Source organism: Hevea brasiliensis, chromosome 1 (assembly GCF_030052815.1).
Source record: "Hevea brasiliensis isolate MT/VB/25A 57/8 chromosome 1, ASM3005281v1, whole genome shotgun sequence".
Taxonomy (NCBI): Eukaryota; Viridiplantae; Streptophyta; class Magnoliopsida; order Malpighiales; family Euphorbiaceae; genus Hevea; species Hevea brasiliensis.
In genome coordinates, this window is record NC_079493.1 from 102,511,649 (window position 1) to 102,583,737 (window position 72,089).

Below are 72,089 nucleotides of genomic sequence, written 5' to 3' on the forward strand. Positions count from 1 at the left end.
AACGTGGTAGAAGTTAAGCGTACATTAAGGAAAATGATGATTGCTTTAGAGTAAAAAAGTCAACTTTGCCAACTGCCACCTCCTCAATCCACACCTCAAGTAGTAACTTTTAATGATGAATTGGTAGAGGACCAACCAATCAACCAGCCTAAGCCCTCGCATAGAGTAGTACGACATCAATCACGTCCTGTTCGACGTCATCAACATCCAGTGCGTCAAGCCTCTCCACCCGATGATGTTTTGGCCCCACCTATTGCATTCCACCCTTACTGCATGGCATCAGTGCCTAATTCTTCTGATCTTGTTCCTTTAACTCCTGCACCGTCTAATCCTAGTCCATCCACAATATTCCAACCATATTTAAAAACAATCCCTATACATTACATTGGTTGGATGCCTACCCCATCAATGCTTGACCCATCAGCACCATGGATATCATATCAATCTCAAATGCAAAGCAGAAGCACATTCGACTTCACTGAGAGTCAGCAGCCACAAACACCATTCAACAACTTATTTACTCCATTTAACAGACCATCTATCATTGGATTGTCACACTATGCTTCGAGTCAATTTGGAGGATATGGTTCAGATCAATACTTTGCACCATATCAGTCTGATGCCTTAGGCTATATTCCATCTAGTGCGGGTCTATTTGGATACCATAAATAAAGTGCTGTGCATTATGCTATAAGGGGGGATTCATCAGGACGACAACAAAGGCAACCTAATCAACCCCAAGATGATCCAGAAGACCAGCAAGAAGGGGGACAATATCGAGTTCTTTGACCGAGGTGACATATACGAAGACTTGGTTGTGGCACATGATTGATTTAAATATTTGTTTTCATTTGTATATTAATTATAAATACTTGTCTTAATTTATATCTTATTTTTAGCAAATTGCTCGTACGATACGCTAGTGAAAATTTTATATATTGTTTGCATAATTATTTTGAAAATAAAAAAGTAATTGAAACTAATAACTATACATGGTGCAGCCCACACTTTATTAAAACTATAAATTTTGTAAAAAGAGATTGCAATTTTATTTCTTACAAATTTTTGATAACTTTAATTTGGTACTAAGTGAAAATCAATTATAATATCTAAATTATATATTGTTATAAATGACCACACGTAATAAATAATAATTTAATTTCTTTTAATATTTAAATTTATTAATTGCTATCAAGAAAATAAATTTTCCATAATTATAATGAGAAAAAAATTAAAATTTTTTATACTTTAATATCTTTTAACGTTTAAAACTAACATATTTTTAAATCTACAAATCTAATATGTTTTAAAATAAATCAAAAAAAGCCCCCATTAAGATGAATAAAATATACTAATTAGAATATTATACATTAATATTTTTAATCTATAAATTAAAAAATATTTTAATGACTACACAAAAATTTTACAAAATAAATAAAAATATTTTACAAAATAAATAAATAACAAATATCAAAACAATGTTACTACTACTAAAAAATAAAGCAGAATTTAAAAAATAAATCAATGTATAAAACTAACATATGTAAGTTTATTATAATTTAAAAAATAAATAAAAAATGTTCCCCATTATGATAAATAAATAAAATATACTAATCCAAATATTATACATTGATGTTCTTAATTTTTTAATGTCAGATTTTTTTAATTATAATGTAAGATTTTTTTAATTTATAAAAATAACATAATTTACAAAATAAATAAAAGAATTTCCAATACAAAATATTAAAATCGTTGGAACGCTATTTTGATTGAGATCTAGACTTGAGATACTATTTTAAATAGCATTTTTGTACATCACCTTTTTCACGTCAGCACTGTTTGCACCTATTTAATAATTTTTCAACAACCCATTCTGTTTCAGTATTTTTGATGCTACAGTACCCTTGCACATTCATTTTCTCTGTGAATTCATGATTTTTCTATAAAAGTATATAAATTTTGCCATGATTGCAACCAAAATCTATATATTTTCATGGCAAATTGCAGTATTCATTCAAATAATTTTTACAATTTATTTTATATGTTTTTAACTAAACAATTCATTAAAGTTTCTTGGTTTCTCCAGGTTGTTGCAAATTGTTCGTCTGCCCTACTAGAAATTTGGAGCTCAAAAACAAGCACCCTGAGGAAGCTTCAATGGAGATATGTCCCGTTCCGTTTTCTCAAGGGTAATTTTGCCATTATAAAATTTTTTATCTTGATTGGCGGAAACTTGACTTTAATTTTAACAGAGGGATCAGTTTGTTAACACAAATAAAAGTTAAGGATTAAATTGTTATCTAAATTTATATCAGGGATTAAATTATAGATTTTCCATACTTACTTGTAAATTACCCAACTATCTACTTTCAGAAATCAAATATTTTCTGCAATATTTTGGGTGCTCGCTGGAGCGGAAAAGCAAGCTCAGCAAGCGCAACGAGGCCTGCTCTTTATTAGCTCAGCAAACCGAGTCAGTGTAAGGCTTCCTCTCTTTCCCTCTTATCTCCCTCTATTCGCTTTTTCAACTCTTGCAAGCTTTTGCAGTTTCCTTCCTATTTAACAAAACAAGGAATGGAGAAGAAGAATCAGGGTACTAGTCAAGGAAACGAAGCAAAAGCATCCACTTCTGCCCAAATGATTTTTGGAGCCAACATGCTGCAAATCAATGGAGACGATGCTTCCGGCTTAATTGGTAGCATTATCGAAAAGGGTATTTCAGAAAACCTACAAAGCAAGCTTCTTGCGCCCACTCCGCCCCCCAAAGTCACCGTTTTACCTTTCCCCGTCGCGCGCCACCGGTCCCATGGACCGGTAAGCTACTCTATGCTCTCTATTTACTGTCATGATTAGTTGGTCCATTTCAATCGAAAGCCAGTATCAGTTTATTGGTACTAGCCTTAAGTTTTATCTGTTTTAGAAACCATAACTTAGTTGTTTGATTGCTTGGAAAATGTAGAGCTTTTGTTGTCTTTGATGTTGTATTGGTTTTTGGAACCTTGGGTTTCATGAAGGAGAAAATTTTCCTTTTCTTAATTGATACAATTTAGGATAAAAAGAAATATTAAGTAGTACAAACTTCTAGGTTTTCAGAGAGAAAATCAAATAATTTCTTTATTTCATATAATTTACGAATAACTGATATCTCTTTTCTCTTTTTCTTTTTTTTTTTTTTTTTTTATGAACTCAATCTTGTTTAGCAGCATAAGTTTATGAACTGATGCTTTGGTTATGTTACACAGCATTGGGGTCCAATGAGAAGTGAAATTGCTGTTAATGATGATAATGAGGATGATGAGGATAATGATTCAACTGAGATTAACTCAATGTCAGCTTTTGCAAATCCAGTGCAGATGAGGCAGAAAAAGGGTTTGGATCTTAGTCAATGGAGAGGGCTAATCCCAAGTGATAGTCCATTGGAGAGCAGTAAGATGGAAGGAAATAGGCTAAAGTTGAAGAGCACAGGAAAACAAAATAAAGATGGAGTAGTTGATAACAAGGACAAGAAAAACATATCATGGCATCCTCCTCTAGTTGATAAGACTCCAATGGAAGTGGATGCAGATCAGGATTTAAGTTCTTTTGTGCCTCCAACTAAAAAAGGGGCTATGTCAAGTGATATTGATACCGGGTCTCTCACTCCAGCGGCTGATATGGAAATATATAACTCACATCAAGTACATGTTGAGGAGAATATTAGAAATGCCAGCTCTATTCTCTCCAAAAGCAAATCAAGATCTATTGAAAACATGCCTAATAATGGTATAGCTAAATTAACACAGCTTGAGAAAAAGGAGAAGGTGGATCCTGCTTTTGGAGAGATGCTAATTAAGCGAGGGCAGAAAGCATCAACAATGGTTTCTAGCTCTAGTTTAAGCAATTTTGGAAAGGAACGAGGTTCTTTGTCTCTTGAGAGTGAGATTGATACTGAGAATCGTGCACGTTTAAAGAGCATGTCCCCTGAAGAGATTGCAGAAGCACAAGCTGAAATAATGGAGAAGATGGACCCTGCATTGGTAAACTTACTGAAAAAGCGGGGCCAAGAAAAATCAAAGCAGCAATATCTCTCAAGGTCAGATAAACCTATCAGTAATGAACTCAATAATACTCTCAGTGAAATTCAAACAGCCAAAAGCTCAGAAATTTCTTCTCATGTGAGGAGTGATAGTTCTGATATGATGACAATAACTACCTCAACAGATACAAAGATTGGACCGGATAATGGTTTGGTACAGGATTCAGGCCCACATGATGGCTATTTGTGGAATAGTTGGAGTGAGAGAGTTGAGGCTGTACGGAGATTAAGATTTTCCCTGGAGGGGAGTGTTATTACGGATGAATCAGAGGCTGGTAAGATTAGAGGATTTGTTGCATTTGTTATTACTGGTTTGTTCTTTCTTAGATAATAGCTTCTGGCCTTTTTTTTTTTTTGTACTTTGGCTCTTAACTCCCTCTTATGGACACATTCTATTTGAACATTTGGATATTTGGGGCTCAAATGTCAGATTTGGTCATTCATTTTTATTGATTTGTTTATAGATTGTGTTCTAAGTGAGCATTGAGCTAGCTGACCAATTTCACTAAGATATTTCTTCATAAAAATGGGAATTATAAATCATTATGGAATTTTATGTACTTTGTCAACCAGTTAAGTGGTGATGGTTACAAAGGTTAACCCTTATAACACCATGTTACGTGTAGAAGGAGAAAATACAGATGGGAATGCGTAATTGGGCTAGTAGAGTAGATTAGAATTGTGGAGGGAATGTTTGGTAGGTCTGTTGAGTAGTAGTTAATTGTTTTGGAGGGAAACCATAAGTAGCTACAATTGTTAGTTGTTAAGAGCAGCTACTAGGAAGTTGGGGGGAAATATGTTATAAAAGGGAGCTGAAATACCTGATCAATAATATTCTCTATCTTCTCTCTAAAATTCTCTCTCTCTCTCTCTCTCTCTCTCTCTCTCTGTCTCTCTTCCTTTCTCTCTCTCTTCTATTCTATTATTTCTTCTATTATCTACTCTGAACTATCTACTGTTAGGGCTACTACCTAACATTTGGTATGATAGCTAGAATCTGGGTGGGCTTTACTCGCAATTTGGTTCTTTGGAGTTGCAACTCATGGCCAGATCTGTGGTTGTGAGCCAGGAGGCTGTGAGGTTGGTAGAACTAGAGGAAAGGTTGGGTGTATTATAGGGGGAATCTTAGGAAACAAGGAAAGAGGTGGAAGTTGTGAGGGAAGGTTTCAGGGAATTGGAAGAAGGGGTTAGGAGAGATATTGCTGAGTCAGCTGTTGTGAGTCGAAGAGTGTTGTCGAAAAGACAATTGAAACTGCAGTAGGGAAATTGGAAAATTTTAGGGTTTTTTGGGGAAAAAGGGAAAGAAATTCTCAATTCTGAAGGGAAAGATTCCAATGGAGAAACAGGTTGTAACAACTAAACTAGAGGCCGTTACCGGCAGTAGGAATTGGGTCAGTTTAAGGCTGTTGGAACTTGTAGCAAGCCTAAAAGCCTGTTTAACATAAAAACTGTTTTCATATTAATTAAAATTTAAGCAACTTATATCAATCTCACTTTAACTTATACATTGAAACATAGTACATATCTCTTTAAAATGGTTCAGAATTTGGACCTTTTCATATCATCTAAAATAGTTAAAATGCGCCTCGTACCTTCATACATAGAATACAAAGTGTATGCTTAAAATAAAGGTAACATCCATACATACTTAACTTAGACAAAACTTATTACAATTCCTTACAACCATGTATAGTGTCTATCCATTAAAAATTTTACATGTCCAATCTTATAACATTAATCATACATAAGAAATTCTATAGTTGCTTTTGTTGCTAGCCCTCCCAGAAGACACTTCTATCCCTACAACTCTGCATTTGGGGTTAAGAGAGTGGGGCAAGTTTCAAAAAGCTCAGTGAGTAAACTAGCCAAACATATATTAATCGTATTATTCATTTCACACATATGCATTGCATCAGTCATATGAGTTTTTTACATTATAAACATTTCAAATAAGATAGACTTGTCACCAGTGATTTCCCACATCCAATATGCCTGGCTCATACAGAGGCTTCTTAAGATTTTCGCTTAAATACATAACATATCTAATATGCTGGGCTCATAAAGAAACTCTTCGGGTATTTTTCTTTCATATTAGTGAGCTAGGGGCTTTTTAGACTTCTCCTGATCTTACTACCTTGTATTATGTGTGATCATAACATGTAATTTATCATATGCATATCATAGGGGAAATCATTGGGTCTTCTAACATCCATCGGGCATCAACAGTAATTATGCACAAATGCAAAATATTCGTGTCCCAGGTACATACATCCTAATAAGTGATGAGATGATGCATGGGAATGATTATGATTTCAATTAAATAAGTTTTTATTCATTAAGATTAGTGTTACTCAACTCTTATAGCTTATCAACCTCCTGATACGAATGGTAGCTATATTTAGATCCTTAACTTCATGAGTCACTCAATTCTGATCCTATGAACATCGGATCCTAAAGTGTTATTCGGAGCTCTAAAACTCTCTATATGTAACAAATAACTTAATCTAGGTCTTTTTGGGTCATAAAAATAAGTTTTGGAGCATTAGAGCAAAAAGGAAAATAAGACTGGTAGAACCAACTTCAGCTGCTGAAGTTCAGAGCCTTAAATGCCCTTTTTGGGCAGTGGCGATTGCGGCTATTGAAGTAGGAAGCTTCGGTTGCCGAAGTCCTAACTTCCTCCATTCTAGCTGTCGAAGTTAGGAACTTTGGCTGCCGAAGTCATGCACTAAAAACCCTTGGGAAGCTTTAGCTGCTTTGGCTGCCGAAACTATAGTTTTCGGCAACTGAACTTGAGAATTTTCAAAATTTTCAATTCAAATTCTGTAGAATCTCCTTTGCCCAAAGCTCACACCAAAAGCATAACCAAGCTCCAAAGCTTCCTATAAACGACTCAACTTATATCCAAAACATGCCATAACCTTAAGATCATTCATGGATGCTACATGCATCCAACCAACCATCAACAACCTAAGATTTACTCAACATTCAAAAATACCATAAAGGAGAAACTACCAACATCTAACTCAAACAACATTAACATATTTCAAATCCAAAATCCATCATCATAAAACACAGTCTAAACTTAACTAGAACCCTAAAAACCCACATATATTCAGAGATCTCATAAAAAAATCAACAAGCAACAATCCTCAAACAAAATAAAAATTAATTCAAAAAGCTAAAATAATCTTTTCTTACATGCAATCCATGCTATTCAAACTCACTCATGACAACATTCTTGTGAATCATTTAAATTGAAAAAGTGAGAAATACTTTTCTTTCTTGAAAACTAGATTGGAGGAGTTGGTGGATAAAACTTCCAATTAGCACTTGAACCTTGGGTTTCCCAATGAAAATCCAAGCATCCAAGCTCTCAACGCATCAAATAGCAAAGAAACTTCAATTCAACTTCTTTTGCATGTAATAGTACAAAGATAGAGAGAAAAACTTTTTCTTTTTGAAGAAACGAATTTAAAATGGGCTATTTATACCCCCGCTGTCGAGGGGACTTTCAGCTGCCGGAGTCTATTCTGTCTAAATTTCAACCATAAAAAGGGGATTTCGGCTGCTGAAAGTTGACTTTTGGCTACCGAAGATCCTTCTGCAGAAAACATAACTTAAACTCTTTACTTGGCCACAACAAACAAAACATATTCATTCTTACACACATTTTTAACACATCATAGCGCACATATAAAACTTATCACTGTTTCTTTTGTCTGTGAAACCCTAAGTATCATGAGAATTTCACATTAATGGTAGAAATTCCGACATCAGAAAGTGGTGGGTGTTACACAGGTAAGGTTCTTTTTCCAACTCCAAAGAAACCCTTGAATCCTCATGCCAAGGATCAAGGGAGTTCTGGTTCTGTCATGGAATCAGAAGGTGTTCAAAGCATTACAATTGGAGTGTTTAGTCCAGCCCGAGAAGCAATTAATACTGATTCTTGGATTAAGGATGAAGATGAACAAAAGTTTGAAGAGAAAATTTCAGGATCTCTTAAGCATTTCAATAGTCAATCAGATGGTAATAATGATCAAGATCCTACCCTCAACCTGAATTCTTCCATGCGAGATGGGTGCCATAAAGAGGAATCATTCGGGATTCAAAATGACATGGGTATCAATAATGCTGTTAAGAATATTGAAGTCTTAAAAAGTATCCTTCTTGGCGCTAGACTTGTCAAAATTTTTGGAAACAAAAAGGTTGTTCCTCTTGTTGAGAATGTTTTGGTTAAAGGAGAAGAGATGGAAGAAGAGAAGTATTGGAATCTTGGTGGTATTATATTTGAGTTGAGATAATGTAATCATATGATACTCAAGGAGAATGAGTTTGAGATTCGGAGAAAACAGAGGAAGAAAATAAATTCCTTGTCGAGGGATGATTCAGGCATTGGAAATTTTTGTCGCAATGACAAAGTAAACTGCAAAGGTGTTATGAGAATTGCTAAAAAGAATTCTGGGGAGAGCATTTTTCCTTTTGCTGAAAATGTTAAGGAAAAGTATACGATGGCTGGACTTCAAGTGGTATGGTGATCTTAAAGGAACAAAATTTGGAAATTTGGAGAAAACAAAGAAAGAAAGTTCAATATTTGTCAATTAAGAGTTCATACTTTCATGTGTCCTTATTCAGATGGAAGTTCAGTCCTAATCTTTCCTCACAGCCTCTGATTTCATTGGCAACCAGGGACAAGTGAAATCTGCTGCAATCTCCAATCTGATCATATTAGAAGAGGGGGGGCAAAAAAAGAAGAAGAAGAAAGAAAGAAAGAAATTCTGGTTTGAAGTGCCAACTAGGGATGCCACGTGAAAAGATAGCACATTTATCCAAGCTCAATTTCCTGACTTCCAGCATTCTTGGGGTCAAGAATGCCCTAATGGAGATTTTGCTACGTATAGAAGGAGAAAATAGAGAATAAGGATAGGACTATGTAATTGGGCTAGTAGAGCAAATTAGAATTGTGGAGGGAAAGTTTTTTAGGTCTGTTGAGTAGTTGTTAATTGTTTTGGAGGGAAACTATAAGTAGTTACAGCTGTTAGTTGTTAAGAGCAGTTACTAGGAAATTAGGGGGAAATCTGTTCTAAAAGGGAGCTGAAATACCTGTATTAGGCATTCTGAATTCTGATCAATAATATTCTCTATCTTCTCTCTAAAATTCTCTCTCTCTCTCTCTCTCTCTCTCTCTCTCTCTTCTATTCTATTTTTTCTTCTATTTTCTACTTTGGAATGTATGTTGTTAGGGCTACTACCTAGCATGTCATTTCTGTATAATCAATTTGCAAATTAGAGGAACTAATGATCAAGAACCACTGTAAGTGTTTTAGCTTAGATGCTGATGTAGGCCTTGTCTATGATTAACAATTGATTCGAGAATTAATAAAATTGAGAATTTGTTTCTCTTTCCCTTTGTTCTATTGGTCTTAGATCAGATACTCACCCAACTTGAATAAGCACTGCTTAGTAAGCAGTTTTAGAGGCAAGTTTATTTACGCGTTTCCTGAATTTCTGTATTTTTGGGAAGAATCCTGCTTCATGTTAGCTTTAAGGGTATTGTCTCTGTGTTTTTCCTAAATAAGTGTTTGTCAAGAATCAGCACTACAATGTGATCTTTTATTATTATTATTATTATTATTATTATTATTATTATTATATAGTTCTCTAAAGGCATGTAGCATTATCAAAATTGTCATTGCATCTTGAGTGAAACTGTGGGATATCTAGCACATAAAATATTTTTGTTATTTTTATCATTATTTTCTGATAATGAAATTTGCAATGTGATCCTGTTACCTGAGGGTACCGAAGATGGCTTAATCAGAATTTAGTAATTCTTTTCTGTGTTTCAGGTGATATATCCATTGACACTAGGGATGGTGCTGTAAATGTTACCGAACGTGACTTTCTGCGGACTGAGGGGGACCCTGGTGCAGTGGGTTACACAATCAAAGAAGCTGTACAACTCACTAGAAGTGTGGTCAGTTGATATAATAACTAGTTTTTCAATTAGTTTCAATCACATAAAATATATTTTTTATGGGTTACTTGCATAAATTGAGAGATATGCTATTTAAGATATTGTTGAGTTGGCTTAAAGAAATTAATATTTTTTTTTTCTTCTTTGTGTGATTCTGTTGATCACATGACTTGTAAATGGATATATGTTCTCACTGCTTTTATACCTACTTTCGTGTAGAGAAGGTTGTGGCTCTCTCTTCTTGTGTTTATTACTTTTACTATATGTTTGTTGTGCACCTTTATGTACTAATTTTGTTAATTACAGATACCGGGACAACGGGCTCTTGCATTGCATCTCCTTGCATCTGTGCTTGATAAAGCAATACACAACATTCAACAGAATCAAGTTGGGTGCACAATTAAAAATGTTAATCTAGTTGACAAGTTGATTGATTGGGAGGCTATTTGGGCTTATGCACTTGGTCCTGAACCTGAGCTTGTTTTATCATTGAGGTGGTGCATTTCAATGCTTCTACCTCTAATTGTTGTTTCGTATTAATCATGATTGCATCATCTGCCTTATATTTTGGTCCTTCTTCCTTTTTTTTGGCTTTTGCTTATGGGCAGCACAATATGCAATTAACTACATATTCTGTTGATTTGTAGGATGTGCCTTGATGATAACCATAGTTCAGTTGTTTTAGCTTGTGCAAGAGTTATCCAGTGCGCACTGAGTTGTGATTTGAATGAGAATTTCTTTGATATCTTAGAGGTAAAGCTTTGTTTCTGGATTCTTTTTCCTTATATCCTAGCATTAATTAACATTTTGTTTGATATATTATGCTTACAGAAAATAGCATTCTATGAGAAGCATATCTTCACTGGCCCCGTATTTCGAAGCAAACCAGATATAAATGTTGGTTTCCTCCATGGTGGCTTTTGGAAGTATAATGCTAAACCTTCTAATGTTCTAACTTTCACTGATGATGTCATTGATGATGAGACCGAAGGGAAACATACAATTCAGGATGATATTTTTTTTGCTGGTCAAGATTTTGCTGCTGGTTTGGTTAGGATGGGAATCCTTCCTAGGTTGCACTATCTTTTGGAGGTAAGCTTGATCAGATTGACTTAAAGAAAATAATTAAAGGACAACATTTTTGGAGGTCTGTGAATGAGGCTGGATGTGAATGTGGTGCTTTGTTTATGCATACTATAAAATTATTCCTAGGAGGCACTTTTTAAACAAATTTTTCTTTCTAATGTTCAATTGAGGAGAAGAGGAAAAGAAGGTTTAGGGAGGGAGGGAGGGGGAGGGGGGGTGTTGTGCGGGCGCTTATTGGACAGTTGAAGTTGCTAATAGTGGTAGAAATGCCATATTTGAGAAATAAAATGATCAAGTTGCATGCTTTTTCTTTGAAATGCTACTGCATGATATGATTGTAAAAATGTTTTGATTCCAAAAAGAAGAGTTCTTATAATTGTGCTTAATGCTTTTGGCTTCTCACCTTTCCAATACATGTTTATGCATATGGTTTCAGGCTGACACTAATGCAGCCTTGGAAGAATGCATAATTTCTATACTTGTTGCGATAGCAAGGCATTCCCCAACGTGTGCAAATGCAATTATGAAGTGCCAAGGACTTGTCCATACAGTTGTCCACAAATTCACTATGGGATTCACTACAGAAATTCATGCTTCTAAGATAAAATCTGTTAGCCTTTTGAAGGTACACATTTTTTCATATGTTTCCAGACAGCTTCTGTATTTCTTCCTAATTATTTATTAATGGAGCATTGCTCTAGCACTTCATCCAAGACATAGTTATATCTGTGTTCTGTGTTGGTGTGAAACAGGTATTGGCTCAATCTGACAAGAAGAATTGCTCAGAGTTCATAAAGACTGGTTCTTTTCATGCTATGATCCAGCATTTGTTTCGATATACTTCCTCCCTTGACCACTGGGTGAAGTCTGGGAAGGAAAGCTGTAAACTTTCGTCTGCTTTGATGGTTGAACAACTACGTTTTTGGAGGGTCTGCATTAGTTTTGGGCTCTGTATGTCATATTTTTCAGATATCTTCCCTGCCTTGTGCTTGTGGCTGCATCCACCTACATTCAGTAAACTTCAGGAGAACAATGTTCTTAGTGAATTTGTTTCTATCTCTCGGGAGGCATATCTTGTTTTGGAGGCTTTGGTTAGGAAACTTCCAAGTTTCTATTCACAGAAACATATAAGCAATCAAATCTCAGATTGTGCCAGTGATGAGCTGGAAACCTGGTCTTGGAGTTTTGTTACTCCAGTGATAGATTTAGCTTTGCAGTGGATAGCATCGAAGGACGATCCTTATGTTTCTAATTACTTTGGGAGGGAAAAAGGAATTGGGACTGACTTTGTTTTCGAAGATTCATCTGATAGTTCTTTGTTGTGGGTGTTTTCAGCTGTCATGCATATGCTTTCTGCATTGCTTGAAAAAGTAAAGCCAGAGGAAACCCTGATCCCTCAAGGAAGTAGCAGACATGTTCCATGGTTGCCAGAGTTTGTTTCTAAGGTTGGACTTGAAATTATTAGAAACCAGTTTTTGAGTATCAATGGCACAGAGGAACAAAAAGATTTTGATGAAAGTGGCACCTGGATTAATGAACTTTGTTGTTTTAGACAGCATAGTAAAAATGAGTCATCCTTAGCTTCTGTTTGTTGCCTTCATGGACTTTTCCAAGTTATTATTTCAATTGATAACTTGATCAGCTTGGCTAAAGGTGGTATCTGTGTCCCTCTGTCCCAAGGATATAATTTCTCAAGCGAAGGGAAAATTCTTGAGGATGGGATTCTGAAGAGGTCTCTGGTTGAATGGAGATGTGTGCTCAATGTTTTTATGAAGTTGGTGGGATCAGAGTGGCACTTTATGCAGTCCATTGAGATTTTTGGTAGAGGAGGACCTGCTCCCGGGGTGGGACTTGGATGGGGTGCCTCTGGTGGAGGATTTTGGTCAATGACTGTTTTGTTGGCTCAAACAGATGCTAGATTAATAATTTACATGCTTGAAATCATCCAGATGGTGTCTAGCACAGAATCACCAACAAATGAAGAGATGGTCTCTGCTATGCATAGGGTTAATTCTGTCTTAGGGGCATGCTTAACTATTGGGCCTACAGATAGAGTCATGATGGAGAAGGCATTAGACATTTTGCTTCAAGTCCCTGTTCTCAGGTATCTTGATCTCTGTGTACAACATTTTCTCCTATTGAATAAGAGGATGAAACCTTTTAGATGGGAATATAAAAAAGAGGACTACTTTCTCTTCAGTGAGATATTAGCCTCTCACTTCAAAAATAGATGGTTGTCTGTAAAGAAGAAATTGAAAGCCATAGACACAAATAATTCTTTTCAGAACGGAACTTCTAAGAAGGGTAATGTTTCTTTGGAAACCATACATGAAGACTTGGAAACATCAAATATGCCAAGTCAAGTTCATTATTGCACTTCTTTGATGGTAGAGTGGGCTCACCAGAGATTGCCACTTCCCATGCATTGGTTTCTGAGTCCTATTTCAACCATTTCTGATGATAAACATGCTGGTCTTCAAAATGCTTCTAGCATACCTAATCTCATACATGACTCCAGTGTTCTGGTTGAAGTTGCTAAAGGTGGACTTTTCTTGCTGCTAGCTATGGAAGCCATGTCCACGTTCCTATCCAATGATGTCCACTCTCCTATTCGCAATGTACCTTTGGTTTGGAAATTGCATTCTCTATCCGTCATATTACTTGTTGGAATGGATGTGCTTGATGATAACAAGGGTAAGAATGTTTATGAAGCCTTACAAGACATTTATGGTCATATTCTTGATGAAGTAAGATTTACTAAAAGTGCTAAGCACATTTTGGATGAAAGCGCAAATTTATTGCTGGACACTGAGAAGAAATGTAGTGTGGACTTTATGAGGTTTCAATCAGTGATTCATGAGAGTTACTCTACATTTCTTGAAACACTTGTGGAGCAGTTTGCTGCTGTATCTTATGGTGATCTGATTTTTGGTCGTCAAGTTTCTGTATATTTGCATCGTTGCACTGAAGCAGCTGTGAGACTTTCTGCCTGGAATGCACTGTCTAATGCTCATGTTCTTGAAATTCTGCCACCATTGGAGGAATGCATTGCTGAAGCAGAAGGGTACCTTGAACCTATTGAGGTACTGTTCATTGACTATTCAAACTTTCTTTTAGAGCTCATTTTATAATCTTCATTGTAAAGGAATTTCCTTGGGTTCCACTTTGCATATTCTGTAAATCAGTGTTGTTGAGTAGATTCCTACCTTTGGCTGAAACTAGTTAAAATTTCAATGGTGGGGAGAGAGTGAGAGCAAGAGATTAGGTAGAATAGACTTTTGTTTTATCTTGAAGTTCATAGCTATCAAAACAAAATTAAAGGGAAAATATAAGTCTGCTTTGTATCCTACTATTTTGGTACAAGTTTATAAATGAATGAAGTTAATGCATAGTTTCATTCATCTCTACAATGATGTTGCCTCTATTTGTTACGGTTGGGCTGGCTACATAAGTTTTTCTAAATGTTTTGTGTAAAAGTTTGGCTGCAGATCATTATCCGATGTTGCGAAGACATTATTTTTAAAACGGTTTATTCCCTGTGCAGGATAACGAAGGCATTTTGGAAGCTTATGTGAAGTCTTGGATTTCTGGTGCTCTTGATAGATCTGCGGCTCGAGGATCAATGGCATTTGCTCTTGTTTTGCACCACCTTTCATCTTTCATTTTCCTTGTTCGTAGTCATGACAATACATCTCTACGAAATAAGATTGTAAAGTCTCTTTTGAGAGATTACTCCCAGAAGCAAAAACATGAGGTATGCCACTTTTCTGCAAGGCTTATTTATGATTTAGTTTCTAATTAAGTAGTCTACAATATAGGTAGGCCAAATACGTGAATTTCTATTTTTGTACCCGTTAAATACAAATTTGTTTGGTTGACAACCCATAGAGATGCACACAAATAAGAGCATCTGCAACTATTATAACAATGCTGATATGACATCTTTTTAGTGTTGGCATATATAGGAATAGCTATTTGAGTGACAAATATAAGAGCATGTCAAAATATTATAACAATGCTGATATGATATCTTAATAACGTTGACAGACAGGAATCGCTATTTGAATGGCAGATAGATATGGTGGATAATGAATTAAAAAGTTGAAAGTAAAAAAAAAAAAGAAATCAGAATGCATAAATTAATGATCTATTGATTACAAAAATGGGGCTATAAAGATTAAAATTAAATGTCATAATAAATGTTGAGGGTGCCACACCGCCAGCCCACCATGTTTTTCAAGTAAAGTTCAGTTTCCAATTTAAGTATTCAGTCAAGTATTTCTTGGAATTGTGCATTAATAAGGCCCTGCATGGGAGTGCTGTGATTTTTGTTTTTTTTTTGTTTTTTTTACATTAAAAGATGAAAATATAGTATATGTAGGAGTTAGAAGACATAGCTGGTTGTTTTTAATGAAAATGATTGCCTTCCTTTTTTTAAAAAAAAAAAAAAAAAAGAGGAAGGTGAACAACTATTTCTCATCACCTTTATACCCCATGTTCATGGTTGGCCACCTATGTTTGGACCCCATCTGCCCTCTGGGTTTCCAAGTAAAATTTGCATATATGCGTAGTTTGAATCTAGCTTTTACATCAATGGCCCAAGTACTTCAGTTCAAATTTCTTGTTGGTCAATGTTTTTATGTACCTTGGCTCCTTTACTTTTTGTATCATATATGGGCATGAGTGGTTGAGAAGAGGAGGTTTTGTCTAAGCTGGGCAGTCTTTAACAATTAGATATGGTTTGTTGTGATGGTGATATGGATGACCGGAGATCAAGCCGGTTTGGTTGTGGCATGTGTTCAAAATATTATGAGTTGATGATTAATTTTTGGTGAGTTAGAGGTGAATTATGGGGAAAAAAAGTGAAGATAATAAGTGTACTTAGAAAAAGTAGAACAAAAGAGAGATTAGTTCAATTAAATAAAAGAATTATGTGAAATTCATTGAGAATTCTATGCATGTCATGTTTGGAACTTAAATTAATGTTTTCTTGAATTCTATTTTTTCAAATTTATGGAATTGAGTACACTTGGAAGTGGAATTGTTTAAGATAGAATTTGTAAATCAATTTTATACAATCTAAGCTATAAAATTAACTGGACTAAAATACATTCCCACAAATGCATGCAGTAGATTCTTATTTTCCATTCTGTTTCTCCCTCTCACAAATTAAAAGTAAATATAAATTCTAGCCTTTTTTCTTAATATTTTATTTTTGTAACAATTCTGTTTTACTTTTGTGTGCAACTGTACTAATTGTTTGATCAAGTATTTCATCTATTTTTGAATATGCACTAGGCATGTTCATGTTTGTAATTCTTTATAGCTATTAGGTTCGTAAGTAATTCTAGGCATTAATTCATATATAGTAGTCACATGGGAATTTATTTCTGAACATTAGATGAATTGCCAGTTCATTGGTTTCTAAATAGGGTAAAAATTAATCATAGTTTATGTTGTTATTATTTTATTATTTTGAAAAGAACAAATTGTTAATGACCTATTTTTATTCGTTATGTTTTTGGTTTTTGTTGTCCAATTATTAAAGAAACTAATTTAAATAAAAAATATATTATTTTTGTTATTTAGACTCCTTTTTTTTCGTGAAAAAATAGTTTGTTTGTGGGGGAAATAACTTATTTTCAATTGTTTGGTTGCAATATTGAAAAATAAAGAGAGATTATTTTCTACTGTTTGGAGTATGTTGAAAGATGTTTTTTTTTTTTTTTTTCAATTTGTAATACTGTAAAAATGTTTAAATTTTTTACTATTTTTATTATTGAATGTGAGAAACAAAAAATGAAACCCATTGACGGTGGTGGCTGCCTGTAGTCAAGGATGATTCGTGTTGGCCACTAAATTAATGGGTATATATTTATATCGTGCATTTATAAGTACTTTAACATTTTGATAAATTTGTTAATGGTAGAAAAATGATTTCCTCTTTTGAAAAGTCATTTTTCTAAAAAATATCTTAGTTTTTCTTTTGATCAGAAAAATATTTTCTCGTAACCAATTTTCCTAAGCATCTTAAATGACAGAAAATATAAAAATGTTTTTTAGGAAATAAAACAAATGGAGCTTTCGTTGCAACAAAAAAGGCAAAAAAGAACCTTTTTTTTTTATGGTTTAGGGTGTAGGAATTTCAAATCCATAATCTCTCTCTCTCTCTCTCAAGGTAAAAGAAAAACTTGTGATGATACCAATTGGCAGCTACTAGGAATTTTATGTGAAAATTTTCATGTATAAACACGAGTAGGTGATATGCTGGAAGTGGTATAATTATGCCCAGTTCTTCTTTGTCAATTATTACGCTAACGACTGTCTACAGCTGCCTTTCTAGAAGACACAAGTATTGATAATTGGAAAATGTTTTCAGAAGTAGTAGCAAGCATTGAATTGCACTATAACTGATGCCGTTTCATGCCCCTCTGTTCTATTTCAATTAATCAGAACTGTTTCCTTTTGATAGGGAATGATGTTGGAACTTGTACAGTATTGCAAACCATCTAAATCTCACCAGCCTGGAGAGTGTAGTTTGTTACTGCAGAATAGTGACATTGAGAAAAGGTTTCAAGTGCTAACAGATGCTTGCGATCGAAATTCCTCACTTTTGGCTGAAGTTGAGAAACTAAGGTCTGCTTTTGTAAAGAAATTGGATGCTGTGAAGTAGCTAAGATCTGATGTGTACAGAGGAAGAAGAAGAAAAGAAAGAGTGTCATTGGTGAACCTACACTGACATCTAGCCTGCATGAATATCATCAGAGTTGGTAGACATATCATGAGAAATCTATAAAAGATAATTTTCTGTTAAGAAATTAAAACAGATGGGGTTCATATTCCCACATGAGGTGAGGTTTGAGATCATTTTTTTTTTCTCTGTCAATATCATTTAAAATTAAAACGGAAATTAACAAAACCATTAAATATTCAGTAACTCTAATAGCAAAAATATTTTAATTTTGGAAAAATTTCTTTAAAATATGTTTCATTTTTAATAAAAAAAAGTTTGCCAAGCAAGAGTGATGAACTCTATTAATTTTTAAGTGCATTGCATTGAATACATTTATACTGTCACCTTATGGCATTTGCGGGGCTTTAGATGACAAGTTTCTGCAGCTCCCTGTTTTAAAACTGTAATGCATGGTTGGCCTCGTGATAAATGACATATTAATACATAAATAAAATTAATATATAAATAAAGTGTAAATAAAGAAATTATATACATGACATCAATTTAATATATAATATATTAAATTTTATATTTAATATATTTAAATTAAATAAAAAAATTATATATATTTATATTTCAATATAAAAAATAGGAGCGGTGCCAATTGAAGATAAGTTGAGAGAAGGGAGATTGAGGTGGTTTGGTCATGTGAAGCGTAGACATACGGAGGCTCCAGTTAGACAAGTAGAGAACATTAGGCTAGAGGATAGAAAGAAAAAAAGGGGTAGACCTAAATTGACTTGGAGGAGAGTAGTACAGCATGACTTAGAAGCATTACACATTTCTGAGGATTTAACCCAAAATCGTTCAGAGTGGAAAAAATGAATTCATATAGCCGATCCCAAATTTTTGGGATAAAGGCTTAGTTGAGTTGAGTTGAGTTGTATATTTCAATATAAAAAATATAAATTATATATTTATATTTAAATATAAAAAATGGGTATACTATCATTATCCAGTAAGGAAAGGAGTACAATTTGAACAGAAAATGACTACTGACCAAGTTGTAATAAATCAAGGGACACTTGCACTCAAATTTATAACAATCAATTTAATATGACTGAAAATTTAAGCAAGTTGAAGCAATTGAAACAATTGAAAATGAGATTTGAGGAAATCTTATATAAATTTGGCAGATAATCATGTCTCCAACTTTTCTGTATGTATGCTTTTAGAATTGCAATATATACATTATTATGAATTGAACTTGTCAATGATAGTGTTCAATAAGAATGAATTTTAGGGATAACTACAAAATGGGGCTTGGAGTATAAAATTAACTTTGTTTAAGGTCTTGATATGCCACGTGGCATAGTTTCTTTTTTATTTTTATTTTTTATATAAAAGAATTAACTTATTGAACACCAACTTATTATTTAAATATTTTTAAATTTAAACTACATATATATATATATATAATAGACAAGCTTTCTCAAACGTTGACACATGGCATTGATTTTTATAGTTTTGCCACATGGCATAACTATAAAGATTCAATAAATTTTCTTTATTTTTATTAATTAATTAATTTAACTGCTTTAAAATATAATTAAGTTATAAATTTTTTGTAAGTTACAAATTATTTAATAAATTTCTCTTAATGCTATAATAAGTAACTATTATTATTAGATAAGTTATAATATATTAACATATAATTATTTCATATACTTATAATTTTATACAGAAAACATAATTTTTTTTATTTTCCTTTAGCATTACTTTTAGATCATTAACATTATTTTTAGAATATTATTAATATAACTAAATAAAAATAATGTTTGAATATATTATATTTATTTAATATGTTATGAGAATATAAAAAATTTTGAAATTTTAAAGTGGTGAAAATGATCATATGATTTAACTAATCTTAAATTATTTTATATCTTTAATTAATTTTATTATTGTATTGCTATGTTTTATTATTTTTAATATGAAATTTTTATTAAAAATTTTGAGAGAAAAAATTTAGTTTATATAAAAAGCAACAAAAATAAAATATAGAATCTATATTTTATTTTTATTTATTAATATCATGACCTAAGTTAATGGTTATATATTTATATTATGTATTTATAAATATTTTTATATTTTAATAAATTTATTAATGTTAGAAAAATAATTTTTTATTTTATAAAGTTATTTTTTTAAAAAATATTTTCTGATAATCAATTTTCATCAGTGAACCTAAACTGACATGTAGCCTGCATGAATGTCATCACAGTTGGTTGACATGTCATGACAAATCTATAAAAGATAATTTTCTGTTCAGAAGTGAAAACAGATGGGGTTCATATTCCCACATGGGGTGAGGTTTTAGATTTTTTTTCTTTTTTCTCTCTCAATATCATTTAAAATTAAAACGGAAATTAACAAATCCAATAATAAATATTCAATAATTCTAATAGCAAAAATATTTTAATTTTGGAAAAAATTCTTTAAAATACGTTTCATTTTTAATAAAAAAACTTTGCCAAGCAAGAGTGACGTGCTCTGCTAGTATTTAATTGCATTGCACTGAATGACGTATAGATAAAAGACTTTTGGTCAATACGTTTACACTGTCACCTTATGGCACTTGCAGGGCTTCAGATGATAAGTTTCTACAGCTCCATGTTTTAAACTTTAATGCAAGGTTGGCCTCGTGACATATTAATATATAAATAAAATTAATATATAATAAATAATTAATAAATAAATAAAGTATAAATAAAAAAATTATATAAATCACATTAATTTAATATATAATGTATTAAATTTTATATTTAATATATTTAAATAAAAAAATCATATGTATTTATATTTCAATATAAATTATATATTTATTTTTAAATATAAAAAATGTGTATACTATCATTTTCCAATAAGAAAAGGAATACAATTTGAACAGAAAATGACTACTGACCAAGTTGTAATAGATCAAGGGACACTTGCACTCAAATTTATAACAATCAATTTAATATGACTGAAAATTGAAGCAAATTGAAGCAATTGAAAATGAGATTTGAAGAAATCTTATATCAGTTGGGCAGAAAATCATGTCTCCAACTTTTCTGTACGTATGCTTTTAGAATTGCAATATATACATTATTATGAATTAAACTATACTATAAAAACCTTGATTAAGGTCTGCCACGTGGTATAGTTTCTTCTTTATCTTTATTTTTTTATTTTTTTATATAAAAAAATTAATTTATTGAACACCAACTTTTTATTTAACTGTTTTTAAATTTAAACTACTAAAATTTTATCTAATAATAATAATAACAATAATTATCTAAAATTTCTTTTACTACATATTTTAAGAATTTTAAAATTAAATTTTATATATTTTTTTATTTTTTATTAAATACAAAACTATATCAGTTACTGTTAAAAAATTATATATTCAAACTTGAAATAAAATTTTAATCATTAAAAAAAATTTATCATTAATAAAATTTTATAGAATGGTTATGAAAATATAAAATATAAAAAATACATATTAAATTATTCTATGAAAATAAAATAACAAATAACTCACGTGTTACGCAGGCAAAACGATTAATTAAAACTTAATTAAGAGCATCAGAACTCATATAAGTCTACAATTATAACACATTTCCATAAAAATAATTGTAACTAGATACTGTGAGTTTTCTAGTTAATTTGGTGATCTATCATCATTTTACAAATGAAATTACCACATTACCCTTTATTAATAACCCTATTCCTTATTTCACTTTTTCTTCTTCCATCTTCTATGTCCATCTCTTGTAGGCAAATTCACCTGCTCTCACCTATCTTCTTCTGCTTCTTCTTTAATATTTTTGCCTCATCCAAAGATCACCATCCTACAGTATAAAGAAAATTTTTTTTTCGGCTTTCAGTCATCCGAAACCCTTAAAAATGGGAAGGATCAAATACTCGCAATTTACACATACACTTTTATTCCAATACCCAAAAAAAAAACCCCAAAATCAAGAAGCCCACAGCTCTCTCACGATGTCTCATCTACTCATTTTGTCTCCTTTTTCAGAAAAAAGAAGCTGTGTAAGATTTTTTTTTATTATTATTATCTTGTTGCTTTATATTGCTTTGGATTTCATGGGGATAGGTGTATATATTCTGGTAACTCTAACTAAGTAGTTTGCGCTTAGCAGATCCCAAGCCTAGATAAAGGAGGAGGGTTGCGGTAGGTGACAACCAGCGTAAAAATTGCATCACACCTCATAATATGGATTCTTACAATATAAACGTTGAGACGTCCTCTACTTATGACGCGCTATATCAGAGCCCAGGTGTAGTGAGAAATATACAAAGGTGTAAGGCATTCACAAGAGCGAGGAGCCATGTCGGCGCCTGAGTGTAGTGTTAAATGAGCAAGGGTTCCCACATCATGGACGAGTGTGGGTAAAGAAGTTAGTCCATAGAATAGATAGTGGAACAGAACACAAGATAGGCATAGAAAATAATAGAAGATATCATAGAAGGAGATCAATTGGAAAGGAATAGGATAGGAGGAGAATCAAGGTTGATACTTGGAATATTGGATCACTTGCAGGAAAATTAATAAAGCTTATGGATACCTTGGAAAGGAGAAGGGTGAATATTGCTTGCATTCAGGAGACTAAATGGGTAGGAGAGAAAAGCAAGGAAGTGGGTAGTTTAGGATACAAACTGTGGTTTATTGGAAAGGAGAGGAATAGAAATAGAGTGGGCATGATCATAGATAGGACATTTAAAGATGTGTAATAGCTATGAAAAGAGTAAGAGATAGAATTATACTAGTAAGGCTAGTACTAAATGGAGAAATAATAAATATAGTTAGTACTTATGCCCCACAAATAGGACTAGATAGTAAGAGTAAACAAAAGTTTTAGAAAGATATGAATGATCTAATGCAAAGCATACCGAATGAAGAGAATGTTCTCATCGATGGAGATTTGAATAGACATGTAGGAAGTGATAGGCAAGGTAATGAAAATATTCATGGAGGTTTTGGTTTTGATAGTTGAAATGAAAAGGAGAAAAGCATCCTGGATTTTGTCATGGCATACGACCTAATACTAGCAAATACCTATTTTATAAAAAGGGAGTCGCGTTTAGTGACTTCCAAAAGTAGACAACATAGAAGCCAAATTGACTTCTCTTAACTAGGAAGACAAATAGAGCTCTATGCAAGGATTGCAAGGTTATTCCGGGAGAGGCTTTAACAAGCCAATATCGGTTATGTCACGACCCAACCTATGGGCCGGACTGGCACTAGGACCTGGGCTAGCCTAAAGCCCCCGAGGCCCATAGTAAGCCTAATTATTCATTAATCCAACTCTAAGGCCCATTTGGGCCCAATTTTAAGAATTCAACCGGACAGAGTCCGGCCATAAAGTGGACTTTTCAACGGGGAGTTCTTGACTCACTCGACCTGTAAACAAAATATATCATCAATTGGGGAGCTCAGCTCACCCTCCACATACTCAAATCAACATAAAGATAAATGGGAGCTCTGCTCCCTCATCCAGTCCATCAAACATGCATATAATAATTTTACAGGTCCACATAACAGTTTATATTACAGACCCGAATCATTTAAATATTTCTAACACATGCGGAAATTCTAGGAGTAAATAAAATTACACAAATATTGATAAACAACCTGCGAAGGAGAAAAGCAGGTTAACCATAATAAAATCCTCCTGTAGCCTGAAAAAAATATTGAACAGGAGTGAGCGTTCGACTTAGAGAGTAAAATATCAATTTTAACCATAATCTCTATAACTATCTGAAACTAATGCACCCTGTAGAGTGAAATGCAACATCAGCAATAAATTCACATCATAACAGCAAAAAGGTAATTTGGAGCACTCACACACCCAGTAATATCAATCATAATATATGGGAGCTGATCTCCTATACAGCTCTCTTAAATCCAACCTGGTGCCAGCGAAGAACTCAAGCCGGACTTTCGCTTAATAAACCAAATCGGGGTCCCAGTGAAGAACTCAAGCCATGACTATCCCGAAGGACCGGGTCCCAGTGAAGATCTCAAGCCGTGTCTACCCGTCCTATCCATAGTCCACACCACATCACACGCACGCCAACGCACGCACACTGCTCTAAATTACCACAATAACATCCATGGCACTTTAACAGTTATGAATGCAACATAAATCGTGCCTAGAGTTTAACTACATAAATATATGCATATAAGTGATGCATGGGCATACTTGAACATATAATAATAGTGAAATTACAATTAAAATTAATATTTTACTCACAAACTTGACAACGGTCACTGGGGCGGCTGGGCGAAGGAAGAAGGCTGTCCCGGCTCACCTGACAATTACATTACAACTATTTAATACAAATGACTCAATACGAATCAAGAAAAGACCAATTACATCCTAAGTCGTGCCGAAAATCCGGCAGAGTCTCCCCTATACCTAGGACCTACCCAACCTGCAAAAGGGCTCAAAACACACTTCTATATTCACAACCCATATATCCACAACTCAATCTCATCACACAGCCCCTCCTGAGCCCATCAAATCAATCATCCATCACAATATGTAAAATTTCAATTTAGTCCTTATAATTGATCATTTTCGCAAAAACTACCCAAACAAGCTCTAAAAATTCTAAAATTTTGCTCCGCGGTCCTTAGCAATATTACTAGGCTATTGCAAAAAGAATCATAATTTTCTGGGCTACCACGAATATTTTATGGATTTTTAATCCTATTTAAGCACTAGAAAATTACAAAAAAGCAAGGTTCGGGTTTACCTTTGCCGATTCTGACTCCAGGGACGCGCTCGGGACATCGGACAATGGGGGTAGCCAAAACCTCGGTCCATTCGAGACTTTTCCAGAACGTGCATTTGGCCTGAAATTCACGGCAACTGCAATCGTCGAATTTCCTCGAATTGAAGATACCTAAATGAAGCCCACGACACGAGGGTTAGTACATAAATTTTTCAAAATATTCTAAGCTCATTTAATGCTTGAAAAGACACTGTGAAGTTCCGTGGGACCCACCAAAAAACGGTGTTGGAAAAATTCGAAATTTATGTCACCGCGAAGCTCTCGACGAGTGGAGCGCTCTGGTACTCTCGGTTTTTTCTTGGGATTCACGGTTTGTGAGAAATCTAGCCCGAAAGTCAAAATGGGCTAAAACTTCCCGGGCAAAAATTGGACAAATCGCTTAATGGATTTCGGTGTTCTTGGTGTCTATGGAAAGCTCTCGACGAGTAGATGAGTTTAGACACAAGATCCGGTCCGACTGGTGGCCGGATAGGCCGGATTTTGGCCGGAAAGTCGAAAAGTCGCCGGTGCAAGGGAGGGGCGTTCGCGCACGTTTTTCGGCCGTTTGGGGAGGCGGCCGGCCGGGGGAAAGAGGTGGGGCGCGCCGTGAGTGAGGTGGCGGGGAGGTGGCTAGCCGTGGTGGGCGGGAGGAGAGAGAAAACGGGAGAAAGAGAGAAGGAGAAGGAGACGCGCGCGGGAGAAAAAGAAGAAGGGGAGGGAGCCGGTCTGATTCGACCGGTCCGGTTCGATTCGGCCGGTTCAATTCGAAATACAAAATTTTAAATTTTTACTCTGCCTCGGGACCGAAAACGAGGTCCAAAAATTCCGAAAAAATTCTAGAAAACTCAGAAAAATTTGTAGACTCCAAATATATTTTTAGTTTTGCCACGTGGTCTTTAAATAAATTTTTAAAAATCATCAAAGTTTATATTTTGGGAAAATCGAACCCGATTTTTAAAATCCGAAAAAATCTCAAATAATTTCTTAAAATTTAAATAAAATTAAAACATCAATATTTGCCCAAAAATAATATATTTAAAAATCAGGGGTGTTACATTCTTCCCCTCTTACAGAAAATTCGTCCTCGAATTTTACACAAGGCAGAATAAAGTACATGATTACACATTGAACAAATAAGGGTACTTGCTACGCATGTCCCGTTCTGACTTCCAGGTGCACTCTTCCACTGACTGACTCCTCCACAAAACCTTAACCATAGGGATCTGTTTTGATTTTAGCTGTCTCACTTGATAGTCCACTATGGCTACAGGTTGCTTCTCAAATGTCAAGTTCTCTTTTAGCTCTATTACCTCCAGCTGTAGTATATGAGAAGGATTTGGAATGTATTTCCTGAGCATGGAGATGTGAAACACAGGTTGAACATGAGAAAGGTTGGGTGGTAGCTCCAACCGGTAGGCAACTGCTCCAACTCTATCAGTAACCTCAAAAGGTCCGATATACCGAGGTGCCAACTTGCCCTTCTTTCCAAATCTCATGACTCCCTTCATTGGAGAAACCTTCAGGAATACATAGTCGCCTACTGCAAACTCCACATCCCTCCGTCTGGGGTATGCATAACTCTTACGCTTCTTGAAAAGCTTTTCAATCGTTCCCTGATTAAAGGAACTACCTCTGAAGTGTACTGCACTAGGTCTATATCATGCACCTTCGCTTCTCCCATTTCCGTCCAACACAGAGGAGACCTACACTTTCTTCCATATAGTGCCTCATAGGGTGTCATCCCTATGCTGGAATGGTAACTGTTGTTGTAGGCAAATTCCACCAAAGCTAGCTGATCGTCCCATTGACCTCCAAAATCCAAAACACTAATGCGAAGCATGTCTTCCAGTGTTTGGATTGTCCTTTCGGACTGTCCATCTGTCTGAGGGTGGAAAGCCGTACTAAAGTTCAATTGAGTGCCAAGTGCCTCCTGCAACTTCCTCCAAAACCGAGAAGTGAACTGGGGCCCTCTGTAAGATATTATGGAAGCTGGAACTCCATGCAATCTGACTATTTCTCGAATGTAGAGTCGAGCGTACTGTGCCACAGAATATGTAGTCTTCACAGGCAAGAAGTGAGCTGATTTGGTTAGACGGTCTACAATTACCCATATCGAATCATATCCTTGCGTAGTACGAGGCAACCCAGTCACAAAATCCATAGTGATCATTTTCTACTTCCATTTTGGGATAGGGAGCTCTTGCAGCTTTCCTGACGATCTCTGATGTTCAAACTTCACCTTCTGACAAGTCAAGCACTTGGACACGAAGTCTGCTATGTCTCTCTTCATGAATAGCTATCCTTAACATCATGGTACATCTTGGTGGAGCCTGGGTGGACATTGTACAGTGTATAGTGTGCCTCTTGCATGATTTCATTTCTGAGATTGTCCACATCGGGCACACATATCCTAGAACCTTGCATAAGGGCGCTATCATTGGCAAATCCAAACTCACCACCTTCACCTTGCTATACTCTTTCTATGATCTTCATTAATTGTTGGTCTCTGTGCTGGGAAACTCTAACTCTGTCTCGTAAGTCTGGCCTCACTGAAAAATGAGCCAACAATACCCCCTCATCTGAAAGATCTAGGATTAAACCTTGATCCATCAACTCATGTATTTCCTGAATCAACGGTCTTTTCTCTGCTGAAATGTGCGCCAAACTGCCAGAAGATTTTCTGCTCAAAGCATCTGCTACTACATTGGCCTTCCCAGGGTGGTACTGGATGGTGCAATCATAGTCTTTCAGAAGCTCCATCCATCTCCTCTGTCTCAAGTTTAAATCCCTCTGTTGGAAGATGTATTTCAAACTCTTATGGTCGGTGTATATGTCGCACACTTCACCATACAGGTAGTGTCTCCAGATTTTTAGTGCAAAGACTATAGCCGCCATTTCCAAATCATGGGTGGGGTAGTTTTGCTCATGCCTCTTCAGCTGTCTTGAAGCATAAGCCACTACTTTTCCATTCTGCATCAAAACACACCCTAGGCCAACTCTGGAGGCATCACAATACACGGTGTATCCTTCACCACTCATTGGTAGTGTCAACACAGGGGCAGTGGTTAGACACTCCTTAAGCTTCTGGAAGCTCTTCTCACAGTCATCTGTCCAAATGAATGGAACATTCTTCCGAGTTAACTTAGTTAAGGGAGCTGCTATCCTAGAAAAATCTTGCACAAAACGCCTATAGTAGCCAGCTAGGCCCAGAAAACTTCGCACCTCAGTGACTGTTGTAGGCCTAAGCCAATCAGTTACAGCTTCAACTTTCTTGGGATCTACTTGAATGCCATCACTAGAAACCACGTGTCCCAAGAATGAGATGCTTTCTAGCCAAAATTCACATTTTGAAAATTTGGCATATAGCTGGTGCTCCCTCAAAGTCTACAACACCATTCTCAAGTGCCACACGTGCTCTTCCTCGGTCCGAGAGTATACCAGAATGTCATCTATGAATACGATGACAAAACGGTCCAAAAATGGCTTGAACACCCTGTTCATCAAGTCCATGAAGGCTGCTGGTGCATTAGTGAGTCCAAAAGACATCACCAAGAACTCATAATGACCATATCTTGTCCTGAATGCCGTTTTGGACACGTCCTCATTCCTGATTCTCAACTGATGGTAGCCTAATCTCAGGTTTATCTTGGAAAAGAATCTAGCCCCTTGGAGTTGATCAAACAAATCATCGATCCGAGGAAGTGGATACTTGTTCTTCACAGTCACCTTGTTCAGCTGTCTGTAGTCAATACACAACCTCAATGACCCATCTTTCTTTCTCACAAATAGAACAGGAGCGCCCCAAGGTGAAGTGCTCGGACGTATAAAACCCTTGTCCAAAAGCTCCTGTAGTTGCTCCTTTAACTCTTTCAATTCTGCTGGTGCCATCCTGTAAGGCGGCATTGATATAGGGTTTGTACCCGGCATAACATCAATGCAAAACTCTATTTCTCTTCCTGGTGGTAACCCTGGAAGCTCCTCAGGGAAGACATCCATGAATTCTCTGACAACAGGAACATTTTCCATGTTAACACCTTCTACAGATGTATCTCTCACCAATGCCAAATATCCTTGACATCCACGCCTCAACATTTTTCTAGCACTAATTGCTGACACCAAATTATATGGAGCCACGCTCTTGTCACCATCGAAGCTAAACTCTTCCACACCAGGTATGCGGAAATGCACTTTTTTGTTCCTGCAGTCTAAAGTGGCATAATGAGTTGCCAACCAATCCATCCCCAAGATGACATCAAAATCTATTACTGGTAGAGGAACCAAGTCTGCTGGGAGGATCTTTCCATCTACTACTACTGGGCTACCCGGAAATACCATATCTACATCTATGTTGTCACTAAGTGGGGTAGCTACCGACAAAGGACATTCTAAGGTTGTAGGGTGTCTACCCAATCTCATGGTAAACACAGGGGAGACAAATGAGTGCGTAGCACCCGGATTTATTAAAACACGAGCCTCATAGGAACAAACCAGAAGAATACCTGCACAACTACATTTGAAGCCTGAGCATCCCGATGGGTCAGGGTGAAAACCCGAGCTTGACCCCTACCCTGAGTGGCAGAATCCTGATACTGACTTTTACCTCCTGATCTGCCTACAAATCCATGTCCCCCTTGTCCTCGGCCCTGTTGTACTGATCGACTACACCATGCTTTGGAAGCACTGGATACAATCGAGGAACATTTGCAACAGAACCCTGTGACCCCATCTGTGGCTCACTGAACACGGGACATTCCCTAGCAAAGTGACCTGGTTAGCCACACCTGAAGCATACTCCTGAACCCATCATACAAGGTCTTGAATGTCCTCTTCCACACTGTGCACAAGGTGCCAAGGAGAATCCTAAACCAGACCCAGAACTGCTGTACCCCGAACTGTGACCACTGCTAGATCCGTACCCTGGTCTGAACCCTCGGGATTTGTGTCTAAAACCACTCTTCTTGTTCCTACTTCTTCCTCTGAAATTACTCTGGCCACCACTATCTAGAGTACCCATGTGGGGAGTACCTGAAGAACCCTCTGCTCTGTTTTTCTTTGCTCTTCCGCTGTCATCCGCAGTATAGCTAATCTCTATCTATCTGGCTCGATCAACTACCACATCAAACGACTGATCCGACATCATGGCCAGGTTTGCATACCTCCTGTCAAGCCCCTTTAGGAATCTCTTCACCTTCATAGTTTCTGTAGATACTGCTATAGGGGCATATCTGCTCAATTCCAGAAATTCTGTAGCATATTCATCTACAGTCCTGCCATTCTGTCTTAAGGCCTCAAAGGCCCACTGCTTTTGATCCCTGAAGCTTTCTGGCACAAACCGATTGATGAACAGTTCTACAAACTGAGTCCACGACAAACCCTCCATCCGAGGTAATATGTAGTCATTCATCCATTGTCTAGGCATAGGCCCCATGACATGCTACATACACTCTATGAGTCTTCTGTCGATTAAGCGTAATTACATTCTGCACATCTGCGAGAATCCAAAAACCGATATGCATCGTCTGACACATCATAAATACCAGACACCAACTTCTTAAAATTTATGATCTGCTTGTAAGGTTCCCCTCTTGGTGCGGTGGACTGCTGCTGCTGTGGAGGGTGGACCATATACTGCGCCATCATGTCGATGGTTCTCTACAACCCAGCTAGAGTAGCTGCCATGGGGTCCATGGGACCCTGTGCCATGAAAGACTGATCCTGAACTATTGGCAGCTGCTTTTCTACTTGAGCAGCTCTTGGCCTCCTACCCGCCTCCTGGCGGCGCCTCATCTGTCTTGACACCTCGTCGAGCACATCCGGTTACAGTGCGATGGCAGCTCTCCTGCTTCTACGTATTTTCTTGAAATTCAGCAACATTAGCCCACAAAATTCAAAATTACTCATTACACAGCTCTATTGACTTATATTTACACATAATATACGAAGCAGAAACTAGAAGCAAAGATGACAATGCAAGACGAATGTGGACCCTATTTTTTTCCGCATGTGACTCCTAGTAGACTCTTCCCAACACTTTAGATGAACATTCCCTAAGAATCTGGAGCCTAAGCTATGATACCACATTTGTCACGACCCAACCTATGGGCCGGACCGGCACTAGGACCTGGGCCAGCTTAAAGCCCCCGAGGCCCGTAGTAAGCCTAACTATTCATTAATCCAACTCTAAGGCCCATTTGGGCCCAATTTCAAGATTTCAACCGGACAGAGTCCGGCCATAAAGTGGACCTTTCAACGGGGAGTTCTTGACTCACCCGACCTGTAAACAAAATATATCATCAATTGGGGAGCTCAGCTCACCCTCCACATACTCAAATCAACATAAAGATAAATGGGAGCTCAGCTCCCTCATCCAGTCCATCAAACATGCATATAATAATTTTACAGGTCCACATAACAGTTTATATTACAAACCCGAATCATTTAAATATTTCTAACACATGCGAAAATTCTAGAAGTAAATAAAATTACACAAATATTGATAAACAACCTGCGAAGGAGAAAAGCAGGTTAACCACAATAAAATCTTCCTGTAGCCTGAAAAAATATTGAACAGGAGTGAGCGTTCGACTCAGAGAGTAAAATATCAATTTTAACCATAATCTCTATAACTATCTGAAACTAATGCACCCTGTAGAGTGAAATGCAACATCAGCAATAAATTCACATCATAACAGCAAAAAGGTAATTTGGAGCACTCACACACCCAGTAATATCAATCATAATATATAGGAGCTGATACCCTATACAGCTCTCTTAAATCCAACCCGGTGCCAGCGAAGAACTCAAGCCGGACTTTCGCTTAATAAACCAAATCGGGGTCCCAGCGAAGAACTCAAGCCATGACTACCCCAAAGGACCGGGTCCCAGCGAAGATCTCAAGCCGTGTCTACCCGTCCTATCCATAGTCCACACCACATCACACGCACGCTAATGCACGCACACTGCTCCAAATTACCACAACAACATCCATGGCACTTTAACAGTTATGAATGCAACATAAATCGTGCCTAGAGTTTAACTACATAAATATATGCATATAAGTGATGCATGGGCATGCTTGAACATATAATAATAGTGAAATTACAATTAAAATTAATATTTTACTCACAGACTTGACAACGGTCACTGGGGCGGCTGAGCGAAGGAAGAAGGCTGTCCCGGATCACCTGATAATTACATTATAATTATTTAATACAAATGACTCAATACGAATCAAGAAAAGACCAATTACGTCCTAAGTCGTGTCGAAAATCCGGCAGAGTCTCCCCTATACCTAGGACCTACCCAACCTGCAAAAGGGCTCAAAACACACTTCTATATTCACAACCCATATATCCACAACTCAATCTCATCACACAGTCCCTCCTGAGCCCATCAAATCAATCATCCATCACAATATGTAAAATTTCAATTTAGTCCTTATAATTGATCATTTTTGCAAAAACTACCCAAACAAGCTCTAAAAATTCTAAAATTTTGCTCCGCGGTCCTTAGCAATATTACTAGGCTATTGCAAAAAGAATAATAATTTTCTGGGCTACCACGAATATTTTATGGATTTTTAATCCTATTTAAGCACTAGAAAATTATGAAAAAGCAAGGTTCGGGTTTACCTTTGCCGATTCCGACTCCAGGGACGCTCTCGGGACGTCTGAAAATGGGGGGGTAGCCAAAACCTCGGTCCAATTCGGAGACTTTTCCGTGCAGTGCATGCGGCCGGAAATTCACGCACCGAACAGCCGAATTTATGCGAATTGAAGATACCTACACGAAGCCCACGACACGGGGGTTAGTACATAAATTTTTCAGAATTTTCTAAGCTCATTTAATGCTCGAAAAGACACTGTGAAGTTTCATGGGACCCATCAAAAAACGGTGTCGGAAAAATTTGAAATTTATGTCGCCGCGAAGCTCTCGACGAGTGGAGCGCTTTGGTACTCTCGGTTTTTTCATAGGATTCACGGTTTGTGAGAAATCTAGCCCGAAAGTCAAAATGGGCTAAAACTTCCCGGGCAAAAATTGGACAAATCGCTTAATGGATTTCGGTGTTCTTGGTGTCTATGGAAAGCTCTCGACGAGTAGATGAGTTTAGACACAAGACCCGGTCCGATTGGTGGCCGGATCGACCAGATTTTGGCCGGGAAGTCGAAAAGTTGCCGGCGCAAGGGAGGAGCGTTCGCTCGCGTTTTCCGGTCGTTTGGGGCGGTGGCCGGCCTGGGGAAAGAGGTGGGGCAGCGCGCAGGTGAGCTGGGGTGGCAGGGGAGGTGGCTGGCCGGCGGGCTGGTGCGGGGGGAGAGAGAAAACGGGAGAGAGAGAAGGAGGAGGAGACGCGCGCGGGAGAAAAAGAAGAAGGGTATTCGGCCGGTTCGATTCGAAATACAAAATTTTGAATTTTTACTCTGCCTCGGGACCGAAAACGAGGTCCAAAAATTTTGAAAAAATTCTAGAAAACTCAGAAAAATTTGTAGACTCCAAATATATTTTTAGTTTTGCCACGTGGTCTTTAAATAAAATTTTAAAAATCATCAAAGTTTATATTTTCGGAAAATCGAACCCGATTTTTAAAATCCGAAAAAATCTCAAATAATTTCTTAAAATTTAAATAAAATTAAAACATCAATATTTGCCCAAAAATAATATATTTAAAAATCAGGGGTGTTACAGGTTAGTAGTCTTGGATGTCAAGTTTAGGAACAATTCAAGTAAGGCTAGAAGAAATATTGTAGCTCAAACAAAGTGGTGGGAGTTCAAAGGAGTAAAGCAAGTGAAGTTCAAAAATGAGCTTATCAAGTCTGAAGCATGGAAGCTGGATGTGGAGGCCAATGGTATGTGGATACAGATGGCATCAAAGATTAGAGAAGTAGTTAGCAAAGTACTTGAAGAGTCTAGAGGACATAGACCACCCTGAAAAGAGAGATAGTGGTGGAATGAAAAAGTACAAAAGGCAGTGAAGAGAAAGAGGTAATGGTATAAGAAATTAACTAAGTGTGATAATAATGAGGCTTATGAACAGTACAAGATAGCAAAGAAAGAGGCAAAAAAGGCGGTTAATCAAGCAAGAGCGCAGGCCTTTGAAAAGTTATATGAGAAACTTAGAACTCAAGAAGAGAAGAAAGATATTTATAGATTAGCAAAGAGAAGAGAAAATAAATGTCAAGATCTCAATCAAATTAGGTGCATTAAGGATAAAGAAGGAAAAGTGTTGGTGAAAGATGAGGACATTAAAGAAAGATAGAGAAATTACTTTAATGATCTCTTTAATAATAGTCAAAGTGATAATAGCGTGAATATAGACTACAAAGCAATAGAAAAGAATGTGAATTACACTAGAAGGATTAGATCTTTAGAAGTAAAGGAAGCACTTAAGAAAATAAAAGACGGTCTATTGTGTTCAAGTTTGCTTTAAACTGATTTTCTATTTTGATTTGTTAATTTGCTTATTCAAAAAGGTTTCTTGTTTAATTTCTAGCAATTGCCAGTTATGGGTTGTGTGTTTGGTACTTATTGATTCATGGATGTTGATTGACACTCTCTTCTCTTTCCTTTCTATCCCAAATTTTCTTCGACGATCTTACCTGTATTGCCTTCATAATTGCTTTCAAGCCTCTCCATAGTGCAGTGCCGACTATTGCAATTTATCCTTCCCCTAATTCATTAATTTTTGTTGAATTTTGGGTTTCAATTATTGATATTTGATTTTGGATTTATTGAATATTTATTTGTTGATTTTGGATGTTGGATTTATTAATTTGAAGTTTCAATTTAGTGGGATTTTGATGCTTGAATGTGTTTTTGTATTCTTTGATATGCATTTTTTTATTTTGTGTATCTCTTAAATTTCTATTCTTTTTTTGGGGTTTCAAAAAGAGAGAGTGTAAAGCAGAGGGTAAGCAAGAAAGAAAATGGATTTTAATATAAGGAAAGGGTATTTAAGTAATTTTATTTTGTAAAATGATGATAGATTAGCTGGTTAACGGGAAAAACTATAATAATTGGTCACAATGACTTTAATAATGCTCAAATTGAAGTTAAATGACTTTTAAGGAAAAAGAAAATAAAGTTGAGTGACCTTACTAAAATAACCCATAAATTTCAGTGACCGTGAGTGAAAGTTACCATACTAGTTGTAAACATTTAGTTGATACTACATAGAGCTTCTAACCATGGAACTTTAAAGGAAGTTAGGTAGCTTTAAAACATAGGAAAAATAGATAAACATGAATCAACATTTTACCCAATGAGAATATATTGAACATTACACACAACATTTATGACTAATATATCGATTCCTTAAGAAACAAGTCTAATTCATTCCTATACATGGAGCGCAATCTTACTAGTTAATCCATTGACTAAAGAAAATTCATGCATTTGAATATTATTATTTGGGGAAATTCTTAGCCAGACACGCTTTATTATAGACTCAAGACACAAATATATGAGTCCTTCAAACATGTGGGTGGAATTCACATATTTATGTCTTGAGTCCATAATAGATCAAGTCTAGGTGAGTTTTTCCTTATTATTTTACACATAAATAAGGAATGATGAAAAGCACAAGCTCAAACAATCATTCCTTCCTTTTTTTTTAGTAAGGATAATGCACAACCTACTTAGTATTGATAGTAAAGAATAGTAACATTTTGGACAACAAAGCAGGATAAATTTTGATAACTGTCCCTAAACTTATCTAGTTGTAACATTACAGTCCCTCAACTTAAAAATATCATATAAAATTCTATTAACTTTTAAATTTTGTATAAGAAAATATCTCTAACCTTTAATTACTAGTTTTTCAGTTAGACGCTGACTTGGACAGCTCTAGTATGGAGCTTAGTTAGTATTTTTCTTTTCCCTCTCAAGCCATGTATAAATTGAATCATTCTTCTCTCTGTAGACAGAATAATTTTTCATGTATAGAGAGAATAATTTTACACTTTACACAAGAAAGAAGAGAGAAATGTTGACTAAGCTCCATGCGGGAGCTATTCACATTAGTTTCTAACTGAAAAATCAGTAATTGAAAGTTAGAGGAATTTTACTGTGCAAAATTTAAAAATTTAGGGAGTTTTATGTTACATTTTAAAGTTGAAGGACTGTAGTATTATAACTATATAAATTCAGGGACAATTATTGAAATTTATCCCAACAAAGCACAATCATTTTCCACATTCCATTAAATTTGGTGGAAAAACCTATCTAAACCCATATTCATATATGAGGAATAGAATACAACCAATACCAGTGGATCTATGCTCGGTGAGGTTTTGGATATCGAGGTTGACGCATGAACATATCATTAGCATAATATTAATGCTATAATACATTATTCAACGTATACTTATAAAGGTTTTGAATATCAAGATTGATGCATGAACATGGTAAACAACAAAATATTAATGCTATGATACATTATTCAATGTAACTCATAAAGCATTATTAGACCGGTCACTTATTTTTGTATGCGAGAAGAAGACAAAACGTCCACATTTTTTTAGAAAATAATAATTAAAAACATGTATAAATAATATAAATAACCATATCCGAAAACCAATTTAGATATTAAAAATAATTCTCTTTCAAAGATGACTAGCTAACATAATCTTTGTGAAGCCGACTACAATTCATTTGTCCAATAACAATGAAATAGCCATTAAGTCCATACTTGAGGTATTTAATTCATCCCTTTAATTCAATTAATTTCTAGAAGTAATTATGCCCTTTGGACTAATTATCCCTAAAATTGAACTATTTGAAAACACTACCATTAAACTAAAAAACTCATCTTTTAAACTTTAAACACCAAAATGAGAATTTAGAGTTATAAAATTGAAAAGGTGCTTCACCATTAAGTCTAAAACATCGAAATACCTTAAGACAAACTAAATTTGAAAACTCTGTCGAAGTTGGGTTTTTCATATGTGACCTCTTGATTGGTCCATGTATCAATAAGTGTCAACACCAAATGTGCCACGCACTAGAGGTGACCAAAATTCGGCTCAAATATAAAAAAATAGATCGAACCGATCAATTTTAACTTTTTCAGTTCGATTTTATAGTTAATCAATTTGGTTTACTTTGTAATTTTTTGATTATTTTAGTTTGTTTGATTTTTAAAAGGAGAAATTTGGTAAAACTGAACCAATATAAAAATAAATTGCAAGAGAAATATGTCATTCATATGATGTTTAGAATAGTGATAAAGTGCCTATTTTTGTTTTACATAAGTTCCATGTTCAAAAACCAGCATTGCTCGCCATCTCTATCTAATGGCTTATCATCTCCATCTTGACTCTTTGTTAAAATAATTTCTTTTCCGTTCAACTCATTTCTTTCTTTAAAGCAAAGAGTCATCATCTTCTTCTTCTTTCTTTTTCCATTCTTCCTTTCAAATTGATTTTGTAGGTCTACTTTTCAAGATGATAGAGTTCCAATTAGCAGCACATCAAAGCCGATGCCATCTGCAGTATTTCAATCTGTTTTATTCAATTTTTTTCCCCCTCATTTTAGCTTTGAGTATTTCACCCTTTGAATTGAATGCATATTTATTACACATATATTTTTGCCTCTTGTGAAGAAGCAATGCAAAAAATCAATGAGATCTAACTATGGATTTTCTACATGGTTTCTTATAGAAATATCATTGTTTTTATGTTGTGTTTCTTGTAGATTTGATCTTGAATTAATTAGATTGAATGAATATTTTGTTCTGAATGAATATTGCACTGCCAGCATTGAAATTTGTTTAACATTCCCATAAGAAGTAGAAGTTTATGCTCATCTAAAAAAATAATCTAATTCAAGAACCGATAAATCAAACCAAACTAAATTGAAGTTATTTGGTTTGATTTAGTTTGGTGTTTCCCTTTATCCAATTCAATTTCAAAAAATATTAGGTTTGATTTATTTAATTTTTCATATTTTCATACCAAACTAAACCAAACCGATTAATGCTCACCCCTGCCACGCACTTTGCATCATTTCCATTTTGTGTACGAGTGTTTAGTGTGTCTCATCGATGTATCATACAAGCCACTGCCTACAATGAGGTTTTGGATATCGAGGCACATCTTTAGGATTGTTGGGATTAACTATTATTTGTGGGGAATTTTGTTCAGTAATTGTGGTGGCTTCTCCACTATTCTCCTTCCTCTACCCACAAAATGGCTAGAGTTACTTGTGTCTAAAAGCTTATTTGACTGTAAGTTTGCTCATAGATGACAAGTCAAACAATAAAAAATAAGTTATTGTTTTTGTTTTTGTTTTTTTCATCGATTATCTCTCGGTTGTTTCATTTTAGTCACCTAACTTTAATTTATTAAAATAAAATCATTTAATTTTAATTTTATTTAAAAAAAAATCACTATAACCTGTTATAATACGTTTTCAAGTTAAAAAATATATATATATTTTTCCCTGCCTCTCTTCCTTTATCTTATCTTCTCTCTTTCACATTTTTTATAGTTAAATTAATTTATATTTATTTATTTAATTATTAATAATAATTAATAATTTAAAATTTATTAGATTAATTATATTAAATATCATGAATTATTATTTTATTAAATTTATTAGCAGAATTATATATTAATTTATTTATTATTTATTAATTTAAATTTTCATTTATTATTAATAAATAAATATATATGTAAATAAAAGAAATTTCATTAATTAGAATAAATTATATTATTAAGAACCCATAAAATCACAATAAAAATGATAACCCTCTATTTTCAAAAGTGGGCACTGTTGGATAATATGTATATGAATTCAAAAGAAAAATCTTGAAAAATAACTATATGAAATCAGATAAATGCAAAATCATGGAGAGAAAATTTTCCAATAATTACACGACAAAAATGACATTAAATTATTAATTGCGATTCTTTAAAAAAAAAATGCTATTACTGGCTGTATATATGCCCGCCAATTTACTGTTAACCAACTAATAGATTTTAAGGTAAATTTATAATTAATTACTTAATCGTGGGTTTTGAAGGCATAGAAGCATGGATTAGAGAACATTAGATCATTGAATTTTAAAACTTTCTTTAAAGTTATATGCACCATGCCAAGTGTGTTATGTGCCTAATCAATTTCTAATACCCAAAAGCATACTAAAGCACATTTTAGCATGTATTAGAGGTTCATTTGTCATCAAGAATTGTATTATTGAAATTTAATTCATTAAACCCTAACTAAAAGAAGGGTTTTTGATTTCTAATCTCCAAGGTGAATAATCAAACTATCTTACCCCTTGGGTGCTTCTAGGACTCCAATTGTAGTTTCTCTAGCTTGTCCACCACAAGCTCACCAACTTACACCAATGACAGCCCCTAGATGTCCCTTTAGCTCTTGCCAACCACTTGAAATTAGAGGGGTTTGCTTTGGTGATATTTAATGGATGTATATGGAACTAGAAACCTTTTCTAGTAATTTTGATTCAAAAGAAATCAAAGTATAAAAGGGGAGAAAGTCTTGATTGCCGTCCAAATGGGAGAGGAGGAAGAAGATGAACATTTCTTCTTCTTTCTTTATTTATATGCATAAGACAAAATTGACTAAAGATGTGCCACATGTCACTATAGGATTCAATCTTGCTTTCTTTGACTTAATCCTATCAAGCCAAGTGTCAAGGTCCAATTAAATCATATAGGTGACACTTGTTACCATCTTATGATGCCATGTGTCACCATGTGAAAAGACTATTTTGTCATTGTTTGCAATTTTGAGTTCTCAACCCGAAATTGTAATTTCTCCCTTAAATTAATTTATATCAAATATTAATTAATTAACTTATTAATTTTTATTAATTAATCTCATAATTAAATTCATATTTAAACACTTTAAACATAAATTTAATTTATACTATACATTCATTAATTTAGATTTGGTTTCAAGTCATGCTAAGGACTTTGCAATCTTATTGCAAACCAAATCTATTTAATTAATTAATTAATCTCCTTAATTAATCAATTAAATCATATTTTACTTGGTGATTAACTTGTGTAGGCGTGTGACTTACTAGGCTCATTACTAATTGGCAATGAGAAATGATGTTAACTCTTAATATCATTAAAACTCTTTCTTACCATAAATGATTTCTTTAAATCATTTTAGGCATCTCATAAACCATAGTTGATACCTAGCATAGCATGCCATGACCACCCAATCAGCAATAAGGAATACCTTAAATGAACATTTAATCATATGTTACCATGCACTAAAATCTCTCCATTATAAAGTCCCAATTCTAGCTGGAGTCATGGTTAATGTCAAACTCCATATGCTATAAATATTATGTTCTCTTTTAATTCTAATTTTTTATTAATCAGATTTTCTCATCAGAAACTCTTTTTCGACTAAGTCTATCTGTCCTGGCCAGGAACTTGAATAATCAAGAACAATTAGATGAATATAGGATTTTATCCCTATTTACTTAGGGTAACATATCCAATCTTGATCAACACTTATCTCTATATATAACTAATGGGAGCCAACACATGCCCATATACCTATACACAGTACGAATATGAAAGTAGTATCAAACTCAAACTACCTATATACAAGATAACTGTGTTATCTTAGGTCTAAAGATTATATACATTAGTATGATATATGACAATGCATTGATAAGAGTAAACTCCACGTGCTTGTCATAAGTGTCACTGGTACGGCCTACTTATCATATATAAGTGCTTATCATGTTTGTTATGTAGCATGAGACTCACTACTCTAATTTATTTATATCTCATATTAATACTTTGAGAACAAACATAATTATAATCTTTCAGGATAAGGCAAGTCCTTTTGTGAAATATCTTCGATTGTGAACCAATTTATAATATTTTGTACTAGAAATACTGTCACTAATATTCTTAACAAGTTAAGAATAAAATTTCTAACAAAATAATAATAGACTTTTTCAATTATACATAAACAAATTATGTAAACAAAAAAGTATAATTGCCTTTTATTAATTAAATATATACAAGATACATATAAAATGATATGCTCTAGGACATACTATTAACAGATTTACATTTGACTTTATAGAAAAGCCTAGGTTTAGGTAATTAATATTGTGCCAGGCACTGCCACATTAATTATAGCAAAATATTTGAAGTTCTGAAATTAAATAAGGGTAGTGTTATATAAATCAAGTTGATCCACAATAAATGTGGATCAATAGGATATTTTTGTAATTTTATATTAAAAATTTTTATATTTCCATTATTACCTTTTTATAAATTTTTTAAATAATGTGTAAAATTTAAAATTTAAATTTCAAATTCTCTCTCTTAGATCTATATTAACTAGTTTCTTTTCAACGTGCGATGTGCATTATTTACTCGTCAATTTATTTTCATATAATTTGTGTATGATATTATTATAATATATTTATTTTCAATAGCTAATTAAATTTTATCATTTATTATCATAATAATAAATAATACTGACTATATTTTACTAAATTAAAGTTGGTTTGTATTTTTGAATTTGTTTATACATTTAATTTTTATATTCTTTTTAAATCATCTTCTTTGACTCTCTCTCTCTCTATATATATATATATCTTAATTTTCCTACACATTTTTCTTAAAAAAATAATATAATTTATTAAATGATTAATGTCAATAAATTTTTAAGTTTTCATATTACTATTAATATTAAAATGAAAATTAACTTTAATTAATTTAAAATTTCATTATTTACTTAATTTTAGAATATTTTATTTTATTTAAAATTATTTAATTTTCAATAACCAATTAACTTTAGCCTTTCAACATCATAATATCAAATTATCGTGATTACTTTTATCCATCTTATTATTCCCCCTTACCACTTTTATACATTATAAATTATAAATATAAATATATTCTTAATTTAATATATTAATAATTTTACATTTAATATAATTCTTATTGTTTTTATATTTTTTTACTACATTACTTTCCAAATTATAATTGAATTACACTATAAATTTTTTTTATTTTTTATTTCCCTTTTATTACAAGGATGGTAATATTTTCAATAATTTAAATATATTGCATGATATTAAAATTATAATATTATAGATAAACAAAATTTTAAAAATATAGTATTTTATCTTTTATTTTCCTTTTTTATAAAAGATTTCTTTTTTTTTTTCCATTTAAAACTGTGCTTTTTTTTTTTTTTAAAAATGGTAATTGTTAGCTTAATTGTATTTAAATTAAGATTTATTAGTAAGCTTTTATTATATATTTTCTATTTTGATCATTTTATTCACTTAAAATATATCAATTTATTTATAAATTAAAAATCTTATAATTAATTGAGTTTTAATTAAAAAATATTAGAGAAATAATATTATAAAAAAATAAAAATTATGCAATAAGCATTAAAATTTAATAATAGTAGGATTTTGATTTAAAAAATTAAAAAAAAAAGTAGGGCTTTACAAAATTTTTTTAATAAATTAATAAAATCAGAAATTAATAAATATGATCATCCTTATATAATATATGAGGGTATGAGGAGTTGATTTTTGTCGTGCTTTCAAGACTTCAAGTAATGATTTACTTACATTTCATTTTCAAGCAAATTGATATTCTTAATAAAAATTAATTAATTAGTTTTTAAAAGCCAATTAAATTTCATTCTTTATTTTATAATATTAAATTATTATGGGTATTTTCAGTTATCCCAATATTTCCCCTCATTGCTACTTTTATATAATTAAAATAAGTTTTATTCATTTGATACTATAAGTTTGTAAATATTTAAAATAACTAAAAAATAAATTAGTGGAAGTGAGATTCGGTATTTTAGGTATTTATTTATTTTATTTTATTAAAGTAAATAATTTTTAATGATTTAATAAGATGATAGAATTATTATATTAGAAGATAAAATAATATTAAAATTTTAGTTTATATTAAATATAGTAATATTTGGCATTGAAATTATTTATGAATTTAATGACCAATTTGCCATCGCTAAAAATTATTAGTGAGAAAACAATACAGATCGTCTCTTTGCTTGCAAACTGTATTAACGATGAAAATGTTGTCGTTAAAGTTATTAGTGTCACTGTAATGTGAATAAGCGACAAGTTTATATTTTTAGTGATGAACTCTTACATCCATCTCCATAAATATGTTTTTATTGGTTAAATTTACATTTTAATTAATTAATATTTACGAAAATTTTCCACTATTTGTAAACTTAGTTAAGATTCATATTCAATTACTTAATTAATATCATTTACAAAATTTTACGTTATGCATATATTAGTTGTTAAATAGAATTTAACTTAGTTAAGAATTTATATTCTAATCAAGTTGTGATAATATATTTTTTTTCTTTTGCTTTAACATTACCTTTTTTTTCTTAATTATTAACTTAATTGTATTTAGATTATAATTTATTGATTAAGAATTTTAAATATATATAAACTCTGAACTACTTTAAATAATATATTACTTTATATAGTTATAGATATTATTATAGATTGATTGTAAATTAATTATATTTTTTATTTTCACTTATTAATTTCTTATTTTAGTTAACTACTTCTTATAAAATTTTATATTTAATTGAATTTATAATATAAGTATAACAAAGAATTTTAAATTCATATGAACTTTAAAATTAAGAATTTTAAATTTAAAAAAATATTAAAATTAATTTAAATAATAAAATATAATTACAATTAATTTGAAGGATAGAGGGCATTTTTGGCAAAGCGAATGCAACCTCCCTCCCCCAACCATCCCCCACATTTTTATATAATATATATTTTAAAGGAATTACAAGTTTTAATAACTTACAATGAAAATTATTACTTTTTATATGTAATGCCCTGAAAATTTTAAAATTTATTATTTTAAAGTTATTTCTTTTAAACTTATTTTATGAAAGTATTTTAAAGTTTAATATTATATAAAGTATTAAAGTATTAGTATTATTAAATGAGATTTTTTAAAATTATTATTATTATTATTATTATTGTTGTTGTTGTATTTTATTTAAAATTTGATGTAAACTGGTTAAAGTACTATTGGAACCTATTGAAAAATTTACAAAACTTTAGGGCTTCATATGCAATTAAAAGTAAAAAAAAAAAAGAGAAACCCATTAGCTCTTTTCTCTCTCCCTCTCTCTTTCTCTCCTCCCTTTCTGTCAACTTTCTTCTCCTTTTCTTCTTCTTATTGTTAGCAAGTTTCCAGCCACTGATGACAGCCGCAAGGAGCTCTACCACCAAAGCAACTTTAGCAATCTAACTGCCAACCGAAGCAACACCAGCAACAATGCAAATGGTGGGATTTTCTACTTCAATGTGCATGCAGGGGAGTGAAATTCCAAGCATGATTTTGATTTCATCTATAGTCTGATCAAGACGTTTTTGGTGGCATTAGAAAGCTTATTTCATGAGCTTTCCTTTGGGACCAATTCCACATCGTTTGGTGGCTAGATGAGTGAGAATAAGGGGAGAGAAGTTTTGAATTTTCGTGACCTTTAAGCTAGATCCTGGCCAATTAGCGATTAATTTAGACGATCGGACTTGGAAATCATGATCTACACTCCTTGAGCTTCATTTTGGCAACAATTATGCCTTGATCAGAGATCGGATGGAGAAGAAGCTCTTTGGATGGTTTAAACTAAATTGGTTGATATCGGGCGATCGGAGCATAGTTTTGACAAACCATCAACAAATCCATCACCAACAGCTCATGGGCATCCCAGATATGCACTCGGATTGATGATAGCTCACCAGCATCTAAGATTGAGTTTTTGGCCTAATCTGGATGCTCGACGGTCTATCCTAGAACATATTCAATATTACAGTCAATCCCAACATTTTCAGATGTTCTAGATGTGTTTGAGATAGCAAAATTTACAAAGGTAAATCTGAACTCAACTTGTGTAGTTTTTATCTAGTTCTAAGCTAGCTGATTAATTTGAAAAATATTTCTAGCCCATTAAAAATAATTAAAATAAATAGTATGGACTTTAAGATAATGTGAAGGGCCCCCAAAAATATTTTTGGAATTTTTGGAAGGTATTTGATAATTAATTAGACAGTAGTGAAGTTTAGGAACTTGAATTGAATACGGAGAATTAGACCTAGATTAAGTTTCTTGTAAGCCCTAGATGGGCATTATGTTTGCTATTGTGGGCCTGAGGCCCTGTGTGTTGTGATTTGTTGAGTTTTCTTACAGGGTATTAGGTTCAATTTTAAGGGAGACACAATCGAAATTTTGGCAATACCTTAGGATTAATTTCTTACTTCTTAGATTTAATTTAATTACTTTGTCAATTTGTTAATAGAGGGTAGTGTGCTTGTATAAGTCTTTGGGTCGCCTGTCTTCTTCTCTCCAGTTGGACCAGCTACAGTTAGGTGTACTAGTATGTGAGTTAGATATTGTTTACTTTTGTAATTTCAATATTATTTATATTTTTGGCATGCTAATGTATTTTATAAATATATTTACATACTTATTTAAATAAATTAGGAGCATTCTTATTGTTGCATATTTATTTATTGATAATTACTTATGTTTGCACCTTGAGGATAATTTAGAGCTCTGTGTATGTTATACATGGCATATGATGGATATGAATTGAACTGGTAGTTGTGGCTTAAGCTAGTGTCACTGGAACCCAGTCCTTATGGAGATAGAAAGTCGGGGTGAGGCACAGCTTTGAGTTGATCTCTCTGGCCCTTCACTTGGATTTAAGCAAAAGTCCAGCTTGAGTTAAGCTCGCTGGTGGGATTTTGACAGAGAAAGCTATATAAGGGATCAACTCCCATATTTATACATTAATGTGATGCAATAGGTGTGTAGGTGGCTCCAAATTATCTTCTCGTGTGAATATTAGGTGAATTATTTATTATATGTGTTAGATGTGCATTTCATGGTAGAATTGCATTAGTGTTAAGTAGTTATAGAAATTACATCTATAATCAACATCAAAACTTACTAAGTCAAATGCTCACTCCTATTCAATAATTTTTCCCCAGGTTGCAGGAGGAGTAATTTTCTTTAGAGTCTAACTTACACCATTTTCTTGTAGGGTACAATATTGTTAATTAGGAATTTTTATTTATTTATTAATTTATTTAATTCTTTATTTTATTCTTAGAAATCCACTATAACCCTATTTATAAATAAATTGTATTAATTAATGAAAAATGAAATGGTTTATGCATGCTAGTATCAGGATTGAGTTAGGTTCCCATAGTCGTGGATTCTAACGGTTATTAGGTTGAGCTAACCTAAATTGATTTATAATATATACATATTTTTTTATTTTGTATGTTAGGCCTTGAAATTGGGCCCGGTTATGGGTTTAAAATAATGAGGCTTACTATGGCCTCAGGGGCATTATGCTAGCCCAAGTCCTAGTGCTAGTCTGACCCATAAAATTGGGTAGCGACAAAGTTGGTATCAGAGCTTAGACTCTAAATTCTTAGGAAATAGTGTCATGGGTTATCACATGCGGAGTATAAAATCTTGTTTTGTTATCTTCTGTAATTCCTTGCTTCTAGTTTTAGTGTTATCCCTTGAGTAGTGTGTTGCGATGTTGGTTTAGTGTCATGGTTTTGGTGGCTCACAAAGTAATATAAAGTTGAGTTGCTAGATGTGCTAAGGTCATCCATAGCGATATATATCCTAAGAAATAATGTAATTAGTTAGTGTTGGCCATATAGTGTGCCTACTCAATAAAAGGATAGGTACAGGCAATTGAGTTAGCAGTATAGTCGCCCTAAGTAAGGGCGTGGGTGCCATTTTGGTAGGTTAATAATGGAGTGTTCTATTAGGACACATTTCCTTATATAGGTTTTATAGAGGATAAAAGGGGTAAAAAAGATGAAAGATGAGTCAATTGGGAGTATTGCAGTAACCTATGCATTATTCTCATTGTTTGTGTTGTAAGTTATAGATGATAGTACCAATATGGGATTATTGTGTAGAATTATGTGCATCCCCAATGTATTTCTTGAGGGTGTTTGCAAATAGCCTCTGTTTTGGTACAGTTATGCCAAAATAGAATTTTATTTCTACAAAGAAGTTTGAAACTCCTAGTTAGGGGTTTAAACCCTTGAGCTAGAGTATCAGTTAGGTGGTAACTAGAGTAAATGACTCGGTTATCCTAGCATGAGCTAGAGTTATATCATGATTTATCATGGGATTAGAGGTTTAGTATGGTTACAAGGTAAGGATGACACCTGCTAAGTGAGATCATTTAGTCTACGCTGTGTAATCTTTAACAGTTTTGCCAATATAATGGACATTTTGCTTAGAGTTTAGTGAGGATAGTATCTCATTTGTGGGGCAATATGATAGATGTAGTACCTCTCTTACAGATAGTTGTGTTATAGAATATGACAATGTCTTTCTAGGAGAGACAGAAGAGTACTACCAATGTTAGTGACCTATTGGATGGCATCCCAGTGGGACTTAATATGATAGAAAGTTAGGTACCCTAAGGAGAGTACAAGCTCCACTGTATGAATCATAAGTGATCAAATCAGGACAGATGTAGTTTCTTTGAGCTTAGTGGTGGTAAGTGGATACTTAGTGCCTTAAGTTCAACTAAATTAAGTTCAACTAAATAAGTGGCAATGGACAAAAGGGAACCTTATGGATTCCCCTCCTTGAGGTAGTAGAGGGCAATATATAGTCTAGCAAATAGGAACAAAGATCGCACAATGTATGAATGGCTATTCCTTCTCAACTTCTTACTACCCAAAAGAAGAGTATACTCTAAATAGAAAAATGTCAAGGCCAATAAGTCAATAGAGACAAATCACAGAATACCAGTGGATAGAGGTATTGCAGAAATGAGATTTAGGATAATTGGTTGTAAATGCAACATAATCCGAATGCCAGTGGAAGTGCTAACCATAATGGTCAAAAAATAAAGCCCCAGTAGCACATAGGTGAGATGACTTGGCAAAGACACTAAAAGATACATTTATCTAGTATAGATGCTAAGCTAGGAAGAAGAATGGAGTTAGGAATAAAATAGTCAAATTTCTATTTTGGGTAAGATAAAAGAAATAAATTAAAGGACAACCTGAAGGGCCCAGAATAGGAACAATGGAGTTAAGATATAGAGTAAACTAGGTGTTGTACTAGGAAAAGTAAATGATAAGGATAGAGAACCTAGAATGGGACCACATTAGTGAGAATAATGATCGAGGAATAGAAGCCAACAGTGTGAGGCTTAGAGAATGACATAATTGGGGTAGTTTCAGAGGCAAGAATGTAGAGCTTGGAGTGGAAGGATTGGATCAGACTCTATCTATTCCCTATTCCTAAAGTGAAGTGGTAGCAGTGGGACAAGATTCCTTTAACCTATTGATAGTGCGAGAAGAGTTAGGCAAGGAAGGTAACCTAAGCAAGTTGTGGCTAGATAATGTAGTGTATAATAGTGTCCTGAACTATCTTGATAGGCTAAGGAAGAAAACTAGTAAACTATAAGTTGATTAAGATCAGTGGAATGGATCATATAAGCATGATAAAAAAAATGACGGATAATGACACAAAGGCTTTAGGTTAGACTGTAGAGATGGCAAAACAGTAGTCAGAGGTTGTTATAAGGAATCAAATAGATGTTTTCAGCGTGATCAACTGAGTTACTTGTGTGGAAGTATTAATGACAGAATAACATTAGGGGATAAAACAGAAAGAGATGGGTATAGATGGTAGTTACAAGTCACTAGGAAATATAAGGATCAGAGTAATAGATGTAGGTAAGACTAGAGTTAGTTCTAGAAGGATTTGATAGTGAAAGATACCTTTGAGAATACTATAGAAGGTGGGGGCAAAAGGCAAATGGTGATAGGTATGGAATATAAATGAAGTATAAGCAGAGATAGTAAATGATAAGAGGATATATTAAGCGAAACAATAGTATAACAGAGGGTTGATGCTGCTAATATCTTATAGAAAAAGCCTAATAATTGCTAAGAGATGATGAAATTTGAAAAGGAAGACTAAGGATGTGAGCCAAACATTGTTTATCAAACAATAGTATACTATTAACTGTAGGAGAAGATTTCTCCTTCTTTCCAAGTTAGCTCATTCTTTTAGTTCTAGAAGATTGCATTAGGAAGGGAGATTGAGTCAAGGTGATCCAATTAATTGAGAATTTGGAAGGCACCAGTTCGCACCTAATCTCCTGAGGCAGGAATGACAGTAACTGCATACTTAATGCCAATAATGAAGGAATGATCAAGGTGGTAACATAAGTTATAATTAGTTCACAATTGTAGATTTTGGGTGAAATTGAATTTATAATGGTAATTCTTATATTGAGTTATATGGGTAGCTATAAGTTGGAGGATGTGCTATCTACAGATGAGATTTAAAGATTGGAACGTTTGCAAATGGTTAGATTTGAGGCTGAAGTTTAAAAAGATGTGGGCAGTAGATATGGCTATATCATCTGGGATTGTGGTACAACTCACATTTCCCACTACCATGTTAGTTTAGGTGGAATTTATAGGTTTAAGTGGTCTTATCCAACCATGATGAGTAATTCCCTACAAAGGGTAGTAGGGGATGATGATGTTCTAATGGATAAGTTGGAGAAGGAGATATAGAAATAACCTTTCACGTTGAATTACATGTGTTGCATAATATGGAGAATAAGTAAGTACCACAAAGTTATATAATATAAAGGATGAGTTGGTAAGAACAATCATAGAGTTGGAATTCTAGAAATAATGGAGCTAGCAATTAAGCTAGAATTAAGAAGTAAAGAAAAAAAATTACAAGAATAAGAATAAAAAGGAATGAATATGGTAGGAGAACGCTAAGGGATGTTTAGGACAAGTTATGGTGAGATAACAAGTCAAGGAAGTGGTGGAGCCCCGATCTCAGTACCAATTTGGTAGGAAGTATGCCAGTCAATAAGAAGTTTAAAGTGGAAGTTAAGGAACTCCCATTTTAGAGGAGTAGGAAATGATAAGTCATGTTAACTGGGTGGCTTGGGAATACCTAAACTTTTATCATGTCAAAGAAGAGACCAAGCTTATTTTTTGATGTTGATAAAGGGTATAAGGGATATTTAGCACTTGGATGGAAGTCTACACAACTAATTACCTAAGATAGGTAGGAATTGCTACAAGGACCTCAATGGTGACACAAAGTAAGAAAGAAGCTCACAGTATCATAGGACTTAGAAGGTACAAATGTTTTAAGAATGGATAAGATATAGCTAAAGCTTCAATGGCTAATAGGATCATCAGTGATCTTAAGTAAGGTGTATGTAAAAGTAACTACTTCAGAAGGGCATTTCACAAGACATTGAAAGCAAGAAGCATGAGTCACATCTTTATTATAGAATGGTAATATAAAGGAAGAAAAACTATTATTAGAAGTTACTACATCAAATTGTAGTGGAAGCATAGTGGGTACTAGAGATGTCAGAAAAAGGTCAACAAGTAATACAGATAAGAGTTTCACTACGAAAAGATATTGACAGCTAAGACACTATAATAGAGTCAGAGAGTAGTAGAACACATTCTATGGCATATGAAGAGTTCGATGAACAAGTGCTCGCACTTATTCCAATAACCTTCTTTTCTTTATCCCTTGTTTGTTTAAAATTTGGGGATGAATTTTTTTCTTAAGAGGGGGGAGATTATAATACCCTCAAAAATTTTAAAATAAAAATTTATTATTTTAATGTTAATTCTTTTAAACATATTTTATTAAAGTATTTTAAAGTTTAATATTATATAAAGTATTAAAGTATTAGTATTATTGTTATTGTTATTGTTGTCGACACCATATTTTGGCCGATCCCCAGAATCAATAAACCTTGAAACCAATCCCCAGCGCTAAATTTTCCTTTGCCAGCCAACTATATTTCCGACCTCTCTTTGCCACATTACCGATCTCTCTTCACAGAAAATTGAATCAATGCTAAGCCCTCGTATAATCCAAGGCCTTGCCAAGTCGCTCACCGATCTCTCAAGCTAATTGTCAAATTTCCTGACCGGTCGATTACATTCCCGATCTCTCCTGTCAAACAAAATTGAGTCAATACTAAATCTTTATGTCACTGGTCTTATTGCCGATCTCTCATTTTAAGTTCAGGAATAATTAAGATTTCAATCCGATGTAATGATGATCTTGATTTTAAGTGGGTTCACCAAATTTCCAACTTTAATCAGGTCCCGATTAATGTTGATTCTCTACTGATCTTATGCTCACTATGTCTTCTGATCTCTCACACTTAGGTTAATAATCACTTTCAAGTTCTTTCAAGATACTCAAACAATCAAGTGTTTAATAATTTAGAAATGTTCCGATCACAACCATTCATTGAACAAAAGAGTCATTTCATTTCATTTCATTTTAGAATTTGTACAAGTTATTTGGCTGGGGGATCACCCCCAGCCTGATCTATATTTCGCTCACCCTCTCCCTCCTCCTCACTATCCTCACCCTCGCCCCTGGGAGCCAGGTCGGCCATCCAAGAGAAGTCCTCCTCTGGGTAACGCTTCTGGAGTTCGGCTAAGAGGTCCTGGTGAGCATTCACATAAGCACCTATTCTGTCACCATTTCTTCGTCTTTCGCCTTAAGCTCCTCGATAAGTTGAGCGACCTGAGAAGCTTCGTTGGCCCGAAGCGCCTGGACTTCCCTAAGAGCACGATCCTTTTCAGCCAGAACATGAGACTGTTCGGCCAGCTTGTCTTCATAGAACTTCGCCCGCCCCTCAACTTGAGATATGTAATCCTGAGTGGATAGGAGTTGGGATCGGAGAGAAGTCACTTCCTGATTCTTCTTCTCGACCTCCTTGCCCAGGCGATGAGCCTTTTCCCGAACTATGGTCTGGTTCACCAGACACTCCACGTTCAGGCTCATGGATCGAGTCAAGATATCGTCAAGGCTGTCCGGGGATAGCCTGTCCCGATCCTCCCGAAGGTAGATAGAAGACCCCAAGACTTTGGAAAAACCGGGGTTCTCCCGAACAGTCCGGTTATTCTTCAGGGACTCGATCAACGTTTGAGCGCCACGAGAAGAGGCTCTCACAGAAGATTGAGAAGGATCCCTTTCTGTGCTTGGAGCAACTGGAGGAGGTGGAGGCGGCTCTTCCTGTTGAGGAGGAGATCGGACAGCTTCAGTGATCGGCGGCCCCGAAGGTCGGGGCGGGTCCCCTTGTACCTCCCTAGGTTCATGACCGGGTGTTCGAAGCATTTCCAAACGATTCATCTCCTTTATTTTCCGGGAGATCTCTCTTTCTTTCTTCCGCTTCCTGGAACCCTCATCACCCGCCATATCTGCACAAAGAAGAGGCCAGTGAGATCGCTAAGGTCCTGAGATCTTAGATGTAGAAAATACCAGTGCCGAGGTCAGAGAGTGGAAGTTCGCGATCTTGGCTGGTGAGCAGCTGTATGGTCCAATGGTGCAGCTCGGCAGTCACCGCATCTAAACAGGAATACTTTTGAGTGGCAGCCTGATTCTTCAGATCCATCACTATTAAGCTTTCCTCCTGGTTCAGGGTAATGCGCTTCGGAAGCAAGGGCCCCTGGTGCCACCAGCTACGGGGGAAGTCCTCAAAGCAGGTCGGATTTTTGCTCCTCAGAATAAAGAAGCGGTTCTTCCAATTTTTAAGGGAGGAGGGCAGATCGGTGAAGAGCCCGCAATGAGGCTTCGCCTGAAAGAACCAGTGCTCGTCGTCCTTTCGGCGAGTTAGCCTGTGCAGTTCGGCGAACACCTTAGCCGTAGGTCTGATTCCCTTAGCTCGGCATAGGCCTCGGAAGGCTACTAAGATCCGCCACGAGTTAGGGTGAACTTGAGCAATGCACACTCGGTGAAGTTTTAGGACCTCCTTGAAGAAGTCATCCAGAGGGAACCGAAGACCGGCCTTTAACTGTTCCTCGTATACCATAACCATGTCATTCTCTTCAAAGAAGTGATCGGCTCGGTGATCGCCGTGACACCGGATAAGTTCGTACGAATCAGGACGAATATTGTACTCCTGGCTAAACGATTGCAGATCGGATTCTTGCAAGATCGATGGCAGCTCGTCCATAGGGAGATTCTCCCTCCCTGAAGAAGGTGCGTGCCTTGATGGTCCGATCCGCCCCCGAGCTGGAATGGAGACCCTAGGAGGTTCTTGCTGAACGCTTGGCTCGACTACCTCTTCTTCATCAGATGACCACGAGAATTAAATGGAAGGAGGGCTCGTCGCTCTCTGACCTTCGGTGCCGCTCATTTTCAAAGGAAATAAAGAATTTAAACTAAAAAGAAAATCAAAGCCCTTACCGGAGTCTGATCGGCATCGGAAGAACTTGAGAAAACGAGAGAACTTTGAAGTTGTGAGCAAGAGACTGAAATGACATACAGGAGCAAATGGCTAACCCCCCACCCCTATTTATACTCGTCCGAGCATTTAATGCTCACGGGGTTCCAGGCAGTGCATCGGTTAACGGGACTCGCCAGCTGTTCTGACACGTTTCTCGAACATTCCGAATTACATAAAGAGATCGGTTAACTGGAGATCGGCATATTAAGTTGAATATTTTGAATAAAGGATCAGTTAAGAGTCGTTTTGTTAGGAACCAGATCAGACAAATATATCAGAGATCGTAAAATAATAAATAAGATGATAGTTGGCGAAATAAGATTTTTATTTTTAAGAGATCGGAATACATTTCCAAAAGTCGGATTACATCATTTGGGCGATCTCAAGAGATCGGAATACATTTCCAAAAGTCAGATTACATAATTTGGGCGATCTCAAGATCGAAATACATTAGAGATCTGATTACATCAAAAGGCCGATCTCTAAAGACCAGCAGAACATCCTATCTAAAAGAGGCTTATGTCAAAGCTTACATTATGACTGATCCAAAGGGTGTAACCGACAGCGAACTGAGGCGCTTTCGGAACACCCAATGTGGAGGGAAGCCGCTGCCGGAACACCCAATGTGATGAGAAGCCGAATAAACTCAGTTGAGCGACTCGAGATCGGTACAGTCAAGGTCCGCAATCCAGATCGGTCAATTGATCCAGTTCCCTCACCATCATCAGACAAGGTTATGCGATCACTAGGGTCGTAAATTTTCAGTCGAGGAGTAAGGAAGTCCATCGGAAAAGGATCAAAGCCACAGTTGTAGCCGGAACTCCCGCCGGAGCTACTAGAACTGGGAAGTAAGAAGGAAGAGAGGAAATCGGATAAAGGGAAGTCTCTTTCGTCTGGGGTATATATAGGGGAAAACGGGCATTTATTATCGAAGGTAAAACGGCGGACGCCTTGGAATCGAGGGGAAATTAATGCTTTGACCAGACCAAGGCTGATTAAGGGATCGGAATAATAGAGATCGGAGGATGGGAGATCAGCATGAGAGATCGGAATAGGAGCGTGTCAAGAAGATCGAGAAGAGGGAGGGATCGGAAGACAAAGAGAATAAGACAAATCCCAAATAATCGTCGTCAGAATCAGAGCAGAGGTAGTTAAAGCGTGGCAGACGAGATCTCCACTGCACGCCTAAGAATCGCCCGCAATGCTGACAGGTGCCAGGGTATGTCATGACAGTCCTGTACATCCCAATCTCCACCATTGATTTCACTTGTAAGGACGAACCCGGAGCCCTTGGATCAAGAGAGGAGACGACAAGACCAGCGCCTTTCGCTCTTAGCCCTCAGATCGCTCCGGACAAGAGGATTTGAGACCGTCAGATTGAAAGAAGAAAAGGACAAATATTCTGAAGAATAATCTCAGCCGTTCATTTTGGTTCTCTTTAATTCTCAAGCATCCGATCATGTCCTTCAAAATCTTGACCCTCCATCTCCCTCAAAATAAATCCTGACCCTTCATGGGGAGCACCCGATTCCTATAAATACCTGTATGAAAAATTGTTCAACGGACGGGCAAAAAAGAAAGGTAGTTATTATAGCGGAAGAACTTTGAAATTTCATTCAGTTTGTTACTCTGCTACTTAGAAGTGTTGATTAGAAAGACTTTTGAAACTAGTTTTCGGAAGTGTTTTCTTGAAAAGGATTATGAATACTGGAACTCTACATTTTCAGTTTGTTCATTATCTGGTCACAATCTCACTTTCAGCCCTTTATCATCTCTGTTTTCATTCCCATTGTCCAAGCTCAACTTCATTCCACTCGGTTTTTTATCTTAATCTGATTGCATTTTGGCTAAGCACCCTTCATTCACGATTTAACATCAGCCCTCAGCTAATCATCCATTGTCTTATCACTATTTGTCACCCCGTAGTTATTTCAATAAATTTGGCTCCTTACAGGTAAGAGCTCATACTGCTGTTTTATTAAGTGTTTACGTTTACTTTTCGCACTTTCTTTGTTCTTCTTACGTATGCAATTTTCTCTAAATTCATTTTGTGCAAAAGAACCCCAAAAAAAAACGTTACTCCCGAGTTATCTCTTTAGTGATCAGTCCATCATTTTATTAATCTTCGTCATTTCTGAATGCAAGTTTTCTATCTCCTAGTAGCGTGTAAGTGGTTGGGTAAAACGTAGGTAACTGCAACTTAAGGGTCTCTTTTAAGAGAGAGAGCCTAAATAACACGTCAGAAAAATAGCCAAACTATTAGGCTGACGTAAACGGCAATTCAGCAAGATGCCATAAAGTGGAATAAAACCAAAGTAAACAAAACAGAATAGATCGGACATTAATAGGTACTGGTAAAGTGACCTTAGGGGAAGTCAGCAAAATTCAGTCCAGCTTCTCTTATTTAGTCACAAAATATCAATTAGAAGCCTTACCCCCAGCACCTTAGAACGTCAGAATCCTTAGCTTTAGGACCTTATGACATGTAGCTGAAATTAAAATTTAGAAGATCGGAAAGATCCCATTAAGGTTCCTGTTAATTTAAAAGAGATCGGAAGAGGGTTCTTATCCGATTCTCAACTCAAAATTTTAATAAGCATCAAATAGAGATTGAAGGAGAGTTCTTATCCGGTCTCAACTCAAAATTTTTAATGATTTAAAAGAGATCGGAGGAGAGTTCTTATCCGGTCTCAACTCAGAATTTTAACAAATATTAAAGAGTTCGGAGAAGAGTTCTTATCCGATTCTTAAATTAAATTTTAATAAAATATTCCTTTCAAATAAAATTAACATACAACAGTAACTCACTAAGGTTGTCTTATTTACTTATGTATCTGGGCGATCCAAATTTAGTGAAAAATCAAATGTTCCTTTAGTCAAAAGGATTAACATACCCATTCAAGCCCTCCTAACTAATGCAAAATTAAATCTACTTACCCTTATCAAGGGACGAGGTGGGGTGCCTAACACCTTCCCCACCCGTTTACGGACCCCGAACCTAGAATCTCTGTTTTGAAGTGGTTTTATTTCAATTTATCTTCACAAATGGTTTTCTTTAGTTTCCCTCAAAACTAAGGTGGCGACTCCTCACTCTTTCCCACTTCGGTGAGGGTTCGTTCAGGCGACCGCAAAATCCCTTGCGACAATTGTTATTGTTGTATTTTATTTAAAATTTGATTTAAACTAATTAAAGCAATATTGGACCCTATTGAAAAGAATTTTGGACCTAATTGAAAAACTTACAAAACTTTAGGGCTTTATATGTAATTAAAAGTCACAAAAAAAGAAACCCATCAGCTTTTTCTCTCTCTCCCTCTCTCTTTCTCTCCTCTCTTTCCTGTAACCTTCCTTCTCCCTCTTTTCTTCTTATGGCTGGAAAGTTTCTAGCCATTAACAATGGTCGGCGAGGAGCCCTAATGAGAATCCTAATGGACTTGCCAAGGAACACCCAAAATATTTGAATTAATTCCCCAAAACCCTCACAATCAGTTTCTTTTGGTTGAAATCACTTAACCAAAACCAACCATGTTGTAGAAAACCAAGTGAATAGTTCAAATAGGCAAAAAAAAAAAAAAAAGGATTCAAGACCCAATACCAACTTATGGTAAAGAACCATGAATATCAAGGTATTAATTCTTGCAAGTTAATTAGACTTGTCAAGAAAAAAAAGTTCAATAAAGAATCATAGAGGAGAAAGCTCTCTCAATAATCAATTGATTAATATCTCAAAGTTGTGTTTATAGCCCTAAAATATTTTATTTATATGTGTCTCCCAATATAAAGCCAAAATGATCTAAAACCTTAGGAACATTAAAAGTCATAAATCTCATGGCCTATGGTGAGCCTCCCATGGCCTGTGGGCACCTAATTATCTCTCATGGCCATGCGTGCTTCCATCACTCATCCCACACACTCCCATATGCCTCATATGCCTCTTTAGTGTGTCTCATGACTGACCATGCACCCAAGGAACTTCCAATGGCTAGCCATGTGCCTCATGGCCTCCAAAACTTCCAAATGCATCTAATAAGAAGCCATGCACCCTAAAGGACTTCCTATGGCTAGCCATGCATCTCATGGCCTACAAAACCCTTCCAAATGCATCTCATAAGAAGCCATGTGCCCCAAGGGACTTCCCATGGCTGGCCATGCACCTTATGGCCTCAAAAGCCCTTCCAAATGCATCTCACAAGAAGATATGCGCCCTAAGATGAATCCCATGGTTGCTTATGCACCTTCTAGACCTCTTCCCATGGCTGAATGCGAGCTTCTCATGGCCGGGTGTGAGATATTATGTGCCTTTTGCAAATAAAGATGTTTTTAGCTCTAACTTATGGCTGAAGGTCAGAATCTCATGGCTAGGCATGAGATATTTTATCTGTTTTAGCAAATGAAGATATTTTGGCTCTTTTTTACCATTTGTTGGAGAAATTATTAACATTGAACACCACCAACTCCATCCATGCATATTTGCACTAATATGAGCCATTTGAACTCTTTAAGTATGCCAAACTTGTGAATTCCAACCTTGCACACTTAAACTAAGATGACCCATTTAAGCTCCTTGAGCATGCCAGGTTTGTCAATCACATGTCTCTTACTAACATATGCTTGAATGTAACCTTGAAGAATTTCCTTGAAACGTGGTGCTCTCATGATCACATCATACACTCCTTCTTCAAAGAAATTCATCCTCGAATTTACACTCCTTCTATTAGATGATGTTTTAACTTGCTCTTTTTCTTGATTTTCTTAAATGACATTAGTCACTAATTTCTCCTTTCTAATAGGTGGTAAATCACTTAACTCCTCACTTAGAAAAAAAAACCTTCACATTCTTGCAAAATAAAAGCAACAACATTGACAAAGAAATGTCAATGTTAGAATTTTTTTCATAAAGAACTCTTTCCACTTTCTCCTTACTTATTTCCTCTTATCTCTCATTTTCTTTTTTCTCAAGCTCTTTCACTAGTTTTTCTTCACTCTCTTCAATTCTCTCAATTTCAAAAACTTTATTTTCATCTTTTCTCTCTTGGCTTTCATGTTCTTTCTTTTCAACATATTCCTATTACTTTTCTTCTTTTTTTTTCTTATTTATCTCAATTTAAGCATTTTTTTTCTTCACTTTTTCTCTCTTGGCTCTCCTTTTGCCCTAAACACTCTCCTTTTGCAAAATCACTTTTTTTTTTCCTTTAATCTCAATTTTCTCCTTTCTTTCTATATTTTTCCTTTTACACTTATGTTCGGCCACTAATTCATTTTTCTCTCTATTTTCACTTTTCCTTTTTAATTACTCTTTTAATTTTCATTTAATCCTCATATATTTGCACAAGAGATAATGGTGCCAAAGTAACCTTTCTACCATCCCACTTAAAAGAATACCTATTTTTATGTTTATCACAAGTGACTCTACTATCCAATTGTCAAGTACGACCAAGCCACAAATGGAAAGTTTATATAGGAATAACATCACAAAGAACCTCATCTTGATACCTCCCAATAGAAAATGAAACTAACACTTATTTTGTCACCCTAACTTCTCCACACTCATTAAACCATGGTAACTCATATGGCCTTGGGTGCTTCAAAGTAGATAGTCCTAATTTCTTAACCAACAAAGTGCTAGCAATATTAATTCCTCCATCAATGACCATACTACAAGCCTTATCTTGAATAGGACACCTAGTATGGAAGCTATTATCATTTTACAACTCATCACCTTTCTACCTTCTTCCTTTTGTTATCTTCTGCAGTATATTTTGATAAAACGACAATGACAAAATTACCTACCATCATTCTTGTTGGTATGCTAGATGCCAATAAGCTTACAAGACCTAATTTCTAGGATTAGCAAAGGGATTTAAAAATAGTTTTAAATTCTAAACATAAAGGATATGTTTAAGACACGAAACCTCCTAATCCCTTGTCTAAGGGTGCATCAAAGGAGGAACATAACACTTTAAGAAAGTGGCATGATGACAATTTGCAAGTTAAGTGTTACATGCTTGCCACTATGTGTAAAGAGTTACAACGGGAGCATGAGCATACACTTATAGCTTCAGAAGTCTTATTTAACCTATAAATGTTATATGATGGACAAAATAGAACTGCACGACATGAGATGTCAAAGAAGTTGTTCATGTTAAAGATGTTGGAAGGATTGAATATGGGAAATGATTTAAGCAATCTGATTGAATTAACTCATGATTTCTCGAAGGATTTCACCCCACAATTGGATTTGATTCAACAATCTCTTCCTAACTCTTTCTGTAAGACTATTGTAGACTTTCACATGAATAAACTGGATTATACTCTTACAAAGTTATTAAAAATGCTAGTTATAGCCCAAAAGGCTAAATCTAGCAATAAGGGAAAAGAAGTAGTCTTAGTTGCTTCTACTTCTAGTAGGACTAAGAGGAAGAGCAATGAGAAAAGCAATACTTTAATCCCTAAATTTTAAGAAAAGTGTCCAAAAGTTAATTCAAGGAAAAGAAAGTTAAAGTTGTACGTAGAGGAAATTGTTTCCACTGTCAAAGGGCTAGGCACTAGAAAAAGAATTGCCCAAGCTACTTGGAGTATAAGAAGAACAAGAATGATTAGCCTTGTGAAGGTATATCTTTATCTTGTTTCTAAATATTCTAAAGTGCTCATAGTTCATTATATTGCTGGAACCAATTCTCATAAATGTTATGACATGCAGGAACCAACAAATGATAAAGCTTGGTAAGGATATAAAGATATACAACATTTTGGCAATGGAGCAAAGGTTGCTACCAAATTCATAGAGTTTTATCTTAGTATATTTGTTTGGATAACATTTTAATGTACCGAATGTTTTAAGACATCATTTCTGTATCAAGTTTGACTTGTAATAGACATGAATAAAGATTCATGGATGATGTTTACATTTTATTTTTGAAATGAAATGTTAGCATGGGTTACTTGAGCAATTGTCTTTATTATGTTGATAATATTAACAAAACAATTACAAGCAATTAAATTGAGATTTATATAATCGAAACCAAATCTAATCTAAAATGAATTTGGCTTTTGTGACTAAGTCAAATTGCAGAGGGTAGGATCATTGAGTTAGTAAAATGGGGACTGGGTGCTCATTAAGCCAACTAGTGAGTCTTGTTCTCAAGGCAACTTGACAAATTAAGAGAGTTGAAGGAATTTTAGAACTAATACATGGAGATGTATGTGGTCCATACGAAAATGGTTAGAAGAGATTTTTCTCAATACTTTAAGAATGTTTACATTTGATAAATGCAAACTTAAAATCTTTGAATAGTTCAAAGAATTCAGACCTAAAGTAGAGAAATATATGGGAAGGGTATTAAAGTCCTTGATCTGATCAAAGGCTAAGTATACTCACGTACTAAATTTGATGAGTTCTTATAGGAACAAAAAATTGTATCTCAATTTAATCCTCTTAGAATTTCATAATTGTATGAAATATATATAAAAAAATTGCACTAGTATTTGACACAGTACAGAATATAATGAGCTACAAAAAATTACTAACCTTATTATAGGGATTAGCATTACTAACAGCTTTTAATCTTCAATGTAGATTATGATCTATATTAGTTTCCACCACATCACATGAGATATGTTGTGGTTAAACACTAAATCTTAAGGCTGTTAAGATTAAAATTGTTTAAAATAGAAATTTGATAAAAGGATAAATTTGTTGAATATCCTAAAAGAGTTTAGGATATAATTTTATCATCCTACTAAAAAAAGAGCTGTTATGAGCGGGGTTATTCCCTAAAGAAAAGAGTTTCTGTAAAAGAATGACAAAGGATGGAAGATGAAATTTGATGAAGAGTCATCGAATAATAAATTAAATGGATGTAAATCCTTCCAGTAATAAGCTTATAGCTATTAGTAATGTAACCATTATAATACCTTGAAGTTAATTTTTATGTCTCATATTTAAAAAGATATAGAATTTTACATATTAATGTACAAAAGTTACCATTTATGTAGAGATTGGTCATAGAGATGATCATACAATTAATGATGAAATTATATTCAATATAAGTTTGTTTCATTAATGGTAAAAGCCATAAGATCCCAAATAGATTTAATCATTAAGAACTATATTTATGTTCTCGTAAACTCTCCTATGGGCATTGTACCTAGTGGGAGCTAAGAAGGTTTCTCAAGAACTAAATAAGTTCTAAATGAATAGGTAGAGACCTATAAAGCAAAGTTGATTGTAAAAGGAGTTTCACATAAAGGAAAAAGAGTTTCACATAAAGGAAAATGGTTGACTATGAGGAAACCCCCTTACCTAAGGCTACGCTTGAATTCATTGAGATAAAGATGGCAACATAATACACTATGATTATGTTTTTTGCTAACAGGTTTTCAAAACTATCTTCCTTAATGGAAACATAAACGAAGACATAATCTTGGAAAGGTCCCAAAGTGCATAAGTTTAAAACATCCAATTATGGTTTTAAACAAAACTTCAAGGAGGTCCATATGTGTAAGAAGGTGAGTGGGACTAACTACTTACCTAAATCTATATATGGATGACATTTATTAATAAGAAATGACAATTGGCATACCAGTGGTTGTAAAGCTTAGTTACACATTTTTCTCCATTTATAACTTAGGGAATGAAACCTATGTTCTTGTGTTTTGTATCTATGGAGAAAGAGCAAATAAGAATAATAAGATTCTTCATCAGTCTAGTTTTGGAAAGGATGTTGAAAGGGTTCAACATGTTTTGATTCCAAAGAAAAGATTGTTGCTTGTGAAGCAAAATATCCTATTATATTAAGGAAAATCTTTTAAGAATCCTAAAGAAAGAAGCTAAGTATGCTAAGTTATATACAAAGTAGGATATTCCATATGTTATTAGTGACTAGCGAATACCAATCAAATTCAGGTTTCGAATGCTGAGTATATGATGAAGTTATTCCTAAATACTTTGTAAGTATTTGGAATATAAATCTTGTCAAGAGGAGAAAATAATTTATAACTAATAGAGTTTATAAAATCAGATTTATATTTAGATGGTAAAGATAGAAAGTCTATTTCAAAATAGAGAAATATAATGATCACACAAAATGTGTAAAAGTTAAATAGGATCATGTGATTGTTGAACAAGCTAATGTGATAGTCACAAAAGGCTATGTAAAGGTTACATATCTCTATTTATGGTTTTATGTCTATCTATGGTAGTTGAACAGTTGAATGAAAAGGTTTCATAAAGGTAACAACTGTGGATTCTACTATAAAAAGCTAAGTATTTTGCTATATGTGATATTGTAAAAAGGTTGTTTGGATTCAAAAGTTTTAATAGAACTCATCAAGGTTCCTTTAATTGTGCCATTAGTTTTTCATCTCTAACAATAATAGTGCTTTTGTTTGGGCAGAGGGACCAAGTCTCACCTAAAATCTAAACACTGGAAATTAGCTAAACCATTTAATCAAAAAACCAGTTGGAAAATAATGCAGAGGATAACATCATCTGGTAATTCGGCTGATCCCTTCACTTAAGCCATAGATTGACAATAGTCATACAGCCATCTTTAGAAGATAAGTACTATATATTGTAGTCATTGGCTCTAGTGCAAGTGAGATATTGTTAGCAGTATGTTGTAAAGTAATGCCTTTGTGTTTTGCATTATAAATATTCATTCCCATTTAATGGCAAGCATTCTTTTCATTTATATTTGAATGGTTTGAATTTAATTGAAATAGTCTATTAATATCTTATTAGATGTTCTATTCTTAAGTTGTTAAGAATATGAGTGACAGAATATTCTAGTGCAAGATATTATAAATTTGGTTCACAATCTAAGATACTTCATTAGGCATGACTTATCTGGAAAGATTTTTACTTGTGTTTGTGTCCATGGATTAATATGAGATACTAATGAGATGGAATGGTGTATCTCATGCCATAAGACAAACATGCTGGGCACTTATAAGATAAGTTGGTTGAGCCAGTGACACAAGATAACTTGTACATGGAGTTTACTCTTATCAATACAAAGACATCTAGATCATAATAGTGCATATAATCCCTTGACCTAAGATAATACAGTTATTGTGACACCCCTTACCCGTCTACAGTGTAGCCGAGCAAGTTATGCCACTCAGTGTGTCGGAACATCAATTCATGTTTTAATTTCAATTTATCCCTTTTTATTTATTTATTTACAATTTTTGAAAAAATCTATATTTACCGCAAATTTTATAGAAAATCCGGCAGAGTGCCGGCTATATTTTGGAAAACAGTTCTTCTGCACCTGTTTAAAAACACTCCCAATATAATTACAATCTCAATCTCAATCATTTCTCAAATCAATTCAGTATTCCAAAATTTACATTCAACTCATATTCACCAAGTTCAATGAGAAATACTCATATTTAATTCTGAACACAGTTCATAGATAATTACAGCAAAAATATAAGTACATGAGTTTATAATGTACATAACAAAAGTTTACAAGATAAAAAATAACAAAATATCAAAATATCCCAGATGGCCTAATGTCCTACCAAATGCACTGCAATGTGAGGTGACTCTGAACTCTGAGTGCAGATATGATGGCTCACCCAGTATGCGGTCTGCTGGACTCCCCAGCTAAATCTCCAGTACCTGCGCGTGGCAAAAGCGACGCACTAAGCAATTCTGCTTAGTGGTGATAATATAAAATAGAATAAAATAAAATATAATAAAATATGCAGAATGTAGGTTTACATTTTTGGGTGGACTAAATTTTAAATATTTATTGCAATATTATTCGATTAAAGTTGAGTAAGATTTATTAACACTGCCCGAGTAACCTATACTAGTTGACTGGACTGGATAAACGGGTAAACTGGCATAGGGTACTAAGTACCTCGGACCATCACACCATCGGTCACATTGTGTCTCCCGGTGTGCAACAGAACAGCTAATAAGCTGTAATAATTATCAGGGGTTAAACCCAAGTATAACAACTCACTATCATAGCCAAAGGCTATTATGTTCTGAGAATGGCATGGGATGCCATGAAATACAGAACGGCATGAAGCCATATGCAGTACTGCTAACAGAACCCTATTGGCATGCCAACCTATCCAAACCAATCACATTAGGACTATTAGGGCATTTAACACTTTTAATTTGTGTAATTCTTTGAAATTGAAATTTTAATGATTACTATTCATTTCATTAGTCAACCAAAATGTTGACTTTTGCATTGACAATAGGTAAATTAGGTTAAATATCATCAACATACCACATTTTACATTTTAAACTTGTTGGTATTGGTTGCCAACACCATCTCTAAGCTTAATGATAATTAGACAAAATTTTCAGTTTTCATGCTTTAATTTTACTGTTCCATTAATCACCTTTGCAGTGGTATTTTGGAAAAGTGATCAACATGAAAGTTGTTCCTTATTTTGTCTAGATGAATTTCTTTTTTTGAATCACTCCATTTGGAGTTTTGTAACTCAAGTTATGGCCTAAACACCATAACTGGCCGGATTGGGCAGATTCCAAAATTTTGGGCAAAACTGATTCTGCCAGATTTGGTGTCTCAAGTTTGGTTGGCAATTTGACTAGGTTATGATCATAATTTGGGTCAGGTTTCTTCATGAAAGTTGTTGGTCTATATGTCACCTTGTTTCTGGTAAAATTTCAGGTCAATTGGACCTTTCTACATTGAGTTATGGCCAAATGACCAAATACTGTTCATTTAGTCATTTTGCCCAGGCAGAGTGCAGGTCACTCGAATTAGGGCAAGCTTTTGGTCAAGTTGGTTTGGTTTTCTGGGCATGGTTTCTTCATCAAAGTTGTGCCATTATGTGTCTAGTTTTATGTGTAATTAGCCAAACACCAATTGAACCTCTACAATTCAAGTTATGGCTGTCCAAACAGGCTGGACTCACAGCCACACCTGCAGGTCACCCAAGGCAGCCACTCCAACCTCAAACCCCACAACCCAATTCACTTCATTTTTGATTCAAACCAAACCAAATGGTCACTAATTGACCATTAAAATCTACTTCCCTCATCACAAGATCAAGGTCTCATTTCCCACTCCAAACCCTAACTCAACATTATCAAACATGCACTTTTACTTTATTTCATCAATCTACTTAAAAAATACATATTATGGGCAGCCCTAATACCCTTTTAACTTCATTAAACTCAACACCATCAAACCCTAACCATGGCTGCCAAAAATAAGAGATGGCATACAAGTGGTATTTAACCAATTTCCTTTGTCATTTGCACTAATTTAAAGCCTTTAAACATGAATTTAAAGTGAAATACACAAGGTTAGGTCACTAACCTCTAATGGAGTGATTTTCCTCCTTGCTCAAAGTCTTAGTTTCCTTTCCTTTTTGCTCCCACAATAATCACCAAGATGATAGAATGAATTTTTGTATTGGTAATTAGGGTTTTTAGTGGAAGAAAGCTAAGAAAAATGAGAAATGGAAAGTTGTTAATGGTGGAATGGGTAAGGGTGAGTGGCGGCATGAAGAAGAAGATAGGGAGCTGATTTTTGGTTTCTAGAATTCTGCCTTCTTTACTCATTTTATTTCATTTTAATGGTCTTGCTTAAATTTGATTGGCCCATACACTTTTAATTACCTCATGCTTACATAAGAATAAGGTAATAAATCCCATTATCTTGTTTATTTTTCTTTCATTTCTTATTCATTTTTAAATCAATTTTGATTAATATTTGTTCACATTTTATGTCATATAATTCATTTACATAAATGGACAAGTTGGTCAAAAATCATCTCTGAAGACGAAATGACCAAAATGCCCTCCGTTTGGCTTACCGAGCTAAAATTGTGTGTACCGATAGAAAATTTTTTCTAAGTATTTTCTTGGCATTCTAATGCCATAAGAACCTCAATAACCCTTCTCTGGAGTCTCAAAAATTATTTTATAATTTTTCCCCCTGGTCTAGGGCCGCTAACGGCCTTCACCGTCACTTCCCCTTCGGGTTACCCATCCCTGGTGTTTCGGCTCGTTTAACCTTAGTGTATTTGATTTCTAAAATTTCTCCTAAATTTTTCTTATTAATATTTGAGTTAATTACAGTCCCTCACTTTAGTTTAAATATTTTTCCATACATTCTAGTTGTCCGGACCGACACCGATCACCGGAACAGTAGACTGTACGGACTAGCTAAAGTGAGGATGTTACAGTTATCTTGTATATAGGTGGTTTGAGTTTGATACTGCTTTCATACTTGTATTATATATGGGTACATGGGCATATGTTGGCTCTGACTAGTTGTATATGGAGATAGGTATTAATCAAGATGGGATCCATTACCCAAAGTAAATAGAGATTAAATCCTATGTCTATTTAATTATTCTTAATGAATTCAAGTTCCTGGCTAGGATGGATAGACTTAGTCAGAAAAGAGTTTCTGACAGGAAAGTCTTATTAATCAGGAATTGGAATTAAAGGACATATGATTCTAAGCAAAAGAGTTTGACATTAAACTATGACTCTAGCTAGAATCGAAATTCTATAACAGAGAGACTTTAGTGCATGGTACGTATGATCAAGATTCATGAATTGGGGAATTAATTCAAATCTAATTGGGTAGTTATATTACATTATGCTAGATGTCAGCCATGACTTATGAGAACTTGAATGAAAAGGAAATTTTATTTAAGTTTGGAATGGCTCCAACAATATTAAGGAGTTAATATTATTCTCATTGCCAATTAGTAATGAACCTAATAAGTCACACGCATAAGAGCAACTTGATCAAAGTAAAATTAATTTGATTAATTAATTAAATGATTTAATTAATTAATTAAATTAATAAATTTAGTTTGTAATTAGATTACAAAGTCCTTAGCATGACTTGAAACTAAATTTACGAATGGAAGTATTCAAGTTAGTATTTAAAGTGTTTAAATATAAACTTGAATGAATTAAGCTTATGGAAGAATAAGATTGTGGACTTGATCAAAGTTTTGACTAATTTGACTACACTTTGACCATTTGACTAAGTCAAAGTTTGACACTTTGACCATTTGACTTGGTCAAAAATAAGGGAAAATTCTAATTAATTAATAGTTAATTAATTAGTTTAATTAGTATTTAGAATACTAATTAATCAAGGTTAATTTTCTTAATTGCGATTAAGACATGACAAATGGATCAATCATGAGATGAAAGCTCATTTAAAAGGTTAAATGGGAAATGGACATTTGTCAAACTAATTTTAATTATGGAAATTATGTATATGAGATAAAGAAAAGAAAAAGTTATCTTCTTCTCTTTTATTTGTCTTGGCCGAACCATATCTCCTCCCATATACTGATATTCTTCTTTTCTTAGCTTGATTCAAGAAGATTAATTATTAATCTTTTGAATTAAGGTTTGAGAAAAGTGTTTCTCTGCTCTTCCATGCAAGGAAAACCAAGAAATTTAGTCCTTTGCTTCCATCCATGTTTGGCCGAACACATTGGAAGACCAAAGGAAGATTTTAGTGATCCAAGGGAGCTTTGATTAAGGGCTTGTGTGGACAAGCTAGAGGGCTAGCACTTGATAGTCTTCACTCCCAGGATTAGATGGTTGAAATTTGATTCTGCGCCTAATTGAGTAAGAATTTTCCATGAAACCTTAACTTCTAAATTTAGGGGTATTGTTTCCTCTTGGCAATTTAGGCTTATTAGCAATTGAGAAGTATGTTTTATGGCCAAAACTATGTGTTTATGTAATAGTATAAAGAGTTTATATGATGCATGAAACCTGAGGTTGTAAAATTTTAAAATTGCTAACTTTGCATCTTAAGGCTTGTTTTGGTACATTTTTTTTCAATTGGTATTAAAGCTACCCTAATTTGCCTTTAGGAGTAATTAATAATGTTGTATGATGTTTGGGATAGCCATAGGTTGCATGGGATGCAATTGAAAAGAAGCAAAATGCAAAGGGAAATTGATGGAATTAGGTTCGGCCCATGGTGTGACCTTGGTAGAACCTATTCGGCCAAAATTTCACGTATGGTCAAAAAATTTGCTTTTGTAATTTTAATAGTTTTATTAATGTTTAACATATATGAGATGCAGTTTGGAACCATTAAAATCCAAGAAAAATCATGAAAATTGATTAAAGCATGAAATGGCCAAGTTAGAATGTCCAATCGCCAATGTTGTGAACATTGTGCTTGATCAACATTTATGGCATTTCTTGGTGATTAAAATATTTAATATAAGTCCTAACATAACTATGACATGATTGTGAATGTGATTCATGGTTAGTTAGTTTAATTTTGAATATTAGATATTTGCAATTAAATAGCATATTCATGTGATGAATTTGGAAATCGGTATGAAGGATGATCGTGGACTTTAGGATACCAATGTAATTGTGCTCCTACTCATTTCTATGGGATTGTAATAATTATTTTAATTTTTACTAGGATTGTATCATAAGTTTGTTGTGATAGCCTTAGGTTATAATTTATTTATTTGAGCTTGCATGCTCAGTCCTTTGTAATTTTCACCTTGGTATGCCAAGGATATGAGATGTAATTGGCTTGGTGGATTTTACAAGAAGAAATGGAGCTCAACACAATGATAGAGATCAGTGGGAACACAACCTTCAAGAGTTGAAGAATTATGAACAAGCTACAAATATATGAATGTTAACCTAGGATGCCCTGAATTCAATCCTTATGGCTAGGATTCAATTCCCATAGAACAATCCATAATTATGCCTTTTACATTACCATTGAATGAATGTATGTATATGATATGTATGTTTATGACGTGTATAAGATATGCATGACAATGGTTAATGTGCAAAGTGAGACCAAATATTAATTAAGTCGACCAAGGAAATCTTCCAACAAAATGATTAAGTTGGTAATGGTGTGATTTTGGAAATTGCATTATAGCTCTCTATTAAGACAATTATTTAAGAACTTTTAAACACTTATATTTTTTGCTATGGTTACATGAGAATGATGTATTTGGCTTAAGAGATTTTCTTGAAATAATTGTTAAGCATGAGATGTTATGAGTATGTAAATACTTTGGTGGCCAAGAATGGATGTACCTGAGGTCATTAAGGTTTAAATTTGCATACTTTCTGACTTTGTGGGCACAACTTAACTAATGCAAGATAGACCAAAAATGGATTTACCTGAGGTTTTGAGCATAAATAATTGAGTAAACCTCACATTGAGATGTGATGAGTAAGAGTTACTCATTTATGAATTGTTATGATTCCAAGAATAGATATACTTGAGGATGATTAATAGTTTATACAAATTCAATTACCCACTAGAAATCCTATCCAACTGGGATTTCTGTTTCCTACTTTGGAAGTGTAGGGTTTGTTAAATTAGTGAGAGGACCAATTTGATCAAAAGACCATGATCATTTGATAAGTTACAAAACACAACATACTAATTAGAATCTTATTGTCTTCTGCAGTATATTATGATAAAATGACAATGACACAATTACCTACCATCATTCTCGCTGGTATGCTGGATGCCAGTAAGCTCACTAGACCTCATTTCCAAGATTCGCAAAGGGAATAAAAAATAATTTTAAATTCTAAACATATAGGATATGTTTTGGAGACAAAACCTCCTAATCCCTTATCTGAAGGTGCATCAAAGGATGAACATGACACTTTAAGAAAATGGCATGATGATAACTTGCATGTTAAGTGTTACATGCTTGTCACTATGTGTAAAGAGTTACAAAGGGAGTATGATAATATACTTACAGTATTAGAAATCCTATTAACCTACAAAAGTTTCATGCTGGACAAAATAGGACTACACGGCATGAGATGTCAGAGCAGTTGTTCATGTTAAAGATGATGGAAGGATTAAATGTGGGAAATGATTTAAGCAATCTGATTGAGTTAAGTTATGATTTCTTGAAGGATTTTACCCCACAATTGGATTTGATCCAACAATCTCTTCCTAACTCTTTCTATAAGACTATTGTAGACTTTCACATGAATAAACTAGAGTGTATTCTTACAGAGTTGTTAAAAATGCTAGTTATGGCTCAAAAGGCTAAATCTAGCAATAAGGGAAAGGAAGCAATCTTAGTTGTTTCTAATTCTAATAGGACTAAGAGAAAGAGCGATGAGAAAAGCAATGCTTCAATCCTTAAATTTTAAGAAAAATGTCCAAAAGTCAATTCAAGGAAAAGAAAGTTAAAACTATACATAGGGGAAATTGTTTCCACTATCAAAAGGCTGGGCACTAGAAAAAGAATTACCCAATGTACTTGGAGTATAAGAAAGATAAGAATGATAAGTCTTGTAAAGGTATATCTTTATCTTGTTTCTAAATATTCTAAAGTACTCATAATTCATTATATTGCTGGAATCAATTCTTATAAATGTCATAACATGCAACAACTAGCAAATGATAAAACTTGGTAAAGATATGAAGATACACAGCATTTTGGCGATGGAGTAAAGGTTGCTACCAAGTCCATAGTGTTTTTATCTTTATATATTTGTTTTGGACAATGTTTGAATGTACTTAATGTTTTAAGACGTCATTTCTGTATCAAGTTTGACTTATAATGGACATGAATAAAGATTCATGGATGATGTTTACATTTTATTTTTGAAATGAAATGCTAGTATGGGTTAATTGAGCAATTTTCCTTATTATATTGAGAATATTAACAAAACAATTCCAAGCAATTAATTGAGATTTATATAATCAAAACCAAATCTAATCTAAAATGAATTTGGCTTTTGCGATTAAGCCAAATTACAGAGGACAGGATCACTAAGTTAGTGAAATGGGGACTGAGTGCTCATTAAGCTAACTAGTGAGTCTTATTCTCAAGCAACGTGATAAATCAAGAGAGCTAAAGGAATTTTAAAACCAATACATAGAGATGTATGTGGTCCATATGGAAATGGTTAGAAGAGATTTTTCTCAATACTTTGAGGATGTTTACATTTGAGAAATGCAAACTTGAAATCTTTGAATAGTTCAAAGAATTTAGACCTAAAGTAGGGAAATTTATGGAAAGGGTATTAAGGTCCTAGATTTGATCAAAAGCTAAGTATACTCAAGTACAAAATTCGATGAGTTCCTATAGGAATAGAATATTGTATCTCAATTTAATCCTCTTAGAATTTCATAGTTGTATGAAATATTAAAAAAAAAAATTGTACTAGTGTTTGATACAGTACATAATATAATGAACTGCAAGAAATTGCTAACCTTATTATAAGGATTAGCATTATTAATAGCTTTAAATCTTTAATGTAGATTATGATCTATATCAGTTTCACCACATCATATGAGATGTGTTGTGGTTAAACACTAAGCCTTAAGGTTGTTAAGATTAAAGTTGTTTAAAATAGAAATTTGATAAAAGGATAAATTTATTGAATATCCTTAAGAGAGTTTAGGATATAATTTTATCTTTCTGCTAAACAAAGAGTTGTTATGAGCGGGGTTATTCCCTAAAAAAAAAAAGAGTTTCTGTAAGAGAATGACAAAGAATGGAAGATGAAATTGGATGAAGAGTCATTGAATAACAAATTAAATGAATGTAAATCCTTCCAGTAATAAGCTTATACCTTTTAGTAATGTCACCATTACAGTACCTTAAAGTTAATTTCTATGTCTCGTATTTGAAGAGATATAGAATTCTACATATTAATGTACAAAAGTTGTCGATTTATGTAGAGATTGCTCATAGAGATGATCATACAACTAATGAAGAAATTATATTTGGTACAAGCTTATTTCATTAATGGTAAAAGCCATAAGATCCAAAATGGATTTAATCATTAAGAACTATATTTATGTTCTTGTAAACTTTCCTATGGGTATGGTAACTAATGGAAGCTAAAAAGGTTTTTCAAGAACTAAACAAGTTCTAAATGAATGGGTAGAGACCTATAAAGCAAAGCTAATTGTGAAAGGAGTTTCACATAAAGGAAAAGGGTTAATTATGAGGAAACCTCCTTAATTGAGGCTATGCTTGAGTTTATTGAGATAAAGATGGTAACATAATGCACTATGATTATGTGTTTTGATAACAAGTTTTCAAAACTATCTTCCTTAATGGAAACATAAAGGAAGACATAATCTTGGAAAGGTTCC

The 72,089-nt window shown here is 34.3% G+C and overlaps 1 protein-coding gene across 1 annotated transcript; it reads left to right on the forward strand.

Annotated features, from left to right (window-relative positions):
* Positions 1–2,362: 2,362 nt before the first annotated feature.
* LOC110671678 (transcriptional elongation regulator MINIYO) lies at positions 2,363–17,982 on the forward strand. Its single transcript, XM_021834214.2, has 11 exons — positions 2,363–2,479; positions 2,548–2,814; positions 3,243–4,350; positions 9,922–10,049; positions 10,356–10,543; positions 10,697–10,802; positions 10,881–11,141; positions 11,572–11,760; positions 11,888–14,218; positions 14,680–14,889; positions 17,608–17,982. Exons 2-11 carry the CDS (start codon positions 2,575–2,577, stop codon positions 17,806–17,808), a joined length of 4,962 nt encoding a protein of 1,653 aa, XP_021689906.2. The 5' UTR covers positions 2,363–2,479; positions 2,548–2,574; the 3' UTR covers positions 17,809–17,982.
* Positions 17,983–72,089: the final 54,107 nt, after the last annotated feature.

Coding starts and splice junctions, on each gene's coding strand:
- LOC110671678 (XM_021834214.2), top strand. CDS start 2,575: ATGGAGAAGAAGAATCAGGGTACTAGTCAAGGAAACGAAGCAAAAGCA. Junction 2,815..3,242: donor GCCACCGGTCCCATGGACCG/GTAAGCTACTCT, acceptor TATGTTACACAG/CATTGGGGTCCAATGAGAAG. Junction 11,761..11,887: donor AATCTGTTAGCCTTTTGAAG/GTACACATTTTT, acceptor GGTGTGAAACAG/GTATTGGCTCAATCTGACAA.